Source organism: Ruditapes philippinarum, unplaced genomic scaffold (assembly GCF_026571515.1).
Source record: "Ruditapes philippinarum isolate M1 unplaced genomic scaffold, ASM2657151v2 ctg5281_1_1_1_1, whole genome shotgun sequence".
NCBI classification, from domain to species: Eukaryota; Metazoa; Mollusca; class Bivalvia; order Venerida; family Veneridae; genus Ruditapes; species Ruditapes philippinarum.
Genome location: NW_026860803.1, coordinates 76,089 through 148,177, shown reverse-complemented (window position 1 = coordinate 148,177; position 72,089 = coordinate 76,089). Strand labels below are relative to the sequence as shown.

Here is a 72,089-nt window from a genome sequence, read left to right as displayed (position 1 = left end):
TCTGAAATATACAAAAAACTCAATATTTACAAAATAAAATTATCAAATAATGCATATAAAAACAAAAATTTATTAAAGCTTCATCTTAAATAAAAATCGTGTAGCATTTACTATTTACTGTCCAAGAAAAATCATATTTTAGTTTGATGTACAGGTTTATGTCATGCACACTGTGGTAAACAGTTGAGCTGCAATAGAAAGCATAAATATATCTAATACGAGTAGCGATTACGGTGCTCTTTTATGACAGATCAGACGGATAATGTATTGAATATCTTGCTACTTTATTATTTTAGGCAATCAAGATTAAACAATTAATTTCATTGATAATTAATTTTAGATCAGTCACGTCACAGAAGCACTGATGATATCGATTTTTAAAATATATGCTTTAACCTGAATTCAGTAGTCACACTACACCAGGTCACTATATTCATAACTCCTATATTGGAACATACAAACCAGTTTATTTTATTGAAAACAATTCAATCTGAATTTGAATCATAATTTTTCAGAATTATTATGGTTTGAAAGCTTTGAGATTGGAAATAAAAATGGAGAAATATCAATAATGATTATTAGAAATTTATGCTCAGTTTGTAATTTTTTGTACTCGATTTGTGATGCTGACTTACATTCTTATTTGAATAATATTACTTATACCCGAGTTATTCAAAGATTACACTTAAGTCCTTTTCATTTTATTTCATAATTTCTAAGTGCTCCATTAAACTTGGTTATTATCATAGGTTAAATAAGAATGTTAGCGTTCAGAAAATCACGCAATGGTGACATATACATGTACTTAAAAACCGTAGAAATTTTAAAGTGTTTGTTGTTTTAGTGTAACTAATACCTTTATTTGTACAAGCAACAATTACTGTAAAGAATATGATAGGGTAAAGGAACTAGCAACACGAGTTTTGACATGGTAATCAATTGTATTAGCCTTCATGTAGAAAAAAATAGTTAATCACTAAGATTACAATCTAGATCTCAAGAATAATTTGATTCTGGTACAAGTATTTGTTCTTTGATCTTGCCAACGAGGAATGCATTTATAATACTTCATGGCAGTAAATTAGCTTGTCAAACCTGAAATAAAATGTAGTCTCATATCATCGGTGTATTTTATCCAAAGAAATGTAATCTTAAAGCACAGTATATTATGCTATGCAAGAAGTATACATTAGAATCCATGGTACACTCTTTTTCAGGGAAATTCGTCGTTTGTGGTGAAAATAACGTCATTCAAAAGAAATTTCTGTGTTTCATTGTAGTGTTGTTCATTATCACCCCCGTATAAACACAGCAGATGTTTCTTAATTTTCATGTTGAATTATGCTTAAGCCGGTGTCAGGGAGTGTCGACGGTAATTTGTTCTTACCAGCACCTAAATCAAACCGACTCTGCAAAGTTTTTCAGTGGTCTCATTTCGGCGTCTTTTTTTAGGAATTCTGTTTTTCTCTGTTTAATATTTCAAGTACACTATGACTTCTTTGTAATTCTGTACACAGGTTATCTAAACTTTCACAAGACTTCATAACGTCACTTGTCAGTTCAATAATAATTGACGTTATAAACACATGTTGTGACGTATCATGGTGCAAATATATGTAAGTATAAGTGTTACAGGAAAAATTATTACATATTTACCTTTTATGTTATGTATAATACTAAATACTAGATCAACGTAATTATTCATTGTTTTACAAATCTTCCATAACAGGCCAATTCACTTGAATGGAGTTTGTATATGAAATTGAAAACTCTCCAATTAACTGAAAATATAATAAGAAATACATTTACGTTGTTTCGGCTGTAAACAATTTTTTCAATTATTTATCCATTTAAAGAGGATATTCAAGTGTCTTCTATAAATACAGGATTTATTTTCATCGGGTGATATGAAAATAAATATTTCACGAGTGGCAATGGCGACGAGTAAAATATAGACCTTTTCACAATACGATTCTTCCAAAGCAACCAGTGTTGCATTTCGCGCATGCGCATTCTGCGAAGGGCAAAAAAAATTAAAAATTATCTGTTTTGCATCACAGTCAAATGAAGGATAAAATCAGGTAACCTGAACACTAAAAATGCATTATCACCGGGCCTGTTCTGACTATTTTCAGAATGCTAATTAACCCCGATTTCATATGTTATAAAATTTCTTTTATCTTTTTTATGAACTATTTCAACAACAATTTAGTTGACTCCCATTTGAATAACAGATATATCCACATAGAATCCACATGTTCTTAAAAAAAATCTCAATGACAGGTCCGTGATCGTAAGCGGGCACACCGTAAGGGGGAATTCTTAAACAATTTCATTTTTCATGCCTTTTTATGGCAATCTTGGCAACAAAGCTATACAGGAATCTTTTCTATTTTTGTTTAAAGCCATTCTATATAAGTTTCTACCTTTTATCTTAAACTACCTCGGAATTGTCTATGAACTTCTTCTATATTTCTATGTTAGGCTTTGCTTTTTTGCCCTACGCAGATTGCGCATGTGCAGAGAAATACTACTTCCGGTCGATTTGTCATAGCAACGGACCGCGTCGTAAAAAGGTCTAAAGTATAATAATTTTTATACAAGATGAAAATAAATCCTGTTTTTATAGAAAAAATGAATTTTCTGTTTAATATATACTTTTACTCTTTTTCTCAATGTTATGAATAGGAAGAATTCCCTTTTAATTTTGTGTATTGCCTGAATTTAGAAGAAAGAAGTCCGGCAAGACACCAGTGAAAATACGAAAAAATATGTTTCACTGCAGTAAAAAATCTATTTTTACAGTGAAAATACGGATAATACAAATACGCATTTTATTTCATCAAAATTTCTCTATATTTCATGTATAAGTATGTAATATTTTTTTTATTTGTTCAATCATTAATTCATTTATGTATTTATTTGTTGCAAAAGAAGTATGAACAACCAAATAATGTCTTATCAACATAATGTTTATTTCGTTGTTTTATATTATTTTGTTTGCATAGATTATGGTATAACAACCTCAAATGCTTTAAAATTAAACTAATATTTTACTGAAATCACATCAAGTTCCACATTGTCTGGAAAAAAGTTCTTTCCTAGAAAATCCTTCAGGGGGGAAGATTATCATAAAATACTGTTTTAATTTCAGAGCACACACTTAATCCAAATAAATCCTCCCAGGACAATCATGCAAGCTTGTATTGTGCATATTTTAGATTATTCTTTTCCAAGATTCAAGATTTTAAACTGTTCATAGATTAAGTCCAGAATTTTTTAATCACTTTTTTTTCGAATCATATATCTTTTGAAACACATATACAAGTTACATAGAAAAATAAAAGAGAAACTACGTTGCTTGTTTCTGTGTTCGTTTATGTTTTGTTTTTCTGAAATATACAAAAAACTCAATATTTACAAAATAAAATTATCAAATAATGCATATAAAAACAAAAATTTATTAAAGCTTCATCTTAAATAAAAATCGTGTAGCATTTACTATTTACTGTCCAAGAAAAATCATATTTTAGTTTGATGTACAGGTTTATGTCATGCACACTGTGGTAAACAGTTGAGCTGCAATAGAAAGCATAGATATATCTAATACGAGTAGCGATTACGGTGCTCTTTTATGACAGATCAGACGGATAATGTATTGAATATCTTGCTACTTTATTATTTTAGGCAATCAAGATTAAACAATTAATTTCATTGATAATTAATTTTAGATCAGTCACGTCACAGAAGCACTGATGATATCGATTTTAAAATATATGCTTTAACCTGAATTCAGTAGTCACACTACACCAGGTCACTATATTCATAACTCCTATATTGGAACATACAAACCAGTTTATTTTATTGAAAACAATTCAATCTGAATTTGAATCATAATTTTTCAGAATTATTATGGTTTGAAAGCTTTGAGATTGGAAATAAAAATGGAGAAATATCAATAATGATTATTAGAAATTTATGCTCAGTTTGTAATTTTTTGTACTCGATTTGTGATGCTGACTTACATTCTTATTTGAATGATATTACTTATACCCGAGTTATTCAAAGATTACACTTAAGTCCTTTTCATTTTATTTCATAATTTCTAAGTGCTCCATTAAACTTGGTTATTATCATAGGTTAAATAAGAATGTTAGCGTTCAGAAAATCACGCAATGGTAACATATACATGTACTTAAAAACCGTAGAAATTTTAAAGTGTTTGTTGTTTTAGTGTAACTAATACCTTTATTTGTACAAGCAACAATTACTGTAAAGAATATGATAGGGTAAAGGAACTAGCAACACGAGTTTTGACATGGTAATCAATTGTATTAGCCTTCATGTAGAAAAAAATAGTTAATCACTAAGATTACAATCTAGATCTCAAGAATAATTTGATTCTGGTACAAGTATTTGTTCTTTGATCTTGCCAACGAGGAATGCATTTATAATACTTCATGGCAGTAAATTAGCTTGTCAAACCTGAAATGAAATGTAGTCTCATATCATCGGTGTATTTTATCCATAGAAATGTAATCTTAAGGTGACAACAGACACTTTCCGTGGTAATCACATAAATGTCATTTAAACCAACTTATTTTAGTAATAATTGTTATTTATTTAATCTTTGTGCATTAAATGTCGTTGATCATCATAAAAAATAACATATTTGAAAAAAATGTCTTTGTAAATGATTGATTTTTAATAAAAATCCTAAAATTTTAAATCGCCATATCAAAGTCATTTTTTTATTTTTTTGTCATCAAACTTTTGGAAAATAAACATACTTATAATATCTGGGGAACCGTGTCTCAAATTGTGTCTATCTTTTCTCAAAAAAATATTACGTAACGTCAAACATTTTATGCGACTTTTTTCACCATACATATTACGTAATTAAAGTTAATTAAGTCGCTGATTGAGCAAACAAAAATCCCTGACACGGTTCCCTCCGTAAATGAATTCCCTTTCATGTGCTTTAAACCGCATGTTAATTGCTTGATTATTAAAAAAGTTATGCCGATTCAAAGTTAGTCCGATCCGCATCAAACGAAGTGTCATAAATTGGCTGTTCTTTCTCGGACCCCTACGTTTCACGCTAAATAATTACATAATACACAAATATCGCACCAGAGAGGGTCACAAGTTGCGGTAACATACACTAACAACATTTTATGACCCAGTGACATCTGACCAATTAAAAAGTTGCTGATTAATATCAGTTTATAACAGAAATTTCTTCACATCTTAACGTGATTTACCGTTAGTCTTGTATCGGTTGCACATATCACGTGACTTTCGGTAAAATTTGAGGCACTCGGTGGGGGGGAAATGGGACGTATTTGTGCACCGCTAGCGGGGTATTTAATTGTTTCACATTTGAAGTTTATTATTATTATCATCAGCATTATTATTATATTATACCAGTGTCACTCTATCTGTGTACTCGTGTATGAAATTCCGTTAAAATATAAATTAAAATAACAAAAAAACTGAGCTTCTGACAGTATTTTAAAGTCCATGGTAGAGAAATAACAAATAAGAACGGGATTTTATATATTTTTTCCTCCAAATTGATATAAATGCTTCACATATTTTAATAGAAATAAAAGGTATCACTCGATCATTATGATCTGACCTTCTTGACTTCTATTATCATGAAAATCATCTATGCACGGCATAGAGATCCAGTTTCTACTGGGATATACAATAAATTCCAAACTTTCTCCCAGGTTTATTAGTACTGTGTTCGATTTACTAGCGAACAATTTATTCAAAGCATTCACTGATAATTTATTTTATTATCTTTTTTTATTGATTCATAGAGAAATAATCATCCTTAGACAACCTAAAATGGTTTAGAAATTTGTCAGGGAGACCTTACCACAAGTCATATAAGTTCACAAGTTCACGTAAAAAATGTTGTCTGTTTTTGTTGTTGTTTTACTTGACATTGTTAGAAAACGAGGTTGAATGTAAAGCAAGCCCTTGAATCCGTACAAAAGTCCATAAACTCAATGTAATATCTATCAGATTAACGGGACAGACAAATTATTTTCACACATTATGGATATTTTAGCAACTATATTTTTAATCAACCCCGTGGTCGTGCGATTTGTCGCTATGCTTAATTATTTATGTTTCATACATTATGTTACGTACATTGGCCGACAATTTCTTATTTTATAAAAAAGGCTAAATAAAAGGTAGACGATATTCATAAAAGATGTACGGTATTTGTACGATACATGAATTACGAGTAGTATGGACCAGTATGGACCGGTAATTCACGCATATATGGAACTACCGATTTCCCTCATTGATGCCTCAACAGGGGGCGGAGCGTTATCGATAATTGACAGGTTACGCGATAGCAGATAAAAATAGTACAGGTACCGTTTTAAAACGTTTAAAAACACATTTTTTGGACTAACTGCTTCCAAAATTAAATCACGAATGTGTTCAGAAAAGGTTGATAAATATACTAAGCAAAAAATCTCATTTTAGGTATTTTCAGTGATAATTGACTCCGTTGTCACCTTAAAGCACAGTATATTATGCTATGCAAGAAGTATACATTAGAATCAATGTTACACTCTTTTTCAGGGAAATTCGTCGTTTGTGGTGAAAATAACGTCATTCAAAAGAAATTTCTGTGCTTCATTGTAATGTTGTTCATAATCACCCCCGCATAAACACAGCAGATGTTTCTAAATTTGCATGTTGAATTATGCTTAAGCCGGTGTCAGGGAGTGTCGACGGTAATTTGTTCTTACCAGCACCTAAATCAAACCGACTCTGCAAAGTTTTTCAGTGGTCTCATTTCGGCGTCTTTTTTTAGGAATTCTGTTTTTCTCTGTTTAATATTTCAAGTACACTTCTTTGTAATTCTGTACACAGGTTATCTAAACTTTCACAAGATTTCATAAAGTCACTTGTCAGTTCAATAATAATTGACGTTATAAACACATGTTGTGACGTATCATGGTGCAAATATATGTAAGTATAAGTGTTACAGGAAAAATTATTACATATTTACCTTTTATGTTAATACTAAATACTAGATCAACGTAAATATTCATTGTTTTACAAATCTTCCATTACAGGCCAATTCACTTGAATGGAGTTTGTATATGAAATTGAAAACTCTCCAATTAACTGAAAATATAATAAGAAATACATTTTACGTTGTTTCGGCTGTAAACAATTTGTTCAATTATTTATCCATTTAAAGAGGATATTCAAGTGTCTTCTATAAATACAGGATTTATTTTCATCGAGTGATATGAAAATAAATATTTCACGAGTGGCAATGGCAACGAGTAAAATATAGACCTTTTTACAATACGATTCTTCCATAGCAACCAATGTTGCATTTCGCGCATGCGCATTCTGCGAAGGGCAAATTTTTTTTTTAGAAATTATCTGTTTTGCATCACAGTCAAATGAAGGATAAAATCAGGTAAACTGAACACTAAAAATGCATTATCACCGGGCCTGTTCTGACTATTTTCAGAATGCTAATTAACCTCGATTTCATATGTTATAAAATTTCTTTTATCTTTTTTATGAACTATTTCAACAACAATTTAGTTGACTCCCATTTGAATAATAGATATAATTCCACATTTTTTAAAAAGAAATCTTAATGACAGGTCCGTGACCGTAAGCGGGCCCACCGTAAGGGGGGATTCTTAAACAATTTCCTTTTTCATGCCTTTTTATGGCAATCTTGGCAACAAAGCTATAAAGGAATCTTTTCTATTTTTGTTTAAAGCTATTCTATATAATTTTCTACCTTTTACCTTAAACTACCGCGGAATTGTCTATGAACTTCTTCTATATTTCTATGTTAGGCTATGCTTTTTTGCCCTACGCAGATTGCGCATGTGCGGAGAAATACTACTTCCGGTCGATTTTTCATAGCAACGGACCGCGTCGTAAAAAGGTCTATAATAATTTTTATACCACACGATGAAAATAAATCCTGTTTTTTTTAAAAAAATGAATTTTCTGTTTCATATATATTTTTATTCTTTTTCTGGAAGAATTCCCTTTTAATGTTGTGTATTGCATGAATTTAGAAGAAAGAAGTCCGGCAAGACACCAGTGAAAATACGAAAAATATGTTTCACTGCAGTAAAAAAATCTATTTTTACAGTGAAAATACGGATAAAACAAATACGAATTTTATTTCATCAATATTTCTCAATATTTCATGTATAAGTATGTAATATTTTTTTTATTTGTTCAATTATTAATTCATTTCTGTATTTATTTGTTGCAAAAGAAGTATGAACAACCAAATAATGTCTTATCAACACAATGTTTATTTCGTTGTTTTATATTATTTTGTTTGCATAGAACTCGAATGCTTTAATATTAAACTTATATTTTACTGAAATCACATCAAGTTCCTAGAAAATCATCCAGGAGGAAGATTATCATAAAATACTGTTTTAATTTCAGAGCACACACTTAATCCAAATAAGCTCAGTTTGCAATTATTTGTACTCGATTTGTGGTGCTGACTTTCATACTTATTTAAACAATATTGCTTATACCCGAATTATTTAAAGATTACACTTAAGTCTTATTAATTTTATTTCTATTCATTTTAAATGCACCATTAAATTATGGTATTATCATGGGTTAAATAAGAATGTTAGCGTTTATCAAATATTCAAACAAGTCTTAGGTGTACATGAATTCATTAAATAAAATTTCCTTTTCTGTTTTGAGAGAATTAGTCTTATTGCCAATCCTATACTTAATACAGCAAAACAATCGAAAGCCTCATTGAATGGATAAGCTGAAGCGAAATGTTCGGTATTAAGAAACAACGTTTTCTATGACACAGCTAAGAGAGCAGTTATCAAATCTGGAAAAGGAACTTCTTAGAGAGTTATGACAACAATAGCATAAAGGTGAAATTTGCAGATTCGGTATGATTGTGAATGTTAATATGAGATATAATAAAAAGTGCAGCATCTCTCACAGTCCCTCCCACTTTCCAATTCACACTTAAACCTAATTCAATCTTCAAAATTAAAAGTATTGGAATCACTGACCTAGAAGGACCAAATACATCCTTAAATACTGATATAAAAATATGGAGCCTTGTTTCACTTAAAATGTATTCAAAACTAGGATGGGAATTTTTTACTTTCTGTTAGACAGACAATAGATATTGTACATATTATGATGAATAATTGCAGGAATCAATTAAGCTTAGTTATGTTATTGATAAGTTTCTAAAAATAGAACTGTAGACAAGCTTCCGTGTGATGGTTATAAATAATTAAAGAAATATTTTTTTAATGATAACCATTAAATAAATAATGACGGGATACATATGTAACTCACTGAATTTTTGCAATATTTCTAAATTCCAGTGTTCTATAAATTCTTAGGTTAGTGCTACTAAAATGTCAGATTATTGTTTAAAGCAGTATTGATTTAAGAACATGTCTGTTATTTCTATACTAATTAAGCAAAATACACGCTCTGATTTATGTAGTTACATTCTAATCTGATTATTGCGTCGTAATCTTATCTTTTTCAATAATAGATGTCTTTGTTTATTGGTGGAGTGATACATTAACCTAGGTAAACACAAAAATAGTGTTCTCAGGAGGAACATGTAGGAGCCTGTGGAAATTATGTATGGTAATTCTATTACATTATAGCATTCTTAAGCAAACATTCCGACCATTATTTACAAATAACTAGGTAATAAGACAATAAAAGTTAGTCAAGGATGTCATTAATGAATTACCGTGGAATAGATAAATTGTTATGATAGAAATAATTCATGTTTGACAGGTCAGACACTACTCGATTTAATGTTAAGATGTATTATTCTCTGTCAATTATTAACTAACAATTTAAAATTGTACTGGGAGACCATCCATTCTATTTCCTGATGGACACTATAGCGTCATATATAATTATCATATATTTGTTAATTGGCTGCGTAGGAACTCTTTCATTAAATGGCAATAATACATATGCTTTTACGACAAAAATATCGGAATGATATATATATGAGCCGCGTCACGACAAAACCAACATAGTGCGTTTGCGACGATCATGGATCCAGGCCAACCTGCGTATCCGCGCAGTCGGATCAGGATCCATGCTGTTCGCTATCAATATTTCTACTTGTAATAGGGTTGGTAAGCGAACAGCATGGATCCTGATCAGACTGCGCGGATGCGCAGGCTGGTCTGGATTCATGCTGGTCGCAAACGCACTATGTTGGTTTTGTCGTGATTCGGCTCATATATAGAGCGTTGCAAACGAGTCTGACACATCTAGTCAAAATAATTACAATGTCACATTTTTGCATGCCTTAAATATACATTGAACAGATAAAAGCATCGTCCAATACGGTTTCTCCTGACTTGTTCTCGTCCAAGTATTGTATTGTTGATGATAAATAACCTATACGTATTTCCATAAGAAAATCGGGACTAATTATATATTTTTTAATGTGTAACTACTTTCTTGTTTTCCAAATAGGTTCCAAAGAAACCAATCATGTCTTAAAATAATTTAATGTTTTTTTCAACTTCTTTTTTTAAATGAGGAAAGAACGTTTGCCTTTAGAATAGATAATCCTTTATAATATTATATAAATAATGATCATCAGATAGAAATATTATGTAACTGTACTTAACTAAATTTGTCTTTTTCAACACACGCTTTTAAATCGCAATCTTTGTCATCCTGAAACATTTCAACTGATAAAGATTTGAATATAACTGAATATCAGAAGCATATATGTCTTTATTTTTCAACCACGAGAACGAATACTGTCGTTTGTTGTGTTAGAGTAACTAATAACGTAATTCGTATTTGACACAATTTGATAGGGTCAATGCACTTGTAGCGCTTTCTTGTTTTTGGTAATCAATTAAACTAGCATTCATGTATAAAAACTAATTAATCACAGCCTTTACTTAAATAAGATTAAGAACGTAGATGTCAGGAAAAGTTTCATTATTGGGTATTGGTCCTTGGATCAGTCTGTGACGACGTTTAATAGGACAGTTGATTGGTTTAAATTTGATTCAAAATCATAAAGTTCAGAAGTTTTCTTACATTTTCTGTATATATTCAATCAACATAATTAATAATCACAAAATTACATGAAAATTGCAGACTCAGTTTGATTGAGTCTGTACGTGAGTGATAAGGATAAGGTGCAACATCCCTCATGCCCCTCTAGCACCGGTACTCAATTTTCAACACTTAAAATTGTTGCGAAGGACCAGAAAAATATAACAACACTGAACTATTAAGTCTATATATTTTATCAGACGAAATCAACTGAATACATGATCAATGACCAATGAATGTTTTATGTCGTGCTAAATCCCGTTGTAACAAATGCACATCTTACGTATTTTTACAAAATGAGAATATAATGCGTCGTAATTTATAATTTCACATATTTTCAAATTTCTTAAAATGTGCTTTATCTATTTTCCCTCGTTTACACGTTCTTTTTATTTTTGAGAAAACTATGAGAAATGTGATTTATTTTTCTCAAGCAGAAAAGAAATACATTTATTTAATGTTTACACACGAATATAAGAAATTTGTAAATTTTAACATGCAGGAGTTCAGCGCAACCAATTCATTTAAATTAAAAAATATATGGGTTACCAATTTATTCAATTCTTTGTCTTATAAACAGAACACAAGCAACTTCTAAATCAAAACTATGATAGACTATGATAGACTCGAATCAAATTATTTAACAACTGTATATTATTATAACATTCTACTGCGATCTTTCTAATAAAAATGCCATCAAATTAATATAAAATATAATTGCAAATAATTATTATTGTTTTATTATTTTTATAGTGGTTCAGTTGAAATTCCATGTGTAAAAAATAATCACAGAACCGCTAAATTAAATATATTTTCACATAAAGGTTTACATTTTTAGGGAAAAAGCAAAACGTATTTTCGATTGTTGATGTTATATTTTGTCATGCCGGCCCAAATTCCAATACGATACTGTTAGACAAGTGAGGATCTGTCAGAAATAAGTTATCCTAAGTCAAAATTATTTTCCAATTATCTGTCTTAAGTTTTTTTTTTTTTTTTTTTTTTTTTTTTTTTTTTTTTTTTAATTTAATGTTTGGTTATGCGTAATCGACAGTCCCATTTTACATTGCAGTATGCACAGCAGTGATATGAAATAATCATTGCACTTTATCAGACAATAACTACATCTACAGACAGTTTGTTAATCTTTTTGAACATTATCATAACATACTGGAAAACGTTCCCCTTATATGTAACACAGTGTTAATCTTATTAAATAAAACCTATACACTTCATTATCGTGCAGTGTTACAAAGCACAATGTCAGCCAATTTAATATATGATTACTAAACTAAAGTAAAAAAAGTATCAGTTAGAATCATTTATAGAGCTATTATTTGTCACATATGGTACACATAATGATACAGCTGTTTATTCCTTATTCTTAAATTGGGATTTTGTAATAGTTCTTTACATTCATTTTTCAATACATTAACCTAATATATATTTTTTCTGAAACTGAAGCTTTTCAATCTTATTTCTAAAAGGCCTATTTTTATTTATTAAAAAAAAGAGAATTCTTATCACAGAAACAAATCATTCATGTATGTTTTATTGCTATGTAGAAATTAAAGATGAAATTTATCTATGTTAGCACAATTATATGGCTGAAAATCCGTTTTAACCACAAATAATTAACACAAACGAAATAAATTTTATAGGGAACATTTCAGAATATACTGGTTTCATTGACTATAATTCTACATTAGTGATATTAATGCCAATTCACCTACAGTTACAATATTGAATAGTTAAATTAATAATGAACCCAGGAGGTTGGTAACGGACATTTGCATTCATGTGCCCATTCAAGTAATACTACCAAGCTTGAACACTTGTAAATCTATCCAATTTGTAATGTATTGTATACGAATAAGTTACATATTTCTGTTGCAATAACAGTCACGAAGTTTCAGAACATTTGACTGATGATTAATTACATTTTCTTCTATAAGCAAGCAAGACATCAATCGGAAACAACTGTATGAAAGTAAAAAACAATATCCGCTTATATGAGACACAACTCTAAAGAAACACTAGTCAATCATTCATTATACAGTTAGCGGTATGATCGGTCTTTTTTAAAGGTTTATTTTGGTCTAAGGCATTATCGGAAATAAATAAATAACCATTTTCTGAATTGGTATCTTAAGTATAGTTAGTTATACCATAAACATTTTGAAACTACATTCATGTACATACTATATACATTGTTGCTTTTTATACTCGTATATAAATGTTTTTTTTTTCAGTTTGACGTTTTTTTGTTATTACATTGCAGAAACTTAGCATTAAAACATATAGTTTTCTCAATCAAAGGTAAACGTTTATGGGTAGAACAAAATAGTCTTTATTTTTTTTGGTAAAATATATTGTTCAGTCTTCCACAATATCTGAGTTAAAGAATAATTTAGCTTCCATGTCAGAGGGTTCAAGCTATATCAACTTATTTCCATAATTATAATAAAACATATTATGATTTAAGTAATTGATAGATCACTACTCTGACCTTATATTTGAATAAAAATAGATTTAACCACAAACATGGACTTGTACTTCATTTCTTTACAAAATGTAGTGGTGAAAATCTTATTGTATCCACTAATCTGATTATTTGAATAAGACAGGTCAGGGATCTATGTATTTCATTCTAATATAATTTTGCATCGTAATATTTTCATTTAAATGCAAGTTGTCTTGCTTTATGGCGGTATGATACATTAACTAAAGTTAGTACAAACAGGAGAATTGTCTGAGAACTTGTTAAAATATATATGGTAATATTAGTAGATAAATGCATAATCTAAAATACCCAACTAGGTAATAAATCTGTAATATCTAGATAATAACAATCATCTGAACAACGAACCATCGTGGAAATAGGTAAAATATATGAATTGGGAGCATTGCAATTTAGATAAGTTACTCTATAAGATAAAGTATGAGGTGTTTTTTTTCTTATAAGAGTTTCATTTCAGTGTTGTTATACTTATCCCAGCACTTTTAAGTGTTGAAAACTTAGTACCGCTCAAGCCGGTGCTGGGGGAGACGTTGGGGATGTTGCACTTTTTTTATCCCTCATAGACTCAATTAAACGAGTCTGCAATTTTCATTAGTTTTGCTTCCGATGGATAACACTTCAGATTTTTATACTTCACAACAGCAGGTGTTACGTACCATGTAACATCTGTAAAATTTGCCCCGTTCTTCACTTCCGTGTTGTTACTTTTATCCTCAATCCAGTGCTATGGATGTGAGGGATGTTGCACTTTTTCTTTTCATTATCAAGATTGCCGACAAATCACAGACAAAGAATGTATACATTTTACAAAATATTCTTTACAAAACGAATATACATTAAAATGTGTACACATATGGGCAACTAACTGGGCGCACCGCCAACAAATTCTATAAAATAATAAAAATGTAGATAAATAATGACAAAAAGAAATGTTAAAATACTATTAAAGTAATGTTTTTAATGTGATTTGTTGTCGGCTAATACGTCATTACAAATGTAACAAGTGAACTGTTATACAATTCTATGGTTTATCTGAAAAGCTTTATGTCTTCATAATAAATTTACACAGAAAGTAAAAAAGTAATTAAGATAACGTTGTTTCTGCATTAAACAATTTATGGCATTCAAGAGAACAATTCCAAAATTATCAACCAGATACGGATTCCCCACAATTCCCACTTAAATTGTACGACCGAGAATACATCGTTGTATATTTCTGAACATTCTTTTAATTATTCATGTGTTCCTAAAATATACACAATCATTGTATTGACTGTCTAAGTGAAATATTTTCAGCACACATTCAATAGAAAATAATATTCATACATTTTAAGAATTATCAGGTATTTGTTGGGTTGCTGTAGATGTGATAACGACCAATAAAATTTAATGGAAACTTCGTCTTATATGTCATTTGCTTGATAAAGTTCTTGATCAATTAGTTAATAATCAATATATTGACATGCAAAAGCAATTTATAATTTAATGTCCCAGAATGACACACCCTTTTTCATTCAACTTAAAGAATTAAAACATCACTTTTCTCAGGCATAATTATAGTCATATCAAATAAGTAATAGTCAACTGCAAATTCTTAAAATTCCCTTTAATATAACAACGTTTCGGCTGAACAAAATACTTAAAAAAATATTGTATAATGATAATTCATACCAAGTCACATTCTTCAATTTTATCCAAATACATTTTTTTAATTTGTTGTTGTTTTTCGTGTGTTTTTTAACTTATTGTCAGTGTTTATAAGACACTTAAAAAGTGAAAAATATTGTACAATTAAAGAAAACTTGTGTGATCTGGAAAAACGTTCAACACAAGCAGCTTTAGATTACTATAAAAGCTCTTTTAATTAGCAAGGATTATTGCTTTGCTGGATCCGCAGGAGAATATCTATATATCGATAGACTGTTAGAGCCATTGTAACCACAATAAAGCTGTGATCACGTTCATTTTACGGATATGTATACGGAGCAGTGTATGTCATATTAATTCCAGAATATTAAAGATTTCTCTACATTATCTAGCTTATCATGTTCGTCCATTTACTTCCGAAAAGTGTTGCCCTTTAACAGTCGAAAACATAAAATGTCATTTAAAAATGAACATATTATTTATCTAAACCTTGATTGAATAGAATATTTAGATATATTTTTGCAATTAAATCATTTCTAACGTATTATTTATATAACGATATAATTATATCAATATGAACAGAACAGAACAGAACAGAACAGAAATTTTATTTGAATCTAACTTGAACATTTACAGTTCATCGTTACATACAACAAATTTTACATGCACATAGTAATAATGTAAATATCATATTATAAACATGCAAACAACTTTACATATTTCATCAGATCATAACAAAGAATTTAATTCATTTGTTCTTAATTTAAAAGCATTTCTGCAAAACAGAGCCAATTTGTTTAAGACCTTTACATTTGTAGAATTCAACAATTGTGTGAGTTTGAGCATATGTATCGAATACATTTAAAATAAACAATATGTTAGGAATTTAAGACCAGTGACAGGAAAACACAGGAAAATAACAATATAAAAGCATGCATGTTGAAAGTCTTCTAAAAGATATTGATAACTTATAACATAAGAACAATTTGCAACATTTACAATGAGATGTATTTATATACAAAGTAAGATTTAATTATATATTGTTGTCAATGTAATATAAAGACAAGCCCTAACAGGGCAAAAGAACTCTTAATCACAATGTTTAGCCATTTTAAAAGATATATATCTTAGTATGGAAAAATTGAGCTAAGATATTTCAATACCTTGATTTAAGAAACAATAAAAAGGAACAATTGTTGTGTATCACACTTTTTCAAAAATAATATCATAATGTCTTGAATGAATATAAATAATCTGAATAAAAATTAATACAAACAATCTAGCTTCCTACAGAAAATTACTTAAGCAATATTGTCGTTTACATGTATTAGTTTTTTTATCATATTTTCCTTATGTTCAGCTATTTATTTCTAATGTGAATTTTATAGCTTAAAACAATTCATGCTACAAAGCAAAATAAATAGGACTATTCTTTACACAGACCAAAGACATTAAATATAAGTGCCTTTGACAAAAAGATTCACACAAGTCAATTTTCGGGTAAAACACCAATCTCAAATAAATGTATATCAAAGAAAAGCATTAACTTATTATAAATATGAATATTATAATTCCTAAGCGTCTGATATCCCATGTCGTATTAGAATGATTCTTTCATTGCACATTTTATCATTTCACACCAATCGTTTCAACAATTACACGTTGAAATACACAAGTTATAATCAAATGTAATTCCAATATTTCAATGAAGCAGCTTACGCATCGACATCAAAATGAGAATTTATTGTCTTGTCAAATATAATTTCTCATATTTTCGTATTTCCTTTAAACGCATATCGTTTATCTTCTCCGTTCCTTACATGTTACCACGACTTTTATTATAAGCAGACAAGGCAATGCGTGATTTATTCTTTCTCAACAGTAAATAGAAACTTATATTTTGTGTTAACAAACGAATAAAAGGAATTTGTATAATCTAACATTTTAACAACAGGAATTGTGTTTACTTTTGAAAAGATTGATTAAGTATTTTTTCTTATAAAATGATGAAATGCATTTTATTTATCAATACTTTTGTGTCACTTGATCACAAATACAATAATTTAACTGTACCGTATTGTAACATGTTTTAACATTTTTCAGAAGAAAAAAAAAACATTAAATGCTTCAAAAAAACAGAACAAAAAATGTTAAGTTCAGTGACGTTAAATAAATGATAGAAATAGAACAACTTTTGTGCAAGTAAAATACCTTATCGCATTAATGTTCATTTCTTTACAGGCATATATAAATGGTAATGCAATAAGGGACGAAGTAAAGGCATTTGCGAATGATGAAGAGATATTTTATGTCACGTCAGCCTATTTCACAATACTACAGGGAGATTAATGTGGATCAAAATTATCTGATCGTGAGAAAAAAGTTCTATTATAATTATCTGTCTTCAGTTTTATAAATGTGCTTTTCGGTTATTGCTGATTAAATTAATGCTACTCCCGAGTTTTATTGCAATATCACAGCATTTCATCTAACATGTTTAAACTGACTTTATAAACATATAGTACAAATCTTTTTTTCTCAAAAATATTTAACCTTTTCTCACCATAATTTAAAAAGTTTTCATCGTATGCACATCTAATTATGTTGCATTGTAATTATGAACAATCCATAACATACCGTTTAATAATGTTACAAAGCATAACGTTCAACTTGGCCAATTAGATAACAAATAGAAATTCACTGCAATTGTATCATTTTACCTTTTAAAACAGATATCACATCGCTAAATTCATATGCACGCAGCGAGAAGCAAGTGGTATGAAATCAACAACCTTAACCAATAAATCACTGTGCCACGGACGTCCCCATAGCTACCATTTACACCCCCTAGCACCGGCTTAAAAGGAATTTAATATTCAACCATGAAAATGGTGAAAATTTGAAATTAGGAAAATCTTCAGATTTGTTCGTACTGTCTTCCATGTGACACATTTTTTCACGTTTTTTTTTTGCCATTCCGTGAAAAGCAGCTTATGGACCCTAAGTATAACAATGATGTGCCCCCAAAAAAGGTCACAATACTTGTAAGACAATATTTCTTGGTAAGAAAATATTGTTTATTTAACGATTAAAGCCTAAAGCAAGATATTGTATCAGAGAGATTATTGCTTTATTCAATTCATTAAGTCACGCACTGCCAATATGTCTTGCGGAAATAAGCTTCACAATTACAATATTGCATGTTTTAATTAATAAAGAACGAACTCACGAGGCGTTTACGATTGCATTTGTATCAGATTCATATAATAGGTACACTATCACCACGACTGGGTTATTTTCAGAACAGCTGATTTACAAGCAATAACATTTCTCCAAAGTTTAACAGTATGAAGAAAACAGTCTTAGTATACTGATGTAACATTGAAACTGAAGATATATATAACATGATGTATTTTGAAATGTACACTCATGCCTACAAAGCCATATACTGTTTATCATATTCTTTGATATGGAATTTCATCAAAAGAAAGAATGATACTTGTAAATAATATTTGAATAAATCTATCTTTGAAGTCATAGTTATTCAAAACAATATACATTGTGAACATCTCTATTGTTGTTTTCTGTTATTGTAATATTATGGTGATTGGCCAAAAGTCAATATTGGAAAATGTTTTTGATTAATTATAAATCTAGCTAAAAATAAGATTATTTTTTATAAATTAATCATAACAGGTAATATCATTCTGATAGATGTTTATAGAAATTTCTTCTGGTCATATGAGTTATTTACTGTTCATGGAAAATAAGTTAAAAAAATTGAAAAGAATTATGGCAAAATGTAAACTTATTATGTCTTTCACCTGTTCACTCAATATATTGGCTGGGTATAATATCACTTTAATTATGTATAATTGGATAGAAAAAACATTATAATTCAAACATATAATGCGGTGCTCCAGATTAACTTAATAACTCCGTTCCGTCTGCTTTGCTTTCCCCTTTCGGTTTTTGTAAATATATGATTTTAAAACAAATAAAGATCACTCAACTATTGTTGTACATGTACTCTCTCTCCTGTACAACAATTTCGAATGTTTCATTATCTTTCACTTTCTTACGAGAGGACATTCATTGACCTACAAAGGGTATGTGCTTTTGTTTATGTTTTGTTTTATTTTGTTATAAATGTACTATAAATTTGTTTGAATATGATTTTATTTCTGTTGCATTTATGATTTTTTAAAACGACCATGAACAATAATTAATCCTTATTTACTTTTATCAAATTATCAATTTTATCTTAAATTATATTGGTCGACGTAACTCGAATGTTATTTATGCAAATCCTTCACACACTCACATTGTATAGGAACGTAAAATGGCTGAAGAAGCAGACAAAAACGGTGTTGATGCTGACTTAAAAAACAAGCCTCTTGTTTTTTAATAGAATTAATCAAATTCATACACATGTTGTCGTATCTATTTCATACAGGACTGTAAAATGGCTGAAGGAGGTGGAACACAGTTATTGAAAGATGGTTCTGATGCTGACTTTGATCTCACATGCACACCTTGTGGAGAAGACAATATAAGAAAAGAGTCTATCAAATATTGTCTTGAATGCCAAGATTATCTTTTAATCAACTGTACTAAGCATCATGGTCCAATAAAAGCGACAAGAAGGCATGTGCTTGTTGATGAGAATGCTGCCATACAATGCTTAGTTGTTGCCAAGACCAAATGCCATTACCACCCAGTTCGTGACACTGAAATGTACTGCAAAACACATGATATGGTTTATTGTACCTTGTGCATTGCTACAGAACATAGGTATGGTTTCATATTAGACAAATCATAGTAGTCACTTATGTCACTGTCTCATCTATTGGTTTGAACTATAAATGAACGTATTAGTTTGTTACTTCAACATGTGGTTTGACAGGGGTTTTTTTATTGTACTCTTATTTTTTAATGCTGCATTCCTTGAACTAAACAGATAATCAGTGTATAGATTTACTTTCAAACTGTCAACATGTTTTTCACATGATCATTATAGTCTGATTTTTTACCTGTCAATTATAAATACACTATAGCACTCATTTGAATAGTCGATCCCACTTCCGTTTTGTCCTTGTAGTTTACAAGAATTAATATGGAGAATATAACTAAGGTTTTGAAATGTCAAAATTATATACATGTAGATTAATTAATATATGGATCATTGGCACATCCGCATTAGCACAATCGGTCAGACGATTACCCAATATTTAAAAGGTCTGATGTTCTATCCTTAAAAATTACTATTGTCTCGATTTTTATTTTGTATATGGCACTGAAATGATTTTTTTCTTTCTATCCGAACGGAATTTAAATGTCAATTATTTTATCATTGTATTTTAAAAAGAGTATAGACTTTACCAAACTAAGTGCAAAACATATCAAAACGAACAACATATTAACACTTATAGCTTTGATAATGTTGCAAATGTAAATAAGAAAAAAAATATGGATTAAGCGGTTTCATCTTACAATTTGTATTACATTTAGAAATTATAAAGCCGTAGTTTACCATATTGTGCTATAACACTTAGTTTAACGATTATCCAGACACAAATAAAACTTAATCAGATTTTACTGCGTGCATCTCAAGGAATCTATCGAAGGTTAATACATGTTGTGTGCATTGACCGTATAATAAGTATGTAATACGCAAGTTAATAAAATCAAACAATACATAATATTAATTAATATTAATAAACATTTGTACTGCATTCTTCTTTAGAGCTTGCGAAGAAAAAAACCAAAATAGAGGTTATATCTAAGCAAAGTGTAAATCAGACAGATATTCAACGACTGACAACGAAATGAATGTGGCAGGATTGAAAAGCAGAAATAGGTCGTACAGGAAATTATTTATGCTACTGAAGTAAATTTGATTGAACGTATTAGAAAATTTAAAAAGGCTATAACTTAATCTGTAGATATGAAGTTTTATAAATCTTTAGACAATGTTTGATTCGAATATTGCACTGTCGTCAAGAAAAATTTGGAAATTGAAAACGAAGAACTTCTGCAATCATTTTCCAGACTTAATGCAGAGCAACTGTCCGTTAACATGAAATTGATTAGTAAAATTATAACAGAGGCCTATAGAAGTGTTGAAAAAGATGAAACAAAATTTTTTTTTTCAGGGGTGATGAAAAGTAAGAAAGTTATGCATTTGAAACGGACTCATTTGATACAGTAAATATCGAAGTTAGAACACAAAAGACACGTTTACCTAACAACTACAAAATGAAGGCAAAGATAGAAGTGAATGTGAGTATTTCTAATGATGCGTCCTCATGTTTGATAATTAAAATTTGCCAACTGCCCGATGGGCAAATTATTTTGGCTGATGGTAGTAACAACTGGATGAAAACTAAAATATCACTTCTTGTAAATAAATACATTTTCTATGAATAGAGACAATTTCATATTATCATGTAGCTTCTGTCTGGTAGAAGAAATAACTTTGTCCTTTCTTTAAATTAAGTAAGTTATACAGATTTTTTACAGGATATTTCTCCCTAGCGGCTCAGGTAATATCTACAAACAATCGTTTATACAGGGCCATATAACCTGTCAAATATTATTATAACTAATAATAGACACGGCTGCTGTCAAATTATCAAGAAATCTAAAAAAGGAAATTAACAGTATTATAAATTCGTTATAAATATTCCTGACAGGTGATATGGCCGAATTTAAACGGTTATTTGTAATATATTTACAAACAACCGTTTATATAGGGCCATATAACATATCAACAATCTTTATAACTAATAATGTGCATGGCTGCGATTACTTTATGAAGAAATCTCACCTTTTCTTTAAAAATATGCTTGTTGTATTATAAATTCGTTATAATATTCGTTATTTCGACCTTATATAACGGTTGTTTACATTATAAAATAGACAAAAACAGAATCCCTAATGAACACTCTGAATGCAGAATTGAAAACACTCCCCTAGCCACCATAAGAATTGCACGAGGTTAATAACAAAAGACACATTAGCTCTGACACATTAAATGATAAATTACAATTATTCATGGGATGTAAATAAAAATCAGATAATCTCGTAAAAAGGGTGTATTGTTTCTGCTTAGTTTTAATTATTTTATATCAATAATATATTTAAGAGATACTCATGATCGTCTCTGCATTATGCTGAATTACACGTTGATATTTTTTTCATTGGTTTTGAAGGCATTCATTTAACCTCAATATTTCCGGAGATAGTTATCAATAAAGTGTACTTTTGATGTGTTAAAAACTAAAAGAAAAGATAAGAAATACATTAAGAATGTCTAGCTAATCGTATATATAGGTCGGACATCTCTCACTTAATGAACTGGGAGAGTTTTTACGGCCTCCACATAGCAGAAACAATATTGGTGTGACAACAGTAATCCAACAGGTAGCGACCAAGCATGACAAGATTAAAATATTAAACGCTTTTTAAAAGCTTCGTTTGATTGAACCTGCTGAACCAGGTCCCTATTTTAGGGTTATATGCAGAATTAGATATTTGATATGATAAAAAACTTATACAGCTTTGTAAATATAGAAAGGATCACAGAAATCTTTTGACACTAATGTGTTCTTCCCACTTGAAAGCACCAAATAAAATTTATAAAACGATGCGCGAGTCTTAAACAACATAATCATTGGCAGTACAAAACAGAGATTCGAGAGTGGATCACAAGTTATGAACCTTGCGTATCACATACACCTTTCATAAGTGACGACATGATTTTAATTAAAGACATTTCCAATATCCGGTTAAACAATCATTTCATGATATAGATTATATAAAAATTGTCCTCTCCCATTTAAACATGAAGTAAATATGCCTCAAACAAATCATGATCGTAGATGTGTAGAATAAATTCTTGACGGTGTTTTATGAAAGGTAACCAAAATATTCATTCAAATATAGTTTTTACTAGAATTATAACGTTATTATAGTCAGATAGGGTTGACGGTTATATGAGTATGTTATCAATATTAATGAGTCAATAATAATGAAAAATAAATATGACTGATTATATTATTATCAAAAATGTTGTTTCTTTATATTTTTTTTATATTTCTTTTTTAGATTTAGTAGCTTGAACATTATTTAAGATACAAATCATCATATCAAAAAAAGAAGATATGATAATTTTACATTAAAATATGGTTACCAGTTTGTAGGTATACTTAAATGCTATCTTTATTTGTAACGATACACTTTAAACCAAATTTTGCAAAAATCATACATGTATTACTTTAACAATGAATGCGACCTTAACTTCGCTGTTTACGTGTGATACGGCAAAACTTGATAACCTATATTCAACGTTAACAACGGCCATTAATATCAAACCGAAACAAGAATATAACTTCTTTTAGGACAAGGTAAAGCTTTCATTTCTAGTTCTGATGCTGTTGTTTTCAACGTTTGTGTTAGAAATAAGGTAAAGCTATACACAATGTATTAATTCTATTAAAGCTGTGTCATGTACTGAATTAACGATTATTATGTTTTTAACGGTTGAAAGGTATTTTTACATAATATCTAAAGAAATAAAAAATAACCGAATTAATTAACTAGGCAAGTAAAAAGGACTGAAATGTCCACTTTATAAATCTGTTTCTGGCTTAAATGTTTCTTTATCGATCACAGCTATCTTGTATTTAAAATGAGGTCATGGATACATCTTACGTGTATTTTGTCTTGTTTCGGTTTCAAGTGCAGAAAACAACGATATACATATCTATTTCGCTGATGTAAATTTCAATGGAACATTTGAGGGTTTGAAGCGTAATAGCAACATACTGATTTGGCTTCAATTTGTCTTTTATACTTATAATATGTATGCATGCAGTTTTAAAAAAAGTGTGTCCGATATATCTGCGTCAAAACTGTACTGAACTTATCTGTGTCGTAGTGGGCCATATGAAGAATAATGTGCAATAGTAAAGCTTGTTTAAACCATTGACTTTCATTTATCACTACAGAGTGTGAATTTTAGAAAAATATAGTTTCACATCTCATTGCCTAATGATAACAGAAATACAGTGTAGTTTGATTTAAGAATGAAATGTGTTATTCACAATGAATTCTTGTTTTATAAGTTGGCGAACTGACTTGCACATATTATGTGTTTGTGGTTACGTTAACATGAAATTATGCCATTCGTTATTTTGATCAGAGATGAAAGTTGATTAGTCGCTGTTTGCAAAGTTTCGACTGGTTGGCCGGGAAAAAACGTTATAAATCTGTAAATGAAGGCGTATATAAAGGAGATACATACCATGCAATGTTTAAATAAATTCTATAATACTATCTTCTCTTTTGTTATATGTCTAATATTAAAAGTATATAGAATATGCATAGGTCATGATAGGCAATTAATAAGCCTTTTTTACATTACTTAAAAGTGTTATTTTAAAATCAGAAGTAATTATCTCTTATCCTTTTTTTCTTTTTATCATCTGTACAAATTGTTTTTGAAAACATCAATAACATCTTAAGATGGTCATTTTGCCAACTTCTATATGATATGTGGTCCGATGCGTTACACAAATATATGTTTTTGCCAGTAATGAATCGCCTCGCCTCTTTCTTATATTCAGATGTAATTTACTGCCCTTCATGTAAACAAACAAGACAAACGTTTTCCATTGATCTTATTCATTGAAATGTTTATTTCAGTGACTTTGTAATTCAAAAATAAATGAGCTCCACTGAGATCAAAAGCGTAAAAAACATAAAATTTGAAATTGTAACATAAATTAAATGAAACACTTAAAGCAGCATGCCTCCAGATGAGCAAAAATATTACAATAAAGTCACACTTGAGAAAATGTAGGATGATTTTAGGAAAAGTGGAAAGAAACAAGATTCAAGTAATAATTTACATGCTATAAGAAATTAATGGTTATTTTTTCATTATGTATAACTATATTTCTACTCCGTTACTAACGCATTAAGGACAATTTTTGCACATTTTGACCTCTTTTTGCAATAATGGTGGCTATAAGTGCCATGATAATGTGTTAATTGCTTCCTTTTGGTTACTATACAACATTATACTTTTAAGAACATTTTCAAAATTTTCAAGAAAATAAGCATAAATCTGGAGGCATGCTGCTTTAAAATGAAAAAGAAATTAAAGGAAGATAAAGAAATGGGCTCACAATTAAATAAGATATCGAATTTTGTGTGATTTTAAGCCGATTTAAGCGATAAGCATGGCAACATGTTTCATTTTTTGGCCATTCAGCATAATTGAATAGTTTATTCTAGAAAAAAACGGGGTGAGAGATGATCTGAAATATTAGTACTGATCCTTAAAAAACGATACACAAATCTCGGGAAAATATTCCAGTCCTTTCATGTCATCACACAAATATAGTTGAGCCCCGTTTTTTTTTTAAAAATGTAAAGATGTGAAAAATTCGCATGCTTTATTTTTAGAAGGTTGGTTTACAAAATGTCAGTTCATAACTTAAGTACATAAAACACGTAATAACCGGCATATTGTTTTCTTGAAGAGTTAATAACATACACAGTCTTATCTATTTCATACAGGACTGTAAAATGGCTGAAGGAGCCGGAACACAGTTATTGAAAGATGGTTCTGATGCTGACTTTGAACTCACATGCACACCTTGTGGAGAAGACAATATAAGAGAAGAGGCTATCAAATATTGTCCTGAATGCCAAGAGTACCTTTGTATCACTTGTAATCAGCATCATGGTCGGCTAAAGGCTACAAAGAGGCATGTGGTTGTTGATAAGGATGCTGCCAAACAATGCTTAGTTGTTGCCAAGGCCAAATGCTATTACCACCCAGATCGTGACATTGAAATGTACTGCAAAACACATGACATGGTTTATTGTGTTATGTGCATTGCTACAGAACATAGGTATAGTTTCATGTTAGACATTTGGTATTATTATAATATTATGCAAATTTAGAAAAAATAAGTAGTAGTTTAAGTTTTTTTGTCAAATTAAATGCCATTACCACTCAGATCGTGACATTGAAATGTACTGCAAAACACATGACATGGTTTATTGTGTTATGTGTATTGCTATAGAACATAGGTATGGTTACATGTTAGACATTTGGTATAATTATATGCAAATTAATTGTTCAATTTGGTACATTATTTGTCATATGAATATATTTATGTACAACAACTTCAATCAGTTTGCCATAATTATGCATTTGTTGCAACTCGCATGTTTTATAGATATTAAGTATATTTAAAATAACCACAAAACTAAATTAATAAATATTTTCTTATTAAAGATTGTGTGAGGGCGTAAACAAAATAGAGGCCGTGTCTAAATCGTGTGTAAATCAGACAGAGATTCAACAATTGTTAGACGAAACAAAGAAGACAAAAGACGTCTTGAGTACCACGGTAATTAAACATAATGATAATCTTACATCCATTGATCAGCAGCGGAAGGTAATCCAAGAAAAACTTGACAGTACTGAAATGAAGTTGATTGAGCAAATCTGTCAAATAAAGATAAAAACAGAAGATTCTTTAAATGAGAAGCATGCCTCCTTGAAGGAAAAACTCAATTTGAGCATCGGCCAGTCTTCTTGCAAAATAAAGGAGTTAAAAGAAAGTGAAGAGCAGCTGCAAACAATTACCAAACTTGATAAAGAACAACAATTTGTTCACATAAAATTGATGAAGAAAGCTGCTACAGACGCCTTCAATTTAGAAGCAAGCATTGGGTCTGATGGTACAATGTCAATTTCTTTCACAGGTGACGAACAGTTGAAAAGTTTAGTCATGGCAGCAAATTCTTTGGGTCAGGTGATATCAAACAATGGTGCCAAGAAAGTTTCTGAACCAAAACACTACAAAATAAAGTCGAAGAGAGAAGTCTATGTGAGAATGGATAACGATGCATCACAATGTAAAATAGCAGATATTTGCCAACTCACTGATGGGCAGATTCTTGTAGCTGATTATCAGAATAAGAAAGTCAAACAACTGGGTGTAAACTACAAAATATCAAACACATGTGACCTTGATGCTTCCCCTACAGGTATATGCTGTATCAGTAAAAACGAAATAGCTGTGAAAATGGCTAACAATAAAATCCAGTTTATCTCAATTGGATCATCAAATATGGCAAGGACAAGAGTTATTTCAATAGAGGGTGGAATTTATTGTGGAATATTATATTTTGACAAGGAAATATGGATTTCTAGAGCAAGTGGCATTGATATATACAATATATCAGGAACACTTACGAAAAAGATAGGTGATAATGAGTCACCAAAGAAGAAATTTAAATCAACCTCTGTTCAACATATGGCTGTTTCGGGTGACACGGTTATTGTGACAGATTACTCTGACGGTGCTGTGTGTTTGAATAAGGATGGTACAGTTTTAAGAGAACTTCGGGATCAAAAGCTGATTAAAACTCGAGGTGTTTGTGTAGCTGATGATGGCACTGTCTTCTTGTGTGGTTATACTTCCAATAATATTGTGATAGTTTAGCCCAAAGATGGAAAGTCTTGGAGAAGTTGATTAGCAGCAGATCCTGATATTGAAGAATGCCTATTAATATGTTATGTTTGACAGTAAACAAACAACAATTATTGCATAACATGTCTTCAGCGATTTGACATATATTTAATATCATAGAACTGGAATAATAGCAAGTGTTCAGATAATCAATTCTCGATCATACTCTATATATGTAAATAAATTCAATATTACTTGCAAAAACATTAACTGGGTATCAAACCATTGAATTATATAAATAAATATTGGCTAACATGGTAAATTGTCAAACTAATATATAGATTATTACATTTATCATTGTATGCGATTCAAAATTGGATGTTTGTATCACTGACTGAAATATTGTATGGGATGCTTTTGTAACTTTCATTCAAAATATTAAGAATATCAAGAATCAAATACAAAATTTGAAGCTACAGCAGTTAGAGTAGAATCCTGTAGAGAAAGAATTAAAGAGAAAAGTTATGATGTAGAATTGTTCTCAATATTTTTTAGCTTACAAGAGTTTTAGTAACACAATGGTATAAGTTATAATTCATGGTTAAATTTTATGAATGTACTACCATTAAAGTAGTGAATTAACAAAGTAGAAATAAATTTCTGTAAAATTTTAGTAGGTTTTAGTCATAGTGATCATTGTAACGGTATTTTGTCAGCATATAATGATGTTATAAAAACAACAAATTTCCAACACACCCCATTCTCACGCCTTTCCCAATCCCCGCTATGCAGCAAGTAAAAACAATGATGGCCTATTTATCTCTCCCCTGGGTAAAACTGTAGCTACTACCAGTATGATCTCTGATGATAATTTTCAGAGAAACTCCATGAGGAACTCCATTTACTCCAGCAACTTCAAATGCCACATAAAAGTGAATGGTCTATTAAAAGTATCAAATATATTTGTAAATATTTTGAATAGAATTGATGAAGACTACTTGTGGAAAAAGGAAACAATAGTTTTCCTAAAAGGAAACAATAGCTTTGCTGTCATTGCCTTTGATCAAACACAATTGTGGCGACTCATTCAAGCAATTCATAATCAATATGGCCAATCGTTAATTAAAAGGGGCCAATTTGACGTGTAAAGTTTTGTAGTCACCAACAAGGTCATACTATACATCAATAGCTATATAGAATGCAATGCGTTGAGTAAACAAATATCACCAGGCGAGGGGTCATTTTGAAATGCATTCAAATTTCAAAACAGAACAAGTATTCCAAGTTAAAAGTGATGAGATTTGACAATCTTTCATACTTTAATCTTAGCAGAAAAAATAAGGCTGGGCAATATACGACCTAATGTAAATTTGTTAATCTTTCAATTAGAGTAGTGACCTAATCAAGACATTTGTCTGAAAAATGTTTTAATCATCCTTATGATATTATATGTTGAAGCGTTTTCTACTTTTCTTCAAAATGGAGCTAAAAATGTTGAAAGGTCTACTTTTTACAATTTTTAAAAAGTACATCTCAATTATTTAAACCAGTTTGTTTATGTTGATAACTAAATTGGCTTCATGTCCAGTATAATTGGATTTACTTGTTAGTGCAAGCTGATTGCCGTAAGGAAAAGCCTTGGCTTATTGTGGCAAGTGGTTCTCATTTTCATCACTAGCCATTTATAGGTCAACAAATGAAACAAAAACACCTTCACTTTCTAATGGTTTTAATAATTTTCTAAAAAATAACATGAAATACAATGAGGAAACAATATAGTCAAGATGAAGTCACTATAAAATGTAAATGTCTGACTGTTTTCATCAAAAATAAAATGCATCTTTTCTCCTCTATAGAAATTAGGAATGTCCGCTAAAAATTTAAAACAAACTATTAATTTGGTTTCAACTATAAACTATAATCTGGGTGTATATATAGTTCAACCGGTATGGGCTAACAAAGTTTCTTGCCCTCAAAACAGAAATTAAAAAGCTTTACAATATCAAATTAAATCTTACATCGTACATGTACCAATCTCCTATGCAGTAATCTCCCCTTATAAGTGCAATCTGCCATGGGAGGTAATCACTATGAGGAGTTTAACATTGTCCTTTATAATCTTATATAGTCTTTTTGTAGTGACAGTTAAAAATTATTTAACACAATTTTACACATTAGCGCAATCAAAGAACTTTATCAAATAAACTTTATTCATTTAAGTAATTATTTTCTTGAAATAAAGAGAGAAAATTTTATATAATTTTACAAAACTTTCACAAAGATAATTGGAAAACCAAGTGAAAAGTCATTTATTTCACACACACAAAAAACAGTTATTTGAAACACAAAACAACTGGTATTTTAAATGCATTGTTGAAAGTACATGATGAATTCCTGATGAAAGATATTTTACATGACTTTTTTTAAAACGTTTACAAGAAATATGTAACCATAAGAAAAATAATATAATTATTTTAAAGAAGCTTAGGAAAAAAAATTAATGGAAAAGGGAGTACTTCTGCTTAAAATAATTCAAATAATGTTTTGAAACAAAACAATTTCAATGTTTTCAAATTGAAGAAAAAACTGTCTACTGTTAATAATTTTATGAAGCTAATGTTTTGCTTCTAACACATTCAAATGTTTTAACTTTATAGATTTGAAAAAAAATGTTGATACATGTTTTGGCACAATAAGGAACCATATATGAAAATTAAATGTCCAAGGCTATCATGTGTTAAAATGGTACATTAAAATCAAATGCATAATTATTGTTGATAGCGGACCAGTTTTGAAAATGGAAATGAAATTCCAATGACATTATGCCCAACCAAGATTATAATATGTTGAGTGAAAAGGTGAAAGATAAGTTTACATTTTGCCACAATGCTTTGCACAAAGGATAGATATATGACTCATGTGGACCATGGAAATTTATGTTAATATCCATTAGAATTTAGCAGTAACATTCAACTTTACAAAAGAGTGATACAGTCTTTTTATAACATTCAACTTATCAAAAGAGTGGTACAGTCTTTTTATATTTTAGGCAGATTAAAATTTTGATCCTAAAGATTTTCTAGGATCAATTGTTGGTCAATCACCATAATAACACTCAATCTCTTTAAATTTTGAATTCTTATATAATCAATTCAGTTTCACTTGACAATAAAAATATGAACATAATGTTACTTTAAGGAGCCAACACTACAACTGTACCATGTGTGTTGACAAGTAAGACTATATATATGCTGGCCTAGCTTTATAATAATAAGTGATTATTTAATATTTGATAAAAAGGTTATTTAAGGGGTTTTAATTTTGGTGGGTTCAATAACAAAATTGTCAATAATAAAAACCAATTCACCAGTACATGTATATAACATATATAAAAGTACTATAACACAGTATATGATAACATAAATAGACAAACAAATTGAGCAATAACAAATGGGTAAACATTTCAACAGTTTCCAACTTTTCGCTGCATAGCCTTTTAACAAAATTATAGTTAAACATTAGTATTCAGCACCCTTTATACGTTATTCATGTTATAAATATTGTTATTCTTTCTCTATGAACAAAAGTTGTTTGTAAAAACAAACATGACAAATGTATCTCCTTTCCAAATTTAATATAGATATTAATTCGCTATTACACTAAAACTGTATTATTCTTACATATCAACAGTTTGGCCAAATAAGATATGAGGATATATATTAAATACTTAGCAAGGGGTTCACCACTATTTCAAACAGCATGGAAGTATGTACCATGCTTGTAAAAGTGCAGACAGATTTTGTAAGTATACATATTTAGCTCACTGATGAAAAAAATAATGTTCATAATGAGTGATATGGTTTATCTCTCACTGATAAATTTCCTGTATGTATCACTCATCATCAAAGAATCTATGTTTGACTGAATTGACAAGAAAATATCCAGACATACCAAAGGTTGTTATCATCATACATTTAGAAGCAGTCAAATAATCCTAAAAATGTTTATCTGATGTCAAACAAGAGCTATCCATATGACAGCAAACTCAACTATTTTCATTGCTTGACAGTAAAAAAAGGGGCTTAACTATGTAACATAATCACAAGGAACAAGTGTGTGAAGTTTTAACATGTTCCCTAGTAGTTTTGGAGGTACCAGCTTGCACAAAACTGCCACCCCCAGGGTGCTTTACAAAAGCTCCCCAATACTTCGAAAAGTTTAATTGAAAATTAAAGATTACAATAAATAAAGCATTATTAGGAGCTAAATGTACGATTTAATCAGAAAGGTTATTGAAAAGGTTTTGATTCATTCTTTCCTATTCTTCACAGTAAAATGACTAGTGTAACATAACTTAATGGTGAAGAGTGGACACTCAAAGCTGCTTGAGTAACACACCTCAAGCAGGGTAGAAACCAATTTTCCATCTATCAGAAGTTAACTATTATTATACAAATAAAATCTGTCATCATTTTACTCCCTTGCACAATTGGTAAGGATTATACAGCATGTACATTTCACTATTGACACAGTGTTAGACTACCATATCTGTTCCTTTATTCCAGCACTGCTACAGTAGTGTAACACTGATGTGACAAATTTCAATGAAGAAGCCATTATATGAATAAAATCAAACACTTAAAGCAAAATTAAACTCCGGAAAATTCATCAATGTTAAAATAATTATAAAATATAAAACTGCATAACATATTTGTATTGTTCTACATAGTATATTCAAAGTTACAATTTGTACATGTATATAAAAAAGAAAAGGTCACTTTACAAGAATAATACACTATAAAATATTGGATATCACAGCTCAGAAAATACATTACAGATCATAGACAGCAAAATAAATACATGTATATGAAATATGAAAGAAAAATATTAACTACAAAATATGAAAAATAAACATATATACACACTTTAAGGCAATTCTTACATCAAAACAAGCCTATTTAATGGTCATTGAAATACACATTATGCAAAATAAAGCATTGGCTGAGTAAAATGATTTTAACTTTGGAGAGAAAAAAATGTTTGATTATTCCCTTATAGTCTACATTGTAGTTTAGGAACAGTTGTACAGAAACAGATACCAAAGTGCACAGACGCATATCCCCTTGTTTATTATAACTACTGAAAGTCGGGGAAAAACCAACTGTACATTACTCATTAAAGAGACTATAGAATCACTTAATGCATTTCTATTTCTGCATAATTATCTTGAAATAATTTAGTCTTAACATACAATATGAAGCATAAACTTTTACTTGACCTCATGTATTCTAAAGTTAACACTGTTACTTATATTGATGCCTCACGGGAAGACAAACTATTTCCTGACATTCACTGAGATATAAAAATAAAACATCACCTTTTAAGACACTAAAAATATCTTTTCCTGCATTATTGATGTCATCAGTAACAAGAATTTAAATATTTGTTCCATAAGTCATCTGACAACATCTGTTTCTGCTAACAAAGTATTCAAGAAAGAAATATTAAAGCCTAAAGAGTAAAATCTCTAATAATAAAAACAATAATACCAAATTGTAAATATTATGCATGACAGGTCACTGACCTTTTCTTTAATTCATTCTAACATATAGTAATATACATGTGTTCTATAAACTAAGTATTTCCTACCATGTAAATTTCGTACCCTTAAACCTGCCAAATTTCTTAAATGAACTTGTCCAGCTTCAATTTTTGGAACAGTCCATTATCAATTATGGGGATAATAGAATTAAAGTAAGTATGTCAATAGATAAGGCCTGAACAGACTACACAGAAATGCAGACTAGCCTGGCTGAGGCTGGCTCTATTTTGGTAGCAAGGTTTATCAATTTTGGGATCCAGCAAAGTTAGGGGTAAATTAATATTGTACATATGAAACAAAGAACATTTACAAGTCTATCTATATTAGACTTGTTAAAGGTCATGTTCAGAAAGAGAACAAGACTGAATATCTTAAACATATTCAATTGCAGTACAATAAAAAGCAAACACTGCATTAAAAACCCAGATTTTATATCTTAAAGACTGGATAACACTGGCAGAAAAGAACAAATTAAAGGGTAGTAATTTTTGACATTTTGTTATGTTTTTTGACATTTTGTTATGTAAGTCCACAGACACTTCTAACATCAGTTCTACTAAAGCACAATGTTACAAAGAGAAAGAGTATTCTTATACACTTATTGCAACTTAATAAGGAATGAAATACATGAAATATGGTAAAAAAATTCAAACCAAATTACAATCTGAGCTTTAAAATTTGCATATAATTATGACAAAAAATAAATAAGTTTGCATAAATTATCTCGGACAAATAAATTTGGACAAGAAACGATGAAAAATTTGTAATTTAAGGAAAGAGCATAATTTTCAGAAAAAGAAAATCTGACTTTTCTTCCATACTTAAATGGTTATGCGTTTAACAATATTACCTGGTAGATTTGTTATATTTTAATACAAAATAAATGATTTTAAACTGCGTAGTTTGAATAGACCCTAAAGATATCTAATATGACAAAATGTATGAAAGTTATAAAAATCTAATCTAATCTAAGTTACCCAACACACACTTTTTACAGTTCTTTATGGATCAAAATGAAAATATCAATCAAACAACATAATCACATGAAAATACTTTACATATTAACCCCTAGCCTGCTAAATATGTTTAATTCTTTTTAGACGAGCTTGAATTTGATACGGTCTAATCCATTTTTCATCATATTGAAATGCAACTAAAAATGTCCATAGGACATGGATGCCCGACATTCAACTGTTTTGTCAATCTAGGACAGTGTGACAACTGCATAGACTGACAACAGCAAATCTATATCAGTCCCCTTCCCTAAAGTGGGTACATAATCATTGAGTACAGAACTTGGTCAGACTGAATAGATGTGTATGCCGGCCTGGCTCTATAATGGTAAAAAATGCTAATTACTTTCAATTCCTGCATGTTAAAAGTCAAGACAATTAGCAAATAACTAAGAAATAACAAGCTATGATTGTACTGTTGAAGTTTGATTCATTTAACGTTAAAAAAAAATGATGACTGAAATAAATAAAATAATGAAAAAATTGAATCTACTCAGAAAGGTTAATTTTACAAAATTTAATAACCACCTTTATCTCATGTAAGAATATTTAACAGTAGATGTATATACAATAAATCCCTAGCAGATAAATTTAACCCTGTATATCAAGTGAAGTCATGTCAGATTTTATATTATTGTTCAAATATATATATACATATATAGCTGATAAACAACAATATGCCTTAAATATCTGATAGAATATTTTAAATTCTGATTTAAAATACACAAATCTCATCGCAATGTTTTTACCTCTATCTCTGCTCAGCAATTAAATTTCAATATTTTACATTATTCCTGTACTATCTTTTCTTTATTTTTTTATTTATAAAAAGTAAAAACTCCCATTATTCCTGTCAAAGTTTTAATTATAACTTTATAAATCATAAGATATTTCATTAATAACAGTCAAAATTGATTACAAACAAAAACTGCTCACTGTAAACTTTCTGTATTGCCTGAATACTTATAACTTCTAAGATTATGAAAGGTTTCAAATAATTCTGAAACCTGATGTCATTTACTTTACCAACAGGATAAACTTTAATTGTTGTCATCAAATTCTAGTATATGACTAGTTTATAAGTTCATGAAAATATGGTGACCAATAAATATTATATAAACAATAGGGTAATATATAAAATTTTACTAAAATTTTAATCAAGTAGATAATTTCTATTGTGTACCGGTTCTACAATGTAAAAATATAATTTAGCTAGTCATTGTGCAATCAAAAACTTAACATCACTCACTTTTTGAATAACATCATATAATTTTATCTCTGATTATATTTCTTACAAATATATATTTCTAATAAAAAGTAAAAACTCCCATGAGCATTTTAATTAGGATGTAATATCTGTCACAACCAAAGATTTTATAATCTTTACCTTTAAATGTTTCCTTAAGTAAAACATGAAGTGCTTAATTCAATAAACTTTGTCATTTGTTTGTGAAATATTTATTCATTTCCTATGTTTTAAAAGAAACTCTCATAATTGTCTTAAATTATTGGATTTTTTTATGTCCAGGTAAACAAATGAAAGCACAAAAAATTATCATTTAATATCGCAAACAATACTTTCAAAGCACTAACATTTACATAAAGGAAATAAAAATATATAAATAAATGTCTCTATAAAAAAAAGCTCCTAAAATATATGTATATATATAAAGGTGGGTTTTTTAAAGAGCTGTTAAATTATCTACACATTATTGTATGTGGCATTTCGATCAATATCAATCTCCATGTTTTTACAAAAGTCTGGAGTGAAGGGTATACAGTTAAAATACTGACAGCCAGGGCAGTTGTAAAGAGGAAGTACGTAAAATAATATCACAAGAAGAACAAAAATGAAAATTGCGCCGCCGAGGGACAAAATTATTCCTATCAGTTTGCGTCTTCTGTCATATGTTCCGAAAGACACGTATGGAAGCAAAGCAAATGCAAGGAGGAAACCAAACAAGAATCCACTCAGATGAGCCCAGTTGTCGATCCACGGGAGTAAACCAAGCATGAAGAGAAGGACAATCGGCACCGTGACCTTGAGTAAAGATATACCGGGTCGTTCGAGCATCTGCCACGACTGGAGAACTTCTACCAACAGGCAGGCTAAAATACCAAACTGTGATCCAGCTGGTCCAACCTATACACACAAAACAACAACAACTTCTTAAACATTTTTCGTGAAAAGACTTTCAGTAATAAATTATGCAAAATTCAAATTGAAAAACTATTTAAGAACACATTTTAACAAATTATCGTTTTAGATATAATATATATGCTTCAATTATTGAATAATTTTGACCTTTTATATGACAATTAGAAGGTTATATAAAATACAAACATCTCATAGGATTCTTGTATTTTTTATAAAATTCAACTAGTTTCAACCTTACAAGGTCTTCACTTTTGAAAACAATTTATGATGTTCTTTGCAATATGAATGATAAAGATGATATATAAATTACCTCAACATGATAGGGAACAAAGATACAGCTTGCTAGGTTACCAGCTATACCAGCACCCACATATATAATCGCCATTCTTATACTACCAGTCAGCTTCTCTGTGTCACGCATTATCAATATTTGAAATCCCAATGTGATGATAAGATGGAATAACCTACAATATCGATTATACCATTTATAGTATTTGAAACTCAATTCAACTTAATTTGAAAACTTATTTGTAAGATATCATAAAACTTGCAGTCTTATGTTTTTGCTTTTTTGAAGTTTTTTAATAACCATTGTTTTTATACAATAACCATAATAAATAGGTCCAAATTTTCAATAAAGAAATATCCTTAAAATTACATTGGCAATCTAATTTGGTGTGATCCTGAGTCTGATTTGCATTACACACACATGCTTTTTTATCTACAGCGTAATTTAAACAGTTTTAAACACAAAATAATATCATAATCTAAATATTTTCAAGTTAAACAATAAATATAAACAATATTCATGTATATAATACATACCCTCCATGTAAGAAGAGAGATGTCCACAATCTATAGAACTGATCAGGATATCTGTCTTGAGCAAATGGAATCATACCACAGATCTGTTTCATACATGCCACCTGTAATTTAGTCAACAAATAATATATTATCATTCTTAACAATGGTGACTTTAAAATAGTCTGATCTTAATTCAAAGCAGGGCAAAATATTTTTTTTTAATTCCGAGTCCAATGAGTTTAGAAAGGCTAAACATAAAAATAGTATTCTTACATAGATTAACTGGGTCACTTGAAACAGAAAAATATGCAAAAATTAATATCAAATGGTACATAAATCTGAAAAAAATATTTCTAGCCCTTCTTGACAAAAATCATCAGTCGAGTCCATTTAAGAATGAATTCTTATATTTTTTGTACCTGAGAACATAGGTAGGCATCTTCATGGAAATAACCTCTGACAAATTCACAATGTTCCCGTGTAGTTATCATACATTCTCCCTGTATCCCATGACAACATGGACGTCCTGAGATTTTACATGACATGTGACGATCTGAACGATCCCCTTCCTCTGGTGATTTTGTCTCTGTACACAACTATATAATAAATAAACAGTCTATTATATCAACATTTCTTAGAACAATAATCTAGATGGCAATAAAGATAAGCACAGTATATCTTCAAAGTTTCTGGACGGCAACAACAATCTGTCTGAAGAAATAGCTCTAAAACTTTCTTTGAAAAAGTTGTGGAAAGATAATAAGATTTTAAGATACAATTTATGATAAAATGATTATCTTACCGGCCACTTTGTGATGTCATCATCCCATTTAAATGGTTTAACAGACGCTGGGTCTCTACAGTATCTGAAAATCACACAAAGTAATTCCTTGATTATACAACAAAATATAACATTGGACAAAATTCATTGCTTTCAAAGCAACTTATAAGTTGAAATTTTGCAAATCCCAATATCAAAATATTAACAGAAATTTTTCCAATATGATGAAAAACTAAATTTTACCTTACATTATAATCATAAGACTTTTTAAATCCTTTTGAAAGACATTTTTCCATAATATTATACAATAAGTTTAATAGAAAAACATATTGTTTATACAGAAAACAAACATAAACTGTGGTGTAAAAAACAGCCAAATACTGGGATATAACCATTTTATTAGAGTAAAGGCTCAACATTTTATCACCAAAAAAGGCCAGTACAACCTTTGGGCAGAGGGTCACAGCTTTTAAGTCAAAGATCACTCTCTATCTCAAAAAGACAAGCATACAAAGTATGTTATAACATAAAACATTCAAACTGCCTATGATTTCACACTATGTATAATACTGTAAATTCGATCAAGACAGGTTGTAGTATTTACTTACTTTGGATCCTGACCACATACAGAGCCTGATGTCCACTCACCATGACCTTTACTTGTAGAGTTCCATTTATACCACGTGTTTAATGTTTTCTACAGAGAACAAGTATAAATATTTGAAAAACAAAAAAGAATACAAAATAAAATTAAGATTTATTCCCAAAAAATTATGCGAAACAGTTTTTTTTTCCTTCAGATAATTATATATATTGACTTATTTTGTTTGCACAGTCAAGGTAAAATATTAAAAAGTTTAAAAACATATGAATCTGAAGTGGATATACTGCAATTTACTGATAGATGATGGTAAAACTTTTACAATAACAATACATCATTGTTACTATGTTGTTTTTGTTTAAGATCATAGGTCATACGTTCTAGGAAAGGATTATCTAGTGGTGTCTAAGATAAGATTAAGTTCAATGAGATACTAGTGTTGCCTCCTTAGATAACTCGACGTGATATACAACATCAAAATTCTAATCATTGCAGTCACAGTACGAGTTAGTTGTAAAATTTACAAATTGTTACCCAAGATACAGGGAACTTCAAAATTGCATTATATTTGGTTGTTGTTCAAACATTACACTAAGTTTGTAGGGAATGCATGTTGATTGACTCATTTTTTCTGGGGATTACTTATTGTGATGACATGAAAAGAGATAATCAACATGAAAACAATCGGCAATCTGATTATACTTGTGGTCAGATAGCCTTGTGTTTCGATGCTCTTTCTATTACTTTAACACTTGGTCTAAATTAATATGACATAAAAATTTTCTATTCGGTCATAAATATGTAACATTCATCTTAACATGCTTATCATAACTTACAGCACATCTGTCTTTAGTCATTTGAGCACAACCAGACCCATCGTCCCTCACACAACATGCAGAGTACCGCTCCTCTTCCAGGTCCTTGTTTAATCCTTTCTCTATACCCTGATCTCTTCTCATACATGGGGAATACTTTGCACCCAGATGTATCAAATCAGCCTGACAATGATATAGTGAGTATGTGATTATAATAAAATACCAATAATAAAATAAGTTTGGATAAAAATCAACATATATAACAATTCATTATAAGTTATTTCTAAGACAAAGACTAAAGAGTTATTTTTAAACATGATAAAATTTGGAAGAGTGAACTTAAATCATCTGTTTTGTTGGGTTTAGAACCAGTTTTGTCACTATTTCAGTTAATTAATGGCATGCAAGTGCTGAAAAGGGTGTTAATAAATTTTCTATACAGAAAGCAATGTGGGTCTCCACATGTAACTGTTAAACATCATTTTTACAGACAAACACTTGCTACAGCTGTGGAGGATAAATGATGTATTGTTTCTGTCAACAGTATCATCATAAAAAGATATATGCCTTATTCAAATCTCAATAAACTCAATCATCTTGGGTCCCTAAACTTTCACTCTCTCCTTACAAAACTAATCAAGAAAGTATTTCAAGTTAAGATACTGTGTCATATCCTTCCAATAAAGCCTATCCAAATTGAGTTTCAAAAATACATGTACATGTATTACATATAATACAGTTAGAATGGGGTACATTCATTTAGAGATAAAAAATATAAAATCTTAAATCATGCTACATTGTATGTGAACTCAGTATATCAAACACAAAGCTCAAGGTATTCAAATAGTCATAGAAGATATTTTACCTGCCGAGGTCCAATCCATAAATTGTCTGCTTCAACATATCTTGTCAGTTCATATGCCAGGTTAGGTTTTAATATCTTAAAAAGTAGAAAAATTATCAACATCAAATATCAACATAATCATCAACTGCTCAATATAAATTATAGTAGTTTGTTACGACTAGTAAAACTGTTATTGTTTAATAGATTTAACAAAGGGCAACTGAACTGCTTAGCATCAAGTTAAAATAAAAAGTTATACAAAACCTACTTATTACTAAGATAATTTCTAAATAACTTTCAAACTTTGCAAGTATTAGTATATTTATCATTAACATGCTTTAAAAATTGCATTTTCTGAACCTATTCAACATAATTAGGGAATGATGCCCGCAAAATTTGAGTTTCATTATTCTTAGTGCAGTATACAGTTCACTATTCCAAGGTTTGAAAACTAAAATTTTACCTATAAAAAAGACAAGGAAGGCTGAAAATTAGGATAGGAAACAATGAGACTATAAACAAACTTACTGCATCAGAGTACACAGTTTCTGATGATCCTATAGGTGCAATACCATACACTGCCACTGACACTATAAATACCACTATTTGTACAAATGTCACCCAGTATGTGAAAAATGGTCTGAAAACATGTGAATTTATTATAACATTAAACGATCATTCCAACATTTAACTGTTAAACATTCATCATAATATTCATTGTTAAAAAATCAAAAATTAAGTAACATCCAGTGGCTATGATAAAATATTGCGTAATTTTTCATATCAATGCATAATTTGATTGTTATAAAATATATCACTCACAAGTATATTTAACTACATTAACACATTATTTTTTATCAAAAATCAACAGCTTGTCTTGTTAACAAAATTTAACAAATTTTTGCAAGATATTCAGCAGATTTTATAGGATGACCGTGAGAACCTTAAGTCCGAAATATCACCACTTACCTATGATCATCCAACTCATCAATTTGTTTCTTCACATAAGAGTTCATGCGGTCAGGACGATAATTTCTCTGGAATAATCGCCCAACAAATCCCATACCAACATGTCTCTTGTCCCTCTCTGTTACTGAATTAACAATTTCCTGTCTAATTCTTCTCATACCGAAGTCTGGCATATCCAGGCCAGGATCTGGTGTTCCTGGGGCGGGTTTAGGTTGTGCTCCAGCCCGCCATCCTGCCATTGGGACTGCCCTGCTAAAAAGAAGTGGTTTGTTAAAGAAGAAAAGATTTATTATTATTTTCTGAAACTAATATTTATAATTTTTCATCAAAATTGTTGAAAAATGATTATAATCATGTACATCAGATAATGTGTCAAACATTAATAATTATACCGGCAAAATGTAACTGTTTATTTGTATAATGTTATTGAAGGCTAATGCTTCTTTTGTGGACATCATCTTAAAAGCAGGACATCTTTGACAAATGAACTATGCTTTGACATCAAGTCAAGTTAATCACAGGCTTTTTTTTCAATTCGAAATTCAATTTTGTATTAGAGAAACACTTGCTGTGTTTAAACACAGTTGACTTTTTAATTTCAGGAACTGAAGCAAACTTACGATACTTTAAGATTTCTAATCTGTCTGATAGGGTTTTTTTCTGAATTGGGCCCTAAGCCTCTTGATTTTGGAAAAGACCATTGCTAAAATTGCTAATACAGGAAGTTTAAAAGATGGTGTAAGTTCAGATTTAAAAAAAAAAAAAAAAAATTTGAATTGGGAAGAGGACTATTATAGGCCTCTGTTTTATAGAGTGAAAAAAATCACTATCTAACACTGAAAAATGAAATATTATAAGACAATAGTAAGTATTACATTATAAAAACAGACTAAAAATTGACAGTAATGGATACCTTAATGGTGCGGATTCAGCAAAATCAGCACTGGTCTCTTCTCTTATTTTAGCCAACTGTTTCTCTGGGATACCAGCAGTAGGTTCATCATAAAAAACATCATCTACCAGACTTAACTGATCATGCTCCGGTATCTGAAACTAACAAAACTATCAAGTAAACAGACTAGTACAATCACTATGGTCCCATGACATGAATTTTGTGACTGGACAATGAAAACTATTGACACAATTATTCTGAAAAAAAAATTACAATTATTAGTGAGCCAGCCTTCTGTTGGTTTACCAGGTATACTAATGTAAAACAAGATTGCATTTGAGAAAAATGCTATGCCACCGCATTAATACAACACTAAATAGTAGTGTAGGAACAGATTTTCTTTGTTTCTATACAATTTTGAAGATTGTCATAATGCATAGATCCCTGACCTATCTAATTCTTATTATCAGATTAGTGGTTAAATCTGTTGTTAACTCAATAAAAGATCAGAGTAGGAATATATCATAACACTTGAGTCTAGTGAATTTGGTGGTGAAGGTCATATTTCACACAGCCTAAATTTCATGACTACATCAAAGGACAACATAGTAAGACACTTTGTCAAAATCTAGGTCAGCTGAAATCAAAGTTCACTTAACATCTTAATCTGTACACATGGTTCAAATTTCATAGCTGTACATCAAAGGACAAGAAAGTAGGTCACATCATCAAAATCTAGTTCACCTGATATCAAAGTTCAATTTTACAACTAAAACTGTGCACATGGTCAAAATTTCATTGCTGTACATTAAAGGACAAAAAAGTAGGTCACTGTCCCCTTGGGCAAGGCAAAATTTTGGACCAAGGGTTTAATTCAAAACAAATCTTGATACAGGTCCAACAAACAACATTTCAAGTCAAATATCTAAGCTGTAGCTTTCTCCTATTCAGAAAAGATTTGTTTTTTTCTGTTTTTACTATGTGAACATAATGAGAATCACTGCCCCTGGGCAGGGCCAATTTTAACACTAGGGCATAATTAAAACAACTTTAGTAGAGAACCCATAGAATATATTATAGAGCAAACATCAAAGCTCTATGCCTTGTACCTTCAGACAAAAATATTTCTTTTTTTTTTTTTTTACTATATGTACATAGTAAAAATCAATGACTCCTGGGGGTGGGGCCAATTTTGATCCAGGGCTATATAATGTGTACAATTCTTGCTAGAGGTTCACTACATAATGTTTCATGCAAAAATATCTTAACTCTAGCCTTTGTAAATTTAGAGAAGGTGATTTTTTAAGTTTTTACTATATACATATAAGGAAAACCTATGGCCCATGGGGCGGGCTAATTTGACACAAGAGGCAAATTTGAACAACTTTGGTAGAGTACCTATAGATGATATCATTAACAAATATTCAAGCTCTAAGCCTTGTACCTTCAGACAATAAGATTTTTTTATTTTTTTACTATATGTATATATTGAAAAATCAATGACCCCGGGGGCAGGGGCAATTTTTTGACCCCAGGGCTATAATTTGAACAATCTTGCTAGAAGTTCACTTCACAATGTTTCATGCAAAATATCTAACTCTAGCATTTGCTAGAAGAAATATTTTTACTATAAAGTTTTTTCTATATACATATAAGGAAAACCAATGACCCCAGGGCAGGGCCGATTTTGACCCAGGGCTATAATTTGAACAATCTGAGTAGAGGTCTACCAGACAATGCCTTATGCAAAATATCTAAGCTCTAGGCCTTTGGGTCTTTTACAAGAAGGTATTTTAAGTTTTTACTAAATGTACATATAGTGAAAATCAATGACCCCGGGGCGGAGCTGATTTTGACCCAGGGCTATAATTTGACAATCTTGGTAAGGGTCTATCAGACAATGCCTTATGCAAAATATCTAAGCTCTAGGCCTTTTGGTCTTTACAAGAAGTTATTTTAAGTTTTTACTATATGACATATAGTGAAAATCAATGACCCCCGGGGCGGGCCGATTTTGACCCCGGGTTATTATTTGAATAATCTTGGTAGAGTCTACCAGACAATGCCTTATGCAAAATATCTAAGCTCTAGGCCTTTTGGGGTCTTTACAAGAAGTTATTTTAAGTTTTTTACTATATGTACATATAGTGAAAATCAATGACCCGGGGCGGGGCCGATTTTGACCCCAGGGTTATAATTTGAACAATCTTGGTAGAGGTCTACCAGACAATGCCTTATGCAAAATATCTAAGCTCTAGCTTTGGTCTTTACAAGAAGATTTTTTAAATTTATTCTTATAATTCCTTTTGGTTGCCATGGCAACCAGATTTCTGCATGGAAATGAAATTCTTTGAACAACTTTGGAAGCCCTTCACCCAAGGATCAATCCTGCCAAGTTTGGTTGAAATTGGACAAGTGGTTTTTCACAAGAAGATTTTTTAAGTTCACTATATAATCTATATAACACACACACACACACAAACAAACACACAGGTGAATCGCTATATGCCACCGCATCGCAGATGCTGCGGTGGCATAAAAACACACACATGCACTAAGTCAGTTGAATAGCTTCTTTACACAAATAATTAGATTTTAACCAGTAACAGTGAGTAGCCTGTGATCACTTGGTCATGGAGAACGACTAAACAGAAACAATTATTATACATACTGCATAACTGTCACCAAGATCGCTCCTTGCATCACCCATATCTCCTGCCAGACTTGCTGGGGCATAGCTCCTTACACTTTGTTTACCTCGTAACTTCTTCCTTGAACCCTGAATACATCAATACAGCATTAATTCAAGGTAAAACAAGCGAGTTAAATTACAAACATGGTGAGTTAATCCTAGCTGGGTTTTACAGACATACCAACACTGTATAAAGTTTTACAGCAGTCTTTTCAGTTTTACTTTATGCATTACTAAAGGCAAAAATTACCTGACATCATTGGGAAACATTTCTTTTGCATTCCAAAAATAAGCAAAATTTTATGCCTTCAGAATTTTTTTTATTTTACAGCAGATATAATCACACTTTCATATGGTAGGTACTTTGTCAACCACTGTGAGTAAATTTTGACTGATGGGTTTTCGAAATCTAAAGCAGCAAAAAATTGCTCACATTCAAATTGGAAAAGTCCTGAAGAACCGTGAGAATAAAATTGTAATTTTGGTACTTATTCATGATAATGTTACTCTACATACTGCAATTGTCTGCATTCCTTTCCATGTCATTTTGAGCACTGAATCTTTGCGTGTTCTTCTAACTGGAAATCCCCCACGTGTACTGGGTGTGTATGTGCTTGTACTAGATAGTGGAGTTGTGCGTCTGGAATACTGGGCACCTGCACTATATCTGGCTCCAGGTGCTACAAATCAATATTAAAACAAATTTATCAAATTATCAATTATCAAAAAACATATAAATTCTAATTATCTTCTCAGACAAAAAACTGGCATAAATAATTCAATAAGTATATACTTGAGTACAAAACTTCCCATCTTAATTAATGTGCCTTCAATACATTCATAACATGTATTATATAAAATTTACTTGATTCCACCTTAGAAAGGTACATATAATGGACAAAATGCTACCTTTTTTTTCCTTCTATAACAGGTGCCATTAAAGGGCTGCTTCCCCAAGAAATTCTTTAAAATCATGCAGTTTTCCCCAAAATTGAATTTACATGACGTTTTTTCTTCCCCTTTTGCAAATATACTGTGTAACTTTCCAAAAAAAATAAGTGCAGGGCTGCTTCCCCAACCTGTGAAAGTAAGCCCTGGCTACATAATAAATCTGTGGTTATGATGCTGCCTATAAATGTAACTAACATGGTATGATCTGTTTAAGAGTTATTTCATTTCATACTCAAACAGTTTATCCTTGTACAACATATAGTTTTGTGATCTGTTACCTTTAAAACTGTTACTTTTAATAAAAAATTAATAATAATAGTGATGAATTCTTTTATGTGACAGTGTATATCAAACATACCTTTCAATGGATCATGTATATATCTAACAGATGAGTCCACCTCATCAAAGTCAGTGGTTTTCTGAAGGTATCCATCTTTCACCTTACCACGGTAGTAGCGCATATGCCGGTTCTGCCATTTTGACGACTGTTGACAATCTTCATCACCGAGGCCAAAAAAGTCAGCCACACTATGTTTCACTGACCTACATGTACATAATTAATATCATTCTTGAAATGTATTTAAATCAGTTCGAGATAAATGCATGGCAAAGCATTCCATATACTAAAAAGTTTTTATTTTGTAACCATTATGGTAAACCTGATACAAAAAGTCTATAATGGCAAAAGAAAATCATATTTAAAATATTTGAGTGAAAACATGTGTTTTTATCATTACTTAAATAAAAAAAAACAAATATTGAAAATATAAAACATAAATTTTAATTAAATAGGCAACATAAATATTGATTAAATTTTGTTTGACCTTTTCTATTTCAATTCTCAATATATGCATCATTCAAATTTATCACCCTGTGTTTGTATGATATACTGTATTTTTACCCTCATGTGGGTAACAAAATAGACTGACAAAAGAAAATTGTATCTAAAAATAGATTTTCTTTGACATCACAGGTCTGCATTGAAAAGACACTTCTCAGAATATGTTGCATAAGTAAACTATTTCCAAATTTGTCATATTAAACTGAACTTGAAGATAAGCCACAGTATTTTAATGCCACACAATCTATAGGTCAGGAAGCCATGTGCTTTTTTGGTCTTTATAATTAGCAAGAGCCACTTAGGAGTCACTAGGTCAGTCATCAAGGAAAAGGCACGCAGCCCTGGGTCATATTGCTCACTGAAACATTAAGTTCTTGCTCCTATTTCTATAATTCAAAATAATAATTATTATTGTCATTATCATCATGCACTATCAGCCTCCTAGGTTTCTGATATTAGGGATGCATAAATTACTTGATGATTTTTACCTGCCAATTTTGCTCATTCGTGAACGCTGATGCTGGGGCCTTTTCTCATACCTTCCAGTACCCGCAGGGGCACTCACTTGACGGTCCATCCTGGTTCTTTAATTCCTGAAAATACAAACATCTTATTGTAGGTAAGCATAATTTGGTCAATCTTTAGGGTTTTTTTGGACATTAACACATAGGGACTAGAGTCAACACATAATATGTACTTTGCTTGCGAGAAATGATGCATCAAATAAGCTTGCAATAAAAATAATGATACAGTGACAAGGTAGACATGGCTGTCCTCATTATGCAGGCTTAAACGTATTTATGGACTCACAATAAATGATACAAATTTATCCATTATCACTGAAGTTTATCCATTATCAATTCTTACAATGTATCTACTACTCCAGAGTCTAGAAGTTACCAGTTCCATATAATTTTGTCAGTCAAATTTAATCAAACTTCTACACATACGAAAAAATAATCTTTTAAAATTACATTGTAGTATGATAATCAAGTTTCAACAAAAATACTGGTGCTTTTTTTTCTAAAAGTGACATACCACAACATACTGTATCAATCAGGCTTAAGTTTAATACGCTAAATTTTGTACATACATGTATATTTTTAAAGACTTAATATTTTCCAGTGATATCTCTGATTCTAAATGAATGGTAAGTATTCTTTTATATAATTTCATATATTTAAATAATTTACTTTTACAAACTGCATATAAATACCTAGCCAACAGAAAAAATTGACAGTCAAAATTGCAAATTAACCCTTTGATTTATATACTAGAGGAAGTCCAGTGAGTATAATGGTGAACTTAAAGGCAGCACTAAAATATTCAAATACTTCCTTGTTAGATTTTTATCACTAACACAAATCATGAACATTTAAACCCTTATGCTGCTAGAACTATAAGCCATTACCCCAGTGTCAATTCTAGGAGTGTCTATAACCTTAATGGTTATAAAAAAATTTAATCTTAATGGTTATAAAAATTTTTAATCTTAATGGTTATAAAAAATTTAATCTAATAATAAGTGTGTATAATTTTTTTTAATCTTAATGGGTATAAAAATTTTAATCTTAATGGTTATAAAAAATTTTAATCTTAATGGTTATAAAAAAATTTAATCTTAATGGGTATAAAAAAATTTTAATCTTAATGGTTATAAATTTTTTTAATCTTAATGGTTATAAAAATTTTAATCTTAATGGTTATAAAAAATTTTAATCTTAATGGGTATAAAAAATTTTAATCTTAATGGGTATAAAAAAATTTAATCTTAATGGTTATAAAAATTTTTAATCTTAATGGGTATAAATTTTTTTAATCTTAATGGATATAAAAATTTTTAATCTTAATGGTTATAAAAAATTTTAATCTTAATGGGTATAAAAAAATTTAATCTTAATGGGTATAAAAATTTTTAATTGTAATGGGTATAAAATTTCATCTAACGATATATCTTTAGAAAATTTGTAAACACTCAACATATGTCGTTTCAATTACCTTATGGCATGGATGGTTGATACTAGAAAAAAATTGTAACATAGATTTTCTTTAACACACATCAATATATTGTATGTTAACAGTATAAAATGTTCCAATAAGGTATTTACCATTTATTAATTACTTTTTTATGTGTCAATTGCTCTTAAGGAAACTTTAAATACATATAGTTTTTTCAAACAGGTATTTTGGACTTATTCTTTTTCATACTTCAAATACAAAATGTATACTACAGACAATGTATACATTTACCCCCCACAATTTAAACTTACACTGTCACAAAAGCAGAATAATTTTATATCAAAGCATACATTAGCATTTCAGCATAAACACAAGCTTTGACCTTTTACTAAGCATGACAATTATCGCATATACAAATACAATACCAAACATAACAGTAAACATTGGTCATATTATTATGCTCAATACAAAGTTTAAATGCATGAAATCATCGTAACAAATACATAATTATGTATGTATTGTTATACCCAAGAAACAAACATTTTTTGTCTAAGTACATATGCATTCTTTTATAATAGGTAAATGTACCTTGTACCATGAATGAATAAGATAAGAAAACAAATCTTACAGTTGTCAGTAATCACTTTGAAATAATTCTGCGAATTTCACTTAAGTTTCCAAAAAGCAAGAAATAATGATAATTGCCATTGTACCTTGCCTGAACGATGCTTAGATTTTATTTGAGCCTGGCTTACTATTAATAGAAAGAAACATTCTACAAGGGCCAATACAGCTTTTGCCACTTCCTGAACTAAACAAACGGATTTGAACATCATACAGAATAAATGTAACACTGAATGGAGTAAAAGCCAACATATTTACTGCACTTCAGAATTGGATAATCAACTGTGTACAATTTTTTGTAAAAAGCAAACATTTTTTTTTTGAGCCTGGCTTACTATCTATGGAAGAAACATCTTTCAACGGCCCATACAGCTTTTTCCACTTTCAACTAAACAAACGGTTTTGAACATCATACAGAATAAATACAACACTGAATCGAATGGTGTAAAAATCAAACATATTTCCTTCACATCAAGATTGGATAATCATTGCTGTGTGCAAATTTTTTTTTTAAAAATCTGGACCTGTAATGTACTTAAAAAAAAAAATTAGTTTACAAATATCATTAAGTAGAGAAAAGTTCAATGTGTACAATCATGTACATTGTATTTGTATACTTTTTTCTTCCCATTTAAAATTTTTTCAAATTTATATATTGTGTAATTTTTCCCCAAAATAAAGGGCAGAGCTGCTTTCCTAACCTGTGAAAAAAAGCCATGCTTGAAATTTAACCTTTCACTGACATCAACTGCCATCCTGGATAATTTGGTCATACAGGCTGATAATATTTTTTACTTTGTTAGTTTTTCTTTTTCCAAACAACTCTTTACTCAAATACTCACACCCACAAAAGTTTAATATTTATTGCAATTTATGCATCAAACACATTTCACCATAGAGAACTTCAAACCCTTTTAGTTTCCTACCTTTTCAACCAATTTATATCTAACAACTGAAAACATTTACCTCTTTAAAAATTGTATACATGTATTTCGTGGTGGAGGGATGTCTATGTCTACATCTATAAGGATTTTGACATAACAGAAAGAAGCAGACTGGAAAGACCATTTATTAAGGAGGGGGCTGGCCAGTACTGCTATTCTTCTAAACAAGATACATGTAGAACTTTATGTACAACTAACCAATATAAACTGCATTAGTTAGCAGTATGGCATATTTAAATTAAATAACAAAAGACAATCAATGAGTAATGCAAACTTGTATTTCCAGAAGATTTTAAAACATCGAATGAAAATTTAATTTATATCAAAAAGAGATCTAGCAATTTATATTGCGGTTGCTGATCAGCACATTTTTATTTTTGTTATATATTGTATACTGTAGGGATTAATCATTATACTTGTTTGACATGACCCATGTTGTTACAGCTTAATTGGTCAGGTGACTGGATGTTCTTGAGTGATAATTAAGATTACCCAAGATAATCTTGCTGATCTTGAGTGATAATTAAGACTACCCAAGATAATCTTATCAGTTAAAGAAAAGACTTAGAAATGTTTTGAAACATATTTTTGAGTATAATAATTTTGTAATTACCAATATTAAAATATGATACTTTCGTTCTATAAAATGCCAAATATGCACAAATGTATGATATTTTTATTAAATTGAATTTTCTTTATTAATAGTTAATTCTGAGACTTATATTCAAATTGTAAAAACTTAAAAACTTAACCTCAGGGACGCCGACACCAATGCCAACAAATTGGTGACTGCATTAGCTCGAGTATTCTGCGAATAGTTGAGCTAAAAACTGTCCCAAGATAGTTAAATAAGCTTTTTTGAAAATTTGATGACAAAAATATATTTATATATTATAAAATAATATGCATGTATATTTATAGCTGATAATTCTATCACAATTCAAATTTAAACTATCTCCATTGACCTTTTCGAAAACCAAGCTTAACACTGTTTTTCGGTATGTTATGGATTTAGCTTGTTGGAATTACACAAAATGAAATACATAATACTCTTACATGATATTTCTAATTTTTTATCATTATCTAACCTTTTCATGTGAAAAAACTTGATGTGTTTGAAATTTATCAATGTTCTTTCAATATCTATTGCAAACTTTTCAAAAATATAAATTGTTTATAGGAAGTGGCTAGCAGTAAGGCTACAGTAAAGAAAGTACGAATATCGATCTTTGTCATCTCAAACGTCGAGAAAAAAGAGCATTTGGTTGCACTTATTAAATAACATCAATTGAAATAGTTTACAAAAAATTTGATAATAATCCTTTTTTGTTTCATTAAGTTTAATTTTTCGACACCTTAAAAATGAAAAAAAAAAAAAAAAAACCACCGAAAATAATTGTTGTTTGGCTCTGATAATTGCGTCAATTACCGACGGTACATAAGTTTGTCCATCATTAAGGAAAAGTTTGCATGTTCCATGAAACATATTCTAAAATTCTATTGTCAATCCCTGGGTTGGCTTTAATTAAGGCTAATTAATTGATTGTGCTTTTATGTTCGATATTTATCTACTGTATTTGGAAATTATACAATTATTTTAGCTTTTCACCGTTTTTTTCTTCAATTTTCTTTTTATTTATTTATTTATTCCACTCTGATCATTATTAATTCGATCCATGTGCTAAATTAACAAAAATGATTTAATAATTCATCTGTCATACAAATAAATCAACAAATCATAAGCATGAAAATCAAAGACGTTACCCTATAACATGCAACTTTGACACTTTCATCAAGATAGATTATACATCGCTTGTTCATATGAATTCATTTTTTTTTTACAAAATGGCAGAGCATCTTTATTAAAGTGAACACACGAGGACAAATGCGGAGACTTGATTAAAATCCTCGTTTAAAGACACAAAATAACATATGCATTTTCGACTTCCATATAATTTTGAAAAGACAATACAGTGCGTCCTGGCTAATCGTACGTGCCTCACGTACGGCTAGCACTTTTGGCTAGCCGTACCGACCCGTACGGCTAGCCACTTCCTTGTTTATAACATAAAATAAATGTAATGTGTTTGAAAGTATGAGTTATATTAGATTCTATTTATCATTAATATTATAACTCATATTTGTATTTATTTTAAATCTTTTTCAAATTTAAAAAATGTGCTGAAATGACCAGGGTTTTGATGGTGAAATGTCCATGGCTAAAACGTCCAGGAGGTGAAACGTCCAAATACCTTATGTTTTGGGTAGTTAGGGGCTGAAATTACTCAAAGATCTTGATTATAATGTATAACATTGAACTTGTTAAAGAGTCAAAATGGTATTTACCACCAAATTTATATGTCAATTCTAAGACTGCAGATACAGTAGTAAAATCAAAAGTGTGTTTTCCAAAACACAAGGTGGAAAACCACAGTGACAAACAGTTGATATGTTATCAACATGGTGAGATCAGCATTAATTTCTAAACATAGAAACAAACAACAGTAAAAATTAGTCAGCGATTAGATAAACTTATACAGTAAGATTATGAAAAGAGCCCATGAAACATCAACATGATCATTATACAGGAAAAAACAGCAAGTTTACCTCTCCAAAATAGAGTTGCTAGAAACACAGGAACTAAATTTGGCGCATGCGTACATAAAGGTCACGACACTTAATTAGCAAAAAGAAGTAACTGTGACACAAAGAAATGTGGAGAAAGGATTAAATATTTTTGCGCATTGCTTTGCTTTTTTAATGCATTAATGAGGTCGTCTTTTACCTTTTTTCATTGACATAAAGTTGCAAGATGTCATCTACTAACATTGTAAGTTGGATTTAACAGGACCTCTTTTCTCGGAAATCTAGAGGAAACTGTTAAACAAGGCTTACAGTAACCGAGTCTGCAATTCTCTTGTTATTTTGTTGTGATTAATACTTCCGAGGGATCACTTTGTTTCCAGATTTTTATACTTCACAACAGCAGGTGTCAAGTGCCGTGTGGCAGCTGTAAAAAGTTGCCCCGTACTTCACTTCAGTGTTGTCATATTTTTCTGGTTCCTCGGAATCATTGATGTCAGCACTATTGAGTGTTGAGAATTGAGTACCGCTCAAGCTGGTGATTAATGCTTCCGAGGTATCACTTTGTTTACAGATTTTTATTTTGGTTAAAAATTAAAAAAGAGGTCTGATCAACTTGGTTGAGACATATATTCAATTCGAAATATGTCTACATTGAACACTTCACTTGATTTTGAAAGTGTGAAACAATGTATGGGTGGCGACTAGTTCCTATTGTATAAAGTATTTAACAAAGCAAATACATGTAATTACCGACAATCTCAAATTGCCATGAAATTCCGGTCTATAACCTGGGATTAGCAGACAGACAGACATATATTTTATTTAGATTTGTACAAAGTACATCATCTACATACATGTATAATCCATAAATATCGTTCAGTGTAAGTGATATTTGAACGTATGAGCAAAGCATGTTTAACATAAATTTAGTGAAATATTAATTAGTTCTTGTTTATCTACTGTTGTTAATAGTTGCACATATTTATAATTAAACTGGTGGTTTTACATGGTATTTCTTATCAATGTATTGTTTCATATTATTTGAATAACAAGGACATATACAAATAAAATGGTATTCGTCTTCAAGGTAGTCGAGAAAAATATATTCTTAAACTTAAAGATTTTGGTAGGCATCAAGGTACAATTCATTACAAAATTCAGGTTTAAAAAACTTATACAAATCCATTTCAATTCTTTTGTTAACAGTGTCATACCACTCACGTTTATACATTTCGACAACTTTCGTTTTGAAAACTAAGGGAAAAGAATTTGTGTTAAGCACATGAACATTATCGATCAAAACTGTTGACAAAGTGGTATTCAACTAACAAATTCTTTACATTAAATAACCAGTTATGACATCCATCGTTACAATCTTTAATATCTTGATCGTGTACATGTTTTAATAAAATGTTATCACTAATTGATTGTACTTTCAACCAATATTTTATAATCCGCACATATCTATTTATATACAAAGGATAACGGTCAAGCTCGTCCTACACAAAATCATTACATGTCGTTTGATTAACATTTAACAATCGTTTCAAAATTGTTAAATTTACTAATAATTTCTCTATTTCTTTAGACTTTGTGTATCCCCATACATCAGCCCCATAGCTAAATATGGCGCCAACAAATGAATCAGATAACTGACAAAATATCTATGGTTTTAAATCAAAATCCTTACACTTATTCAATAAAACATTCAGTGCTTTTAAAGCTTTACTAACTAAATATTCCAGGTTTAGGTTAAAACTACCCGTATAATGAAACTCCGCACCTAAATAATTAGTCATTAACTACTTCCATAATCTGGCCGTTATAGTTCCAACGAACTAGAAATGCATAAATAAAATCTAAAACGGCAAGATTGAAAATTTGATTGAGCCTGTTTATGGACGGTAGTGGAAACGGCAAGCTACTGTCCACGACCCCTAACTAAAATTCAAACAGAATTCAATATTTAAAAATGGTAATGGTGAAATTTAGAATTTAGAAACAAACGCAGATGTGTTCATGCGACGGATATCACGGAAGCTTCATTGAGACACGTACGTTAGTCCCCAAATAAAAGAATGCGTGTGCCCCGAACGAGAAAACAATAGGTGAAACTGAATAAAATGGAATTTTAAAGAAGACCAGCTGTTATGAGGCCTGCATAGCACAGATAAACAGTCAAATGACTATCTTAAAGGCAGCCCATATATCGTAACTAAGGGTGTCTATTCAGTAGTTGAATAAGAAAATCGACCGCCTCCGTGGTCGAGGGATTAGAGTTGATGACTTCTAATCCAGTTACCTCTCTGGCGTGGGTTCGATTCCCGGGAGATGCTTTGGTAGTTTAGCACGGAGGAAGGTAGTCTAGTACTGGTGTTATAACTCTCCAGGAACGATGGTTAGGAAACTACCCGCCTATATGACTGAAATACTGTTGGGAAAATGCGTAAAATGAAACAAACAAACAAAATAAGAAAATCAAAGCACAGAAGGCACTGAACTTGTTTTGGTCTCAGAATGTCAGAAATGTAAAGGTTTTGAGATTATAAACCATTTTGTTTTTGTATAGTGCCACCAATGCTGTTTCCAGTGTTATAACTGTAGTAAATTGCAACATTGATATTCAATGTTTATTTGGCTTAAACAATTAAATAAAAGTTGCCTTAACAGGGATTTGAACTCCAGACCTCTCGCTTATGAACCGAGCGTGTAACCCCTCGACCACGGTGAAGTTTAAAGATAACAGCCTGAAGAAAACTACATTATCCTAAATTAGGGTTTGTAACCCTTATTAATTTCACGGTTAACCTGTTGTTTAACACTCATGTAAATAATCATGGAGCTTAATATAAGCATGTTTATCAGTAAAGAATAACACAATATTAGAAATCTTCGACCAATCGGGAACTATTTTTTCTTCACCGAGAATCAATGCGCCTGCCATTTGACAATCTTTACGCAGTGGGTTCCCCTTTATTTTTCGGCGTTAGTGTACTTATAAAGGGAAGTAATCGCTTCGAGGAGTTTTGACTACTTTCGGTACATGTATTTGCAAATAAGCACATCAGGGTCTGAAGTTTCGCTACCATTATTTGTTTGGTCTGACGACCCAACCCAAACATTATAAAAACTGGAAATAGAAAAAGGCAAATAGAAAGAACTAATATTATACAAAACAATAAATAATGTCGTGTTGGACGATATTCAAGGATCGGAAATACATGCATATAACATCTATGTCTGCATGGAATTTGTAAGTGTAACATTTGGAGAAAAGCGTTTAGGTATTTGTTTTTTGAGACTTTCAAATAGAAGGATCATGTTTGAGGTAAATAAAACAACAAAACAACAATGAATGAATAAATAAATAAATAAATAAATAAATAAATAAATAAATAAATAAATAAATAAATAAATAAATAAATAAATAAATAAATAAATAAATAAATAAATAAATAAATAAATAAATAAATAAATAAATAAATAAATAAATAAATAAATAAATAAATAAATAAAAACATTGATCTTACATCTTTTATGATGGTTGTTTAAAGATAAATCGAAAATTAATACGGGACTTTAGTCTCTTGAGAATATTTCTTCTTCAATGAATTGTCGGTTAAACTAGTAAGAGGTGGTTTTGAACAAATATAATGTTGAATAACCAATGCATTTTTCTCTAATTCTGTCTGTCATAGAAACATATACAACCCGTACACCAGCGTTCAGAAATTATGCAAGTTACATTCACCATAATGACGTATAATAATTATTACTTGTATACAGAATCACCGATTCAATATTGCCTGCTTATCTCAATATGTATCGGATATTAAGTCTAATGCTTATTTGTCACCGCTGACTCAGAAATCATATTAGATATCAACTGAAATAATTGAAATATCCAAGAAATCTGGTAAGGTACAGAAATGGCAGAGACATTATAAGAAAAAAAATTAAAATCTGGTTTAAAACAAACAAATAATACTGGCAATTAAACATTTACGATAAAAAAAACAACAACAAACATTACCAAACGTGCATTTACTTTTCCGCTAAAACAACCTATGGACTGCAAAACTTTCTTTAGGGATTTAAGCCGGTGCTTGTGTGTTGTGTTACAACTTTGCAAAGTTGCCCCGTTTTTCACCTCGGCGTCATTAAGATTATTTTCTGGTCCTTTACGATCGTAATGCATCTTTTTTACATCTCATGAACAGACTCAATCAAATCGAGTGTGCAATTTTCATATTTCATTGCTTTCCATGTTTCTCTTTTTTCCAGAGTTTGAAAAGCAGTTCTAAACGCTGCAAGTAAGTAAATTTTTATAAACAAAAAGTGTGATCATTTGAATATGGGATATTTAGTTAAAAACACGCATACATAATACGAACACTTCTGCATTTTTAGCTCGACTATTCGATAAGAATAAGTAGAGCTATTGCAGTCACCCGAGCGTCGGCGTCGGCGTCGGTGTCGGCGTCGGCGTCGGCGTAACCACTTATGTTAAAGTTTTTGTAATAGTTCAAATATTTTCAAAATCCATTGACATATGGCTTTGAAACTTTGCACACTTGTTCATCATCATGACCCCAACTTGTAGACAGGAGGAGGTAACTCTATCAAGCATTTTGACAGAATTATGCCCCTTTTTCGACTTAGAATGTATGTTAAAGTTTTTGTAATACCTCAAATATTTTCAAAGTTCATTGACATATGGCTTTGAAACTTTGCACACTTGTTCACCATCATTACCCCAACCTGTAAACAGGAGGAGGTAACTGTATCAAGCATTTTTTTTTACTATCAAGCACTTACAATAGTCGAGCGTTGCTGTCCTACCGACAGCTCTTGTTATATAAACGGTTATAACACAATTTTAATAAATATTTCGGAAGTTTGTCAAAACATAAATATTACAGGAGGCTCATTAAATAATAAATAATAATAATAAAAACAAAACTAAAAAAAAAATACATTTCAGACAAGACCAAATTTATCTGTTTCCCTTGACTAGATATTGATTTACCAATCAATGATAATGTGACTACTTAAGTGAAGGCATGTATAAAGTAATGTGCAATAACCTCGGATTGCCCATGAAAACCCGATGGCTTATTTCCAATGGGGTCCTTGGATATACATGTATACACTAGAATATACAATATAAAAAAACAACGTGAAAAAAAAACAACAAAAAGACGTGACAAAAATTTTGGAAACTGGATGAAGATATTAATAGTAATTTACTTTTTAAAAATAATGGAAAACGAGTTTTCTTAATAAAATCCTTACTAGCTGTTATTGAATGTTTGCATTAGGTGTCAGAAGCCAAACATATAAGACTCGGGTAAGAGAGGTGGTAAAATATGATAAGTGTGGAAAAGCGTATGTGTTGACAAATATTTTGCACAAAAGATGGAATGTACAAATGACCACATATTATTCCCTGCGACCGCAGGGTATTGGTACGCGTTTAACTTTTGAGGCCAAACTCCTCGCAGGAGCACGTGACCTGTTTTCGGTACATGGAGGAGCATGTGATTTGTACACCGTACATGATTGGTTAATTGACCTTTTCCAAAACCTGGCTAAATACCGTTGCCTGTACGTTAAGGATTTACATCTAGGTAATTAGTCAGAATTACACCTAATTAAGAACAAAAAAACTTACGTGATATTTCTAATTTGCTATAAATATTTTACCGTTTAAGGTTGAAAAAACTTGAATGATGTGTTTGAAATTATCAATGTTTCTTTAATGTATCTATCTCAAATTTTACAAACAATAAATTGTTTATACTGAAAATCTACAAATTAAAATATTCGTAGTGGCATCTGCCATAATCAATAAAGATATTTTCTGCGTAAACTTGTGTGTTTACTTTATTTTTTGCTCGGAATTATTCATAAAATGGTAGCCCAACAAATTGTGCGCTTTAGGGCTTTTTTATATAGATGATGGTCGCCCTTCGCGACAGACAGACAGACATATATGAAATATCAGATTATAAAATCGGTCTGTCTTGCCGTCGAAATATTGAGACTAATAAAATGGTAGACCTATTTAATCATTTTCTTAAAAAGAAATTATTATATTTTATATTATTAAAAATGTTCCCCGCAGGAAACCATTTTACTTGTACGTTTACTGTATTTCAGATATAGCAAAGTGATAGGGGCAAACAACTTTTTATAGATGATGTATATATTCTATGTTTCATGAATAATAAACCACAACGGGTTGCGACTAATTCCGTACCGGGGTGAGACCTTAGCCAATCACTAGCAAATACGGAACTATGCGGGCTGTAGACAGGTTTTAAACAGTGTTTGAAACCACTTTTGTAAACATCATAAAATTGTTATAAATTTATTATTTCGTCAAGATGAGCTCATCAGGTAATGATGACAATGATATCAGCGAGGAAAGGAAGATTTTACCTCTCGGACTAAACTCAGAAGAACGCCCGAGTAAGTTGTATAATTTTATTAATCATTCATTGATTCAAAATGAACAAGGACAAAATTTGTAATTATTTGCCCACCTGCCCCACGGCCAGGTGTTCGGCGCGTTGATTGGTCACTACACCCAATCCCCATTATAACCCCAGACCAAACAATCATAACTGCAGTGATTTTGCATGTAATATGCGATTAAATATCGTGGGGTGCCTGTTTAAGACCCTTACTGTTTATTGAAAGACCCTTATGTCAAAATTAGGTCTTCACAAATGTTATTTTAGAAAGAAAACATTTGGATATTTTAAAACACCAAAGTAAATTTAATGTATTTTTAAAATTTCTTGAACAAAATATACAGTCAAAGGACATAATTATTCGCCACTTTCAAAATGGCGGCCAATTACGCAATCTTAAGCAACTAAAAGGAGACGGTCATTATAGAATTAAAAGTAATCATCTTACCTCAATATTTTGTCAGATTTCCTTTCATTCTTATTACTTCTTTAATTCTATGTGGAATTGTTCTATAAAGACCTTGTACACGCTCTAGTGATATATTTTCCCATATATGTGAAATTTCGGCAATCAGCTGTTCGCGGGTATGTATGTAACTTACGCGGTGTTTCAATCGTCGTTTGATGTGTAACCAAAGATTTTCTATTATATTTAAGTCAGGAGAGTATGCTGGCCATGATGTTGTAGTTACATCATTTTCTGTTAAATAATTTTTTACTAATCCGGCTCTATGAACGGGGGCATTGTCATCCTGGAACACATAGTCATTATTTCCAAAATGCCTTGCAATAACTGGCCATAAATTATTTTCTAACACATCTAAATATTTCTGTGCATTTATATTACCCTCAACAGCAGTCAAAGTTCCAATACCCCCAAAGCATACACATCCCCAGACCATAACACTAAGCTTAGCCCTGGGAGCGGGACAAACTAAGTGAGGTTTATATTTTTCGTCATCTTTCCTCCAAATAAAAATATTGTTATTTTTCCCGATCACCACCTGACTTTCATCACTAAAGATCCACTTACTCCAGTGTTCTTCCACAGTCCAATGTTTTCTTTCATTACACCATTTTACCCGATTTTTTCGACTACCCCCGCCAACAACCATCCTCTTCTGTACAGCCCTCCTTTTATACCCCAACTCGTGAATTTTTCTTTCAATAGTTTTATCACAAAAAGTTCGATCCATACCTGTATTCATCATATCTGTAACATCTCTCAAAGTCCTTTTCCTGTTACATTTTATAATCCGAGAAAGTTTTGTTCTGTCTCGTTCCGTAAATAATTTTTTTCTACCCCTCCCACTACGATTTTCAACACTTCCATACTGTTGATATTTCTTTATCACACTTTTAATTGTTGATCTAGGAATACCCAGTAATCTTGACAATTCTGACTGATTTTTATTCTCCTTAAAACTATTTATAATCAATTCTCGTACATCCCTACTTAATTCTTTTGTTTTCGGGGCCATTTTTAAAAACGCCCACGAAATAAACTTGTAAACAATGCAGACGAATTATTGACCTGTATATTACGTCACCAAAGACTGATTGAACTTTGGCCCTGTTTACATGAATAATACTATCGGTTATTTATAGCGCGCAGCTTAAATTCTAAGGGTACATGTATATGGTGCGTAGCGCGAACGTCAGGGGTGGCGAATAATTATGTCCTTTGACTGTACTAGGTATTTTAACAAGCACAGTAAAATGCTTAGGGCAACAAATCATGGCCACCCAAGGATATTATATGAAATTATGATTGTGATAACATTTCTTTCATTTAAGACTAAAACAAAAACAGATGCTTCACTCTGAAGTTTGATCAGTGCCTTAGAATTGATTAAATTTAATTAAAATAGGGCATCATTTACTTTACATAATTCTATAATGTACTTATAAAGTTTATATATCTCAAATGAAAATATCTGAGAGTGAAACATCAATACAATAGTAGAATTGACAAGTGGGAGTGAAATATCTATATGTGAAAAGTGATCAGATTGAAAAAGCTCAATAGTACAATGTTTTGGGTAGTGAAATGTGTGGCATTTGGTTTGTCCAACTGAAATATAGATAACTATTATGTTAACTTGTTAAGCCTGATCAAATTGTTTTCTTTGAAAATGAGAGGTTCCAAAAATATTTAAGATAGACAAATCTTTAAATTATGGTGGCTGTTTTGTGCCATTCCTGTATTCCTCCCGCAACCCCGCCAAATGAAAAGTGGGGAATTAACAAGTTAAAATGGCCGGGACCCGGAGCAAAAACACTCTTATTAGCGGGGTTGCGGGGCGAAGTTTAAGAAATAACTTCTCGCCCCATGGTGGCGCGGATCGAAATTTAAGAAATAAAACGGCGTGGTGCAAAGTAAAATAAAATAAAACTTTGCCCCGCGCCCCTGCTAATTAGCGAGTTTTCACCCCAAGACCCCGTCAAGGGAAAAGTTGAGAATTAACAAGTTAAAATTGTGGGAACGCGGAGCAAAAACACGCTGATTAGCGTGCCCATGCTTATTAGAGTGTTTTCGCCCCGCGACACCGTCAATCGAAAAGTCAAGAATTAACAAGTTAAAATGGCGGGGTCGCGAAACACGAATGACACAAATCAGCTACCATAATTGCATGTGATATTTTCTTCTTAATTGAAAAACTTGTATAATGATTAATATCCGGAAGTTTCCAATAAAATCATAAGCGTAAATTTTGACTTTCTTTTACATTATGAAACTAGTGACAGGCTTGGTTTAAACTAATAATATACTGTTTTTCAAACATTATTTCAGTTCCTTTGAAGTCTATAAAGGTAGATGTTCAGATACTTGGCTATGTAGCTGAAGTGACATCCTTGCTGACCTACTTCAATACAGAGGAGACCCCAGTTGAGGCGGTGTTTACATTCCCTGTAGATGATGGCAGTGCAGTGTTTCAGTTTGAGGCTCACATTGATGGCCGTCATATTGTCGCTGAAATCCAGGAACGTGAGCAGGTTGGTTTCATACAATTTTTTTTTACATTTGATTATGTATTTCTGAGAATATAAATGTAATCATGTGGCCAATGCACTGTTCCCTTTTCAGTCAGTGCATATTTTGATATTTTCCTTATTAATAGAAGAATGGTTTTGTACAGATTGAAAGATGGACAAATCCTTTAAATCTTTTAGCATGGTAAAAGTTAATGATTGTCAAGATCTGACTGTAACTTTAATTATAACATTATATATACTAAATGATTTTATCTCAGGCACAATTGACTTATGACGATGCTGTTCAAAGTGGAAAAACAGCCTTGCTGCTAAAAGAAGACAGTTCTGCTGGGGACATCTTCAGTTGTATGCTGGGTAATCTACCAGCTAAAACTGAGGCGTCATTGGTGATGAAATATGTGATTGAATTACCACAAGAACCTGATGGTCAACTAAGATTCACACTCCCTACTGTACTTAATCCAAGATACTCTCCAGGTAGCAGACAGATTTTTCTGTACATTAGATTGGAAAGCCTATTTTCTAATAATAAGTTTAAATGGAATATAGCAAACATAATAATTTGTTCAAGTTTACCAATTAATAAATAACTTTTGTTTTGCAAATTAGATATAAGGGTGCACTTCAGCTTTGATGATGCCACCATTAACTGGAGGAAACTCCTGGTTTTAGTGAAAAATAAGGGTACAATTTTCCATGCAATAAAGATAAGAAATCGCAAATTTCAAAAATGTAATGGCAAAATTACAGAACTGTAATCGTGCAATTACAAAACAGTTATACTCATATTACATAAATTGTGTTTTTTTCTTAGATCAGGGTGGATTAGTTGCTGCTGAGGGTGCCACATATGTCCCACCATCTAAAGTACCATATGAATTTAGCTTGATTGCTACAATCAAAGGTTACCATAAAGTAACCTCAGTCACCTCAGAAACAATCTCATTAAATGTTCATTTTGAGGATAACAACAAGATAGCAATGGTGAGTGAAAATTGTGGTGAAAAAAATAAAACTTCCCAAAGATCTGTAACATATTTAATGTAAAGGGTATTTTATTTTATTTGAGTTGTCTGTTGTCAAATTAGTTCAACTGTTGAACCAAAACTCAATCTAATATACAGTCAAATCCACTTATAACGAACTTGCTTAAAAACGAATTACATGTATTGTTAATAGCAAACTGAATCTGAAATACCGGGCCAATGCCTTCTTTATTTTATATTAAACCACATGGCTTAATACATAATTGCTTAAAACAAATTTTTTCGGCTATAGCAAACCATTTTTGCAAGTCCCAAATGGCAAAAGAACACGTTTACTTCCTCGGTTAAAACAAACTGTTATAATTGAAATGTCTGGATGCGCTCGATTATAGATCAGGACATAAATACCGCTATCCGATAATCTTTTGTCTAAATCAAATACATGTACATGTATATGATATACTGTTCAATTAAATGCCCTGCGTAAAATTATTGCCGCAATAAAATACCGATCACACAAGTCACCAATGACGGGTATGGCTTTTTAACGGCAAATTTGCCAATCCTAACAAGTCAGCGAAAGATGTTGCTACTTTGCTTTTAACAAACTTTGGATATGACGAACAATATTTAAATGTCCCATTGAGTTCGTTATAAGCGGAGTCGACTGTGTCATCATATATATCTGATGACATGCCAACAATGCAACATACAATTGACAGAACTATATTTGCATAAATAGTTTGCTTACTTTTACATGTTCATAAACACAGCTTGATATTTAATTGATTTCATTTTGATAACAGTCATAAGTGTAAGACAGAGTCACTAGGTATGAAAATTTTTCTTACCTTCATCTTTGTCAAATTGAACCCACCTTAGAATCTTGGCAAGTGTCTAATAATTATTTGCCACTGTAGCAATTTGTTTGACTTTAAGCTTTGTGAAAATTGTGTTATATCAAGTTTTGCATATTAACGTCAAACCAAAAACAGCAGCTTTTTCAAGCTTTGTGGTTGTGGCATCATTATTAGCTCACCTGTCACAAAGTGACAGGGTGAGCTTTTGTGATCGCTTTTCGTCCGGCGTCCGTCCGTCCGTCGTCCGTCCGTCCGTCCGTCCGTAAACTTTTACTTTAAATGACATCTCCTCATAAACCACTGAGCCAATTTCATCCAAACTTCACAGGAATGTTCCTTTGGTGGTCACCTTTAAAAATTGTTCAAAGAATTTAATTCCATGCAAAACTCTGGTTGCCATGGCAACCGAAAGAAAAAACTTTAAATATCTTCTTTTAAAAAACCATAAGAGCTAGAGCTTAGATATTTGGCATGAAACATCTTCTAGTGAGTGTCTACCAAGTTTGTTCAAATAAAAGCCCTGGGGTCAAAATTGGCCCCGCCCCGGGGGTCATTGATTTTCCCTATATGCATATAGTAAAAACTTAAAAATCTTCTTTTAAAGAACCCAAAGAGCTAGAGCTAAGATATTTAGCATGAAACATGTTCTAATGGGTGTCTACCAAGTTTGTTCAAATAAAAGCCCTGGGTGAAAAATTGGCCCCGCCCGGGGGTCATTGATTTTCCCTATATGCACATAGTAAAAACTTAAAAAATCTTCTTTTAAAGAACTCAAAGAGCTAGAGCTTAGATATTTGGCATGAAACATCTTCTAGTGAGTGTCTACCAAGTTTTGTTCAAATAAAAGCCCTGGGGTCAAAATTGGCCCGCCCCGGGGGGTCATTGATTTTCCCTATATGCATATAGTAAAAACTTAAAAAATCTTCTTTTAAAGAACCCAAAGAGCTAGAGCTAAGATATTTAGCATGAAACATGTTCTAATGGGTGTTCTACCAAGTTTGTTCAAATAAAAGCCCTAGGGTGAAAATTGGCCCCGCCCCAGGGGTCATTGATTTTCCCTATATGCATATAGTAAAAACTTAAAAATCTTCTTTTAAAGAACTCAAAGAGCTAGAGCTTAGATATTTGGCATGAAACATCTTCTAGTGTGTGTCTACCAAGTTTGTTCAAATAAAAGCCCTGGGGTCAAAATTGGCCCCGCCCCTGGGGGTCATTGATTTTCCCTATATGCATATAGTAAAAAACTTAAAAAAATCTTCTTTTAAAGAACCCAAAGAGCTAGAGCTAAGATATTTAGCATGAAACATGTTCTAATGGGTGTCTACCAAGTTTGTTCAAATAAAAGCCCTGGGGTGAAAATTGGCCGCCCCCGGGGGGTCATTGATTTTCCCTATATGCATATAGTAAAAACTTAAAAAATCTTCTTTTAAAAAAACTCAAAGAGCTATGGCCAAGATATTGAGCATCAAACATGTTCTAATAGGTGTCTACCAAGTTTGTTCAAATACAAGCCCAGGGGTCAAAATTGGCCCCGCCCCGGGGTCATTGATTTTCTTTATATGTGTTTAGCAAAAACTTTAAATCTTCTTTGAAAAAACCCAAATAGCTAGAGTTGAAATAAAATAAAAGCCCTGGGGTCATAACTTGCCCGGCCCCAGGGGTGTCATTGTTTTTAACTATATGTGTATAGTAAAAACTTTAAAAAAATCTTCTTTTAAAAAGCCCAATGAGCTAGAGCTTAAATGTTTAGCATGAAACATCTTCTTATGGGTGTCTACCAAGTTTGTGCAAATAAAAGCCCTTGGGTTAAATTGGCTCTGCAACGTTGGGGGGGGGGGGGGGGGGGGGGGGTTGGGGGGCCTATATACAGGTGAGCGACCTCAGGGCCATCATGGCCCTCTTGTTTTTCTATTATGATTATATTGCAGGTTAGCCTTGGTGAAGATTTCAAGTTTGATCATGATCTTAGATTTATTGTGCAGTATGAGTCACCTTATTCTCCACAGATTGTCCTTGAAGACGGAAATCCTGAAGCTGGTGAGAATCTTAAAAAAAAAAACATTTATATTTTTAGTGAAAGTAATGGCATTGATCGGCAAACCGACATTATACAGTCAGGCCAGTCTGTAATACCAGGTGATATACCAGCCAGTCTGTAAAACCAGGTGTTATATTAGTAGTATAGAGTCAGATCAATCTGTAATACCTGGTGGTATACCAGCAGTTTACAGTTAGGCCAGTCTGTAATACCAGGTGGTATACCAGCATTATACAGTCAGGCCAGTCTGTAATACGAGGTGCCATAACAGCAGTATACAGCCTGGCCAATCTGCAATACCAGGTGGCATACCAGCATTTTACAGTCAGGCAAGTCTGTAATACCAGGTGGTTTACCAGTAATATACAGTCATGCCAGTCTGTTATACCTGTTGGTATACCACAGTCTGTAATACCAGGTGGTATACCAGCATAATACAGTCAGACCAGTCTGTAATACCAGGTGTTATGCAAGTAGTATACAGTCATGCCAGTCTGTTATACCAGGTGGTATACTAGCAGTATACAGTCAGGCCAGTCTGTAATACCAGGTGGTATACCAGTATTTTTCAGTCAGACCAGTCTGTAATACCAGGTGGTATACCAGCATTATACAGTCAGGCCAGTCTGTAATACCAGGTGGTATACCAGCATTATACAGTCAGGCCAGTCTGTAATACGAGGTGGCATACCAGCAGTGATACAGTCATGCAAGTCTGTAATACCAGGTGGTATACCAGCAGTATACAGTCAGACCAATCTGTAATAACAGGTGGTGTACCAGCAGTTATACAGTCAGACCAGTCTGTAATACAAGGTGGTATACCAGCATTATACAGTCAGGCAAGTCTGTTATACAAGGTGGTATACCAGCAGTATACAGTAATACCAGGTTGTATACCCCAGCAGTATGCAGTCATGCCAGTCTGTTATACCAGGTGGTTTACCAGCAGTATACAGTCAAGCAAGTCTGTAATACCAGGTGGCATACCAGCATTATACAGTCAGGCCAGTCTGTAATACGAGGTGGCATACCAGCAGTATACAGTCAGACCATTCTGTAATAACAGGTTTTGTACTAGCATTATACAGTCAGGCAAGTCTGTAATAACAGGTGGTGTACTAGCATTATACAGTCAGGCCAGTCTGTAATACGAGGTGGCATACCAGCAGTATACAGTCAGACCATTCTGTAATAACAGGTTTTGTACTAGCATTATACAGTCAGGCAAGTCTGTAATACCAGGTGGTATACCAGCATTATACAGTCAGACCAGTCTGTAATACAAGGTGGTATACCAGCATTATACAGTAATACCAGGTTGTATACCAGCAGTATGCAGTCATGCCAGTCTGTTATACCAGGTGGTTTACCAGCAGTATACAGTCAAGCAAGTCTGTAATACCAGGTGGCATACCAGCATTATACAGTCAGGCCAATCTGTTATACCAGGTCTGAGGTGGCATACCAGCATTATACAGTCAGGCCAGTCTGTAATACCAGGTGGTATACCAGTAGTATACAGTCAGGTCAGTCTGTAATACCAGGTGATATACCAGTATTATACAGTCAGACCAGTCTGTAATACCAGGTGGTATACCAGTAGTATACAGTCAGGCAAGTCTGTAATACCAGGTGGTATACCAGCATTATACAGTAAGGCCAGTCTGTAATACAGGTGGCATACCAGCAATGTAGAGTCAGGAACAGTATGTAATACAGGTGATATACCAGCAATGTAGAGTCAGGACAGTATGTAATACCAGGTGATATACTGGCAATGTAGAGTCAGGACAGTATGTAATACCAGGTGATATACTGGCAATGTAGAGTCAGGACAGTATGTAATACCAGGTGATATACTGGCAATGTAGAGTCAGGACAGTATGTAATACCAGGTGATATACTGGCAATATATTATCAGACCAATCTGTAATACGAGGTGGTTTAGTTTAAACATATTTTATTTCAAACATTTTCACACAAACAATTATTTTACATACAATCATTAGTTACATAATAAACAATGCTGAAAAAGGATTAGATCCGAAAGCATACAATGCTTATAGAGGTCTTTTCCTAACATATAATTCAATTACTGTAAATTCGGCGGTAAATTACATGTTTCGAAATAGTAATATTCATGAAACCATTTTATAGGATGATGAATGAAGAAAGACGAGGATGGCAAAAGTGTCTATTCAGAGCTAAAAGTAAAAAAATTAAGTAGTTGAAATAAGTTAGATAGGAAATCATGCTATAATATGTTTTAAAATCAACATGAAATGCTAATACTGTGACCTAGTGAAATGACACACAAAAACATATTGAGATTGATGGTCAGAAAAAGATGAGATTGAGTCAGTAAAAATGGTGCAAATACATTATATTAAGGAAAAGATATTATTATAGAATCTATTCGGTATGTCAACGGAGTGAGCAGAGTTTGCAAAGGACTATGGAAAACGTTCGCTATCTCGGATATATATTTGAACTGCCTCCAGTGACGATGATGTCTGTTATATTTGTGTCTAATGCCATATTAAGAGAATCCTCGATAAAAGTTGTGTAAAGTGCATCGGCATTGGGGGGTCGATAGAAGACACCGAACAGAATATGTTTTGTTTGGGAAAATATAATCTCAACCCATTGACATTCAATATTTCTTGGTTCGAGATCCAAACGGCGTTTGTAGAAAAGCGAATCTTTGATGTATAAGATTACTCCACCGTGACGGTCATCAATCCTATCCTTTCTTTCAGGAGTGTGAAAGCATGGTATCGAGACATCCGAATCAGAGATATTTGGATTAAGCCATGTTTCTGAAAAGGCAAGGATATCAAATACCAAATCGTGTACTAGCATTATACAGTCAGACCAGTCTGTAATACCAGGTTGTATACCAGCAGTATACAGTCAGACCAGTCTGTAATTGAGCTGAATAGCTTGGTGTCAGTAATGTGCTTATGAATGTGCTATTCTGTCAATGATTGTATTATATATGTATATTTTACCAGTGAAGTAGCACTGCTTAATGCTGTATTCCCTGCTTCAGATGAACATTATTGCAAATTATGGCTTTGTAACCCTGAGACTAAAAAAAGTCAAATCATGCTGACTTGTTTTTTTCTTTTCTATATTTTATTATATTTTCTTCTTTTAGATGGTTTGTTAAAGGAGGACATGTTAATGATCAGCTTTTATCCAGACCTGAAAGAAGTTGCCATGGCAACCAATGGCGAATATATCTTTGTTATAGATAGATCAGGTAAATATAGACCATGTGATATTTCATGAAAATTAAGGTGCAATTAAGGATGAATACAGGGCAAATGTATAACTTTGTAAAGGTTAAAAGTCAAATTTTGTTTCTGAAGATAAAAATTAAAAGGTTTAAATATTTATTCTTATAGCACAAATATTAAAATTGGCAGCATGGCTGAGTGGTTAATGCGTCAGACTAGTACTCTAACTGTCACTAGCCGCATGGGTTCAAACCCCGTCAGGGGCAAGTCGTTTCCTTCAGCAAGAAACTTTACACTCATTGCTCAGTACTGGTTGGTTCCAGGAACAGATTCAAAAGTGTGTCTATAAGCTTATAACTTATTACACAATCAAACTAAAATAAACCAAATATTAAAAATTTTATGGCTATCCTACTCACCAATGTGTTGGCCTCCACATAACACTTTCAATAAAAGTTTGACAAGCTAATTCTTGTACAATATCATATCTCACGGATATCTCAGGCATAGATTTTGAATGATATAATTATGGCTTTTTGTGACAGGACAAAAATCTTCTGTCAATATCCAAGGCTCATAACTGTTTTTCTGTTCTGTTAATTCTTACATTATCCAGTGCTCATTGTTATACTATCAAGCACTGAGAAGTGAGAATAATTAACAAGTTCCTACTGACAGCTTTCATTATGTATATTTTTTACTATGATAATATATATTTTTATGAAGTGGCATTTTAAGATTTTTTTTTTTAATTTTCCAATGTAGCTCAATTTTAAATCATACTTATGATATGACATGTATGAAATATTAGAAAATGCATTTTTATCAGTACAATTTAATTTAGTTTATAAAAAGATGGTGTTATTTAAATTTTCAGGCAGTATGCATGGAGACCTGATCGCAAATGCAAAAGAAGCTCTTTTTCTCTTCCTGAAGAGTCTGCCAACTAACTGTTACTTCAACATTATCAGTTTTGGGTCTCAATACAAATCGCTGTTCTCAAGGTATTTTTTAAACAAATTGAAGTACAATTTGGTTAATATAAATCTAAATTTATTCAGAAACTTCAGTATACTCTATTAACAGTGCGGCTATAGATCTTGCTTTGCTTAGTGATGTCAAACCTTTGTCTGAATTTCTTTCCATCTCTTGGACAATATGATAATGTTTGGGAAAGTTTTTTTTATTTAGCCTGTAATGTTGGAGGATGAGATAGTATTGGGGGATAATTGAGGTTGTCAAGGGACATTTTGTTAAAGTGAAGAAAGGTATTGTAAAATTTTTATCCAGTTTTATTGTACAGACATTTTCAAGGTTGAGCAAATTACACTGAAAATCATTGAGTCAGTCTTCAAGACTTTATTTCAGTGGCAGCAAAAAGTACACAGAGTCAAGTTTAAATGAAGCAATCAAAGTACAAAAAGAAATGGATGCTGATATGGGTGGTACAGAAATTCTCAAACCTTTAGAACAGGTTTTCAATAAAAAGCTTATACCAGAACACCCAAGAAGGGTCAGTTTTTATTTGTTATGCACATTTGAAAATTAATCTTGAGGTGAAAAAATGATATGTTTTATATTTTAACATTTTGTACATCTGAAATACTTAACTAGGATACAAACATTACTGATAGAAAGAGTTTTGTTGATAGGGCTAAAATCTTGGTCACTGATACAAAAAGTAGGCATTTCTTCATTTATTGACAGATAAATCTGAGATATGTTATTTTGAACATGTATGTTCTTACCTTGCATTTACATTTGAACCTTGATGAGGTGTTAATTGTTACCTAGGTGACAGGTGAAATTTACCACTTCATGTCATCACTTTGTATTGTTTTTAACATTTTAACAACTTGTTAATTGTTTGTGAGCATCTATCACAGATAATGTTTCATATCTCAAGCATTCAAAAAAAAATTCAAAAAATTCAGAAACATTTTTAAAACAAATCAGAAAAGTTAATGTACATGTATGTTATAATATTTTTACGACTTTTTCCCCAGGTTTTTGTGCTAACTGATGGGGGAGTAAGCAATACAGATAAGGTAATTGGACTGGTCAGCAAAGAGTCCAAAAAATCAAGTACAAGGTAGACTAATTAGATATATTCTATAAACATTTAGGTATTATAATCAGTTTGTTGTTGTTTCTTCTATAACATCAACAGGATCAATGCTTTTTGCTATCATTTCTATCCCTTGTAAAGATTTTGGGTGGGCAAACAGAAATGGACCCTGATCAGCCCTGCCCGGTCCGCGGGCGGGTCAAAATTTCACCCCCTTTTTGACAAATATTTTTTTTTGGGTTTTTTGGGGCAGGGGGCAGCTCAATCGGGAAAGCTTAAAATAAGGCCCCCTTTTGAAAATTTTTTTTTGTTTTCCCCCCACTTTCCAAAATCCCAGTTTGGGAAAAGGTAGGTAGGTAAATAAAAACTTTTTTAAACCCAAAAAATATTTTTTTTCTGCAAAAATTAAAAGAAATTTAAAATAATTTGAAAAATTGCTTAGAAATCTTTTAAAATTTTTAAAGAATCCTTTTTTCAAATTTTTAAGGGCCATCATTTTATCAAAATTTTCTTCTTAACCCCAAAAAAAAGAACAGATAAAAAGAAAA

General features: G+C 31.2%; 3 protein-coding genes across 4 annotated transcripts; 2 read left to right on the top strand and 1 right to left on the bottom strand.

Annotated features, from left to right (window-relative positions):
• Positions 1 to 23,607: 23,607 nt before the first annotated feature.
• Positions 23,608 to 27,825, top strand: LOC132713446 (E3 ubiquitin-protein ligase TRIM71-like). The gene is made up of 3 exons (XM_060696051.1): positions 23,608 to 23,703; positions 25,883 to 26,220; positions 26,610 to 27,825. The coding sequence occupies exons 2-3, from the start codon at positions 25,892 to 25,894 to the stop codon at positions 27,823 to 27,825; spliced, it is 1,545 nt and encodes a 514-aa protein (XP_060552034.1). The 5' UTR covers positions 23,608 to 23,703; positions 25,883 to 25,891.
• A 6,080-nt stretch (positions 27,826 to 33,905) lies between these two features.
• LOC132713445 (inactive rhomboid protein 1-like) lies at positions 33,906 to 52,970 on the bottom strand. 2 transcript variants are annotated; one of them, XM_060696048.1, is made up of 16 exons: positions 52,890 to 52,970; positions 47,244 to 47,348; positions 46,273 to 46,457; positions 45,480 to 45,643; positions 44,943 to 45,050; positions 42,293 to 42,432; positions 41,380 to 41,631; positions 40,939 to 41,050; positions 40,432 to 40,506; positions 39,588 to 39,749; positions 38,759 to 38,847; positions 38,172 to 38,235; positions 37,789 to 37,965; positions 37,391 to 37,491; positions 36,876 to 37,029; positions 33,906 to 36,550 (listed from the first exon to the last, which is right to left on the bottom strand). In XM_060696048.1, the coding sequence occupies exons 2-16, from the start codon at positions 47,330 to 47,332 to the stop codon at positions 36,110 to 36,112; spliced, it is 2,313 nt and encodes a 770-aa protein (XP_060552031.1). In that variant the 5' UTR covers positions 47,333 to 47,348; positions 52,890 to 52,970; the 3' UTR covers positions 33,906 to 36,109. The 2 variants fall into 2 exon arrangements, with proteins under 2 accessions (XP_060552031.1, XP_060552033.1); XM_060696050.1 differs by having other exon boundaries at positions 41,380 to 41,628.
• Positions 52,971 to 59,149: 6,179 nt separating this feature from the next.
• LOC132713442 (von Willebrand factor A domain-containing protein 5A-like) lies at positions 59,150 to 71,578 on the top strand. The gene is made up of 9 exons (XM_060696046.1): positions 59,150 to 59,342; positions 62,142 to 62,344; positions 62,602 to 62,821; positions 63,159 to 63,328; positions 66,119 to 66,227; positions 69,392 to 69,496; positions 70,351 to 70,477; positions 70,842 to 70,986; positions 71,480 to 71,578. Exons 1-9 carry the CDS (start codon positions 59,258 to 59,260, stop codon positions 71,567 to 71,569), a joined length of 1,254 nt encoding a protein of 417 aa, XP_060552029.1. The 5' UTR covers positions 59,150 to 59,257; the 3' UTR covers positions 71,570 to 71,578.
• The last annotated feature ends 511 nt before the right edge of the window (positions 71,579 to 72,089 follow it).

Bases quoted from the DNA above. Each gene is read 5' to 3' on its own strand.
- LOC132713445 (XM_060696048.1), bottom strand. From the start codon at position 47,332: ATGGACCGTCAAGTGAGTGCCCCTGCGGGTACTGGAAGGTATGAGAAA. The intron at 37,492-37,788 runs GTACAAAAAATA...ACTAAATTACAG, and splicing joins ATGCCTACCTATGTTCTCAG to GTGGCATGTATGAAACAGAT. The intron at 36,551-36,875 runs GTAATTTATATA...TTGTGTGTATAG, and splicing joins TTGTTCCCTATCATGTTGAG to GTTGGACCAGCTGGATCACA.
- LOC132713446 (XM_060696051.1), top strand. From the start codon at position 25,892: ATGGCTGAAGGAGCCGGAACACAGTTATTGAAAGATGGTTCTGATGCT. The intron at 26,221-26,609 runs GTATAGTTTCAT...TTCTTATTAAAG, and splicing joins TGCATTGCTACAGAACATAG to ATTGTGTGAGGGCGTAAACA.
- LOC132713442 (XM_060696046.1), top strand. From the start codon at position 59,258: ATGAGCTCATCAGGTAATGATGACAATGATATCAGCGAGGAAAGGAAG. The intron at 69,497-70,350 runs GTAAATATAGAC...TTAAATTTTCAG, and splicing joins CTTTGTTATAGATAGATCAG to GCAGTATGCATGGAGACCTG. The intron at 70,987-71,479 runs GTCAGTTTTTAT...CTTTTTCCCCAG, and splicing joins TACCAGAACACCCAAGAAGG to GTTTTTGTGCTAACTGATGG.